General features: G+C 44.6%; 1 protein-coding gene across 1 annotated transcript; it reads left to right on the forward strand.

Annotated features, from left to right (window-relative positions):
* Positions 1-16,263: 16,263 nt before the first annotated feature.
* On the forward strand, positions 16,264-43,753 carry LOC144138008 (uncharacterized). The gene is made up of 11 exons (XM_077670040.1): positions 16,264-16,517; positions 19,106-19,204; positions 19,350-19,402; positions 20,846-20,884; positions 27,066-27,101; positions 34,433-34,532; positions 37,636-37,772; positions 39,893-39,940; positions 40,050-40,088; positions 41,305-41,458; positions 43,617-43,753. The coding sequence occupies exons 2-11, from the start codon at positions 19,129-19,131 to the stop codon at positions 43,688-43,690; spliced, it is 756 nt and encodes a 251-aa protein (XP_077526166.1). The 5' UTR covers positions 16,264-16,517; positions 19,106-19,128; the 3' UTR covers positions 43,691-43,753.
* The last annotated feature ends 13,850 nt before the right edge of the window (positions 43,754-57,603 follow it).

Genomic DNA, 57,603 nt, shown 5'->3' on the forward strand with positions numbered 1-57,603 from the left:
AATGGAGGAATTCACCACACAACCCTCAACATTCTTACTCAGCGCCCCCGAACCATTTTATCGAAATCATCTGGGCCCTCGCTCATCTCGACGTTCCGGGCAAATAGACCGCTCGTCTCCTGGCTCGTGAGCTAACCCACCGAAACCGGTGTAGCCGGTAGTGAGCCCGAGCGCATGCACCCGATGGTCACGCACCAAGAAATCGCACAACACTACCGACTAGAGCGGCAACAGTACCCGCAGGCACACAAAACACTCCCAAGAGAGCTGGACCGACTCCGCCGTGCCCTTCGGACGAGCACTTTCCCCGACCACACCGGAAGTCACATTTTCGCTCCCAACTGTTTCCCTCAGCAGTGCCGCTTCTGCGAGGCTCCCGGGACATTCTATCACATTGTAGGAAGCTGCCGCCAGGCCCCACTTCTCGCCCCAATCCATATCCCATCCATGAGCTTTGGGAGAGAGTATTCGCCAGCTCAACCCTCGAGGACGAGTGTCAGCTTGTCGAGAGGGCTGTTGACGTGACCCGAGCTCGACGCTTCGTGGTCTAAAGAAGACACATCGGAGACTTTCTACTTAATTTTTCTCAATAAAGGACGCTCATTCTCTTTCTCTTCTTGTGCTCAGCGCGAACTGCGGTCTTCTCGGTCAAGGCGCATATCTCCTTTGTCTTAGGAAGTGATCGCGTGATCACCGAAGGCCGGGCGGCGCGCGCTTTTCTTCTGTTACCTCACGGCGCCTGGCAGCCGCCGGCGGGCGTATTGTTGCAAATCGTGTTTGAACCTCCTGCGCAAGTGTAACGTGGCTCGGACTAGTAGCGAACGGAAGAGCGGTTGGTGAAAGTACAGGGGGAGTGCGCTCCTTGGCAGCGACGCATGGTGAAAGTGTGTGGGGGGAGGCAGCGAGAGAGATGACGCCATTGCCGCACGTGCTGCCCTCCTCGTCACCCTTCGCCACAAGCTCCTCTCTTCCTCTCGGTTTTTTTTCTGCTTTCGCTGCTTCGTTCACTGACTCGTTTAGGCGGACATTGACGCCGCTACCGCGACACCCAGGTAGCGGCCTCCAAAGGGCTGCGCCCTAAAATACAAGCTATAAAATCATGCACGCCTTTGTGAAATGACAACGATGGTAACGCAAAGCTTTCTTGTGACGGATTCTTTGGTTGTCGTATATTTTCCAAACCGCTCTGAATATGTCGAAATGGAGCAATAAGATACATGCCTGCTTCATATGGCAAGGTACCCAGTGTCGATTCTGGTGACGAGAAGCGTTTTTTTTTTCTGTCACTTCAGGGTTTTCGCGTTACAGACTCCACCAGTCAGAACAATAAAGCTTCGCTTTAAAATACAAGTGCTGAAAGATATTTGTCCGTGCGAAACTCTCCCCTCAACGACTGAAAGCCTCGCAAACACGAAAGCACAATCTTACACATGGTATTATAAACCGCGACTTAGATGGACGGACCACCAATTTTTGTCGCGTGTATGTTCTCTAGCTCATACGAAAGCCAGCGCTTTGAACATCCGGCAACAACAAGCAATTGGTGAACAAACTTGCGGGAATAACTTCAATTTTGAACCAAACTTTCTGAAATCGCAACGGTGGCGGTTCCTAGTGTAGAAACGTGAGAATACAATATGTGTTCCGGTCACGTGACTTGAAAACCTCGCAGCTACTGTAACTGCTGAAACGTTTATTCACCTATTTAAAACCTTTTAACACTAGTATTTGTTTAGGTTTACATTGTATATGCATTTTTAAACATTATTTTGAAAATTTCTGACATGCTGCCCGCCGCTACAGTGAACACTGTACCGCCGCCGCTGGGTTGCTCTTACACTGTAAACGCAAACTAGCCGGAAATGGAGTTTTAATCAAGTGATGTGCCCTGAAAAGTACCTATAGCAAAAAATGTACTCCCTAGGCATGATCTAAAGAAGTGGACGAACCTCCACGGTAGTACCGTTGCCCATCCGGGTAGCAAAAGGGAGGATTTAGAACGACTTAACACCATTTGTGAGATGGCGTTCGGTTCCTTGTATACTACCACGTCCACAATAAACGCCCTATCTGAGGTAATCATCTCAAGCGGGCGGTCGCCATGTTAGTCTTCTGTTGTCTCCGTGCACCAGCACTTCAACCGTGGCCTAATGCTAATTAGAACGAGCAAGCAGGACGCAACGGTTGCACACAGCTACAAAACCAATACCGTACGTATACCCGTATAGATGCTTCAACCAGCGCGATCACAGGCAGAGAGCGCGGCCGTGTTGTCTCAATCTGTTTATTTTGGCGATAGGTGGTGTCAAACTCTGCTGCTAACGAAGAGGCAGTTCTCGCCGTTGCAAACAATTGCAACGTTCATCTGCTTCGCTCGCTTGCGCATACATAGACGATTTAAATTCTCGTGCCAGCGCGCCAACGCACCCGACTGCAGCGACTCAACTTGCCCTGGCGGCACGACTGGCTGCCCGGATGTAAACAACCTCTGTGCTTTCAACGCAGCGCGGCCGGTGACTCGGCGCGGCCAGAGCTTCAAGCCTCGCCTTGGGCCGTCGTTTTTTCTTATTTGTGAAGGACTAGTAGTGCCATTTGGTGGAAAGATTTTCATGTGCCCCTGTCACACGAGGAACGGCCGCAAACAGCATTTGGATACGGCGACAGGTGTGGACAGCTCGCTGGTAAGTGGTCTTTCATCAGTCGATGCGTTTGTCAAACGTTTGGATAGGGTTAACAGCGAAGTACCCGGGTACCCGTGCCGCTCACCGTTCGTACGCGCACGGGCAAAGAAAAAAGCGCCCACTCGTATTATTTTACTTGTTTGTGGGTTTTGGGGTATGCGTTCGCATTCTTTTGTAGGCTGGTTTGTAACAGGGCATTCGAGGTAAAATCGTTTGTCGCGCGCGGCGTCGTTTCAAAGCAACGTGACGGTTACTTCGTGCTGGCGAAAATCAGCGCAGTCAGACGGAAGCGGTAAGGAAGGTAGAGAGGTCGGGGAAGAGGGCGCTAATATATAAAAGAAAGCGTAATGCAAGACGAGAAATATAACACAACCCGCCTGCATTTCTCCGAACTTCAGGACAGAGCCGCACACGGGTACGTTGTCACAAACTCGAGCGTACGACGTCTAAAAGTACCGTTTTTTTTTTTTCATTTTTCAACGTGACCTGAGCCACTTATCTTCTCATTGCCGCGCATGCAGACCTGATTGTGTCCCTGTGTTTGAGCGCACAGCCATCCTTTTGCGACATAAGAACCAGCAAACGCGAGAAATTGTAGAAGCCATCAGAAAAGCTGGTTCCGAATGTGTCAGTCATCCCTCTATCGCCCTGCTTAATCGAGAAGTCGCATATTTAGACGCACATTGAGCGCTATTTCGGTGGTTCTGGGAATGCGTGTTGGGGGTGGGAGGGGGGTCTTAATCCATGTATGATGCGGTTATCTTTGCTGATTTTTCGCCTTTCGTGCGCCTCAAAGTTCGTTTTGTGGTTTTGTTGTTACGGTTTTTTAGTATTTTCGGCTGAGTGCGCCGAGAACTGTGACGCATTGGGGGCGCGGCAATTGGGCGCTTCGGCATATAAAGCTTTGAATTGTGCAATAATAAACTAGTTGCGAGTGTGCGCTTGTGCCGTCTTCATGTGTTCTTCTCCTCGTTAATTTGCGCGCAGTTTATTTTTCGCAATGCATAATTACCAACTCGCCCAACTCGCAACCCTTTTACAGATCCCATACTCCGTAAAAATGAGTTGCCTGTCCTTTTAGGTACGGCAAAATCTCGCGCAGCGCATCATTCTGCCAGGGGGCCATATCCTAATGTCAATGCACACACTATGAAAGCAGCTTGCACTTAATGCGTCACATTGTCTGCTGATAAGCATTTTAGATTCGCCCCTCTCATCATCATTCACTTCGTGGAGATGGCGGGATTTTCTTTCATAGCTTGTTGTCACTGCAGTAATTAATAGCAGAATCAGTCCTACAAATCACAGAAACGGTTCGTTTCACGTTACACACTAACACACTTTGCACCACACGGAGGAACAATCGGTTGCAGTGATGAGGCATAAGGGTAACTTGTTGTTAAAGGGTCATTGAAGACAACCAGCAAGTTGATTTCAAACGGAAGTCGGACCTCCGCATAGCCATTTCAGCATTGATTTAGTGCCAAGATGCCTTAAGTGCTGAGAAATCGCTGTTCAACTGCTCATCAAGCGTGACGCAAACACGACTGCAGTCGCTGTTTGCATCAGGATAAACCAGAAGCAAGTGAAGCAGCGGTGATTAATAGCAGTATACAAGCAACATTACCACGTACCAAGCAGTTTGGTCAGTTCCGGTCAAATCGCTCATGCTTCCCCAAACTCCCCTGTCATTTTCCGTTCGAGACCACTAAGCAAAATGTTTCTCCATTGGACCTGTGATCAGTATTTACGCTTCACTGAAGAAGAACATTGGCCTTTTGAGGCCTCGCAAGTTTTGGCGTCGAACGATTTTCTCATGCGTAGCTCGCATGCTCCCTTGGAAAGCGGTACTGCCACCCCAAGTATGGACGAGTAGCACCATCCAGCGGCAGCCAAGAAAGAAGTTGTGCGCGTCAGGACACTTAAGCCCTTCCGGTGAAAACGTGTTTTTGCTAGTTTCAACCTTATTTTAAAAAAAAATGCCAGGTGTAAGAGGGGTATAATAGTGTTCCCCGTGAGCTAATCTATCAACCTAGAGAGACTTGCATTTTAACTTCACTGTCATTTAAAGTTGTGCTCGAATATATTGTGCGGAAGTAATATCTTTTTTATTGCTGCAAAAGCCACGATGGTTAATGTACTGGCACTTGGTTTTATGAAGCCTTTGCATTCCTAATTTAAGTACTGAAATTCGCAGGGAACCTGGCATAACTATTTTATTACTGTGCCGAATTATGAAGTTCGTTTAACCATAGTGTCTGTTTTGAATTTTACATATGGGGCATTTTTTTTTCTTTTTTGCTTTTTCAGGTAGATGTTCCTTTGACTCCCTGCCTAAATTCCGCGAAAGGGGAAATTAGCCTCCGCATCGATGGCCAGAGTGTCTTGACTGCATCATCTTTACTGGGAGGACTGTGTAGTCTGTTTGCATCGTTCTGGGTTTTCAACATTCAATATCCCAAGAAGGCACACAGAGCTCTAACGTTTGTGGAACATGCCTTTTTGGACCTTGACAGCACCAAACCACGTGTGAAGGATTTAGAACTAATTAACTTTTATCGCATCAATATCCCTCACCAATATTTTATTTGTTTTCAATCCTGTAATCATTGGATAGTAGTTTAAAGAATTTCGTATTATGTTTCTGACGTTTTCTTTTTTTTTTTTACTGAACAGGGGATATTTGATGGGCCCTTCTGTGTGCTGATAATACAGCTATCTTTTAGTGAAGCAATAATATTAACCAACTAATATAACTTGAAACAATTATCAAAATAATGTTGGCAACTGGTGCCAAATGAATCAACTCAAAATTATCGGAAAAACATGAATTACATGGCTTTTTCTTCTCACTCTGAAGAAGCTGTCGCAATACCACCCATTCTGTTCTATATCCTTGCAATTAACCCCTCAGACTGGGTCACTTTTCTTGGCGCATTTGTGTCTTTATCAAAACGCACTGGTATTTTCTGCAGCATATTTCTCGTTCTTTATATTACTCATTTATCCATAGCCATCTCATTGCTGTCTGTCTCCTACATCATTTATCTCTTGTGCCTTTACCATCTACAAAATGCTCGTTACCTTTCAATATCAAATCGTTACACAGCTCTCGCACATTTCACCACCAATTGAAAAAAAAATTTGTTGTTGTAAACCACTGCAATCATTTTTTTCACTTTGTGTACTGAGTACTGATGCGTACTGATAAGTACTCACGCGTTCTCAATCCTCTAGTATTATATAATGATGTCACTTACCATGCAGTTGTGTTTGTGCCTATATGTTTTTCGCGTATTTCCAGTTCTTGTACTAATATTGTTTCTACAGTTTGTTCAACTAGCACACAGATCGCTCATTTCACCACCAACTGAATTTTTTTTTTGTTGTTGTAAACCACTGCAACCATTTTTTTCACTTTGTGTACTGAGTGCTGATGCGTTCTGATAAGTTCTGATAAGTACTGACGCGTTCTTGATCCGCTATTATTATATAATGATTTCACTTACCATGTGGTTGTGTTTGCGCCTATCTTTGTTTTTCGCGTATTTCCAGTTCTTGTAGTAATATTAATTCTGCGGTTTGTTCAACTAGCATTCTATTGCTGTCTTCCATTCCTAACTGGCGTGTTTTTAGCAATTTACCATTTTTGCTTTCTTATAGGAGGTCGCCCCAAGTTTTTATTTCGGAGCCTCCTTGTGTACACCATGTACCATGTAAACTTGTATGCGAAAGTTCGTTTGAAATAAACCTGAAACCGAGCAAAACCGTGTGAAATCAGTACTCCCACAGGGAACTAGAAACTCTCCCTTGTGGCCTTGAAAAAACTCCTTTCGGAAGGCCTACAAAACCGCCCCAGCTTTGCAAAACTCCATTCAAAAGAAATATATGCTTCCTTTGAACCTCCTAAAAACTCCCCTCGCGAGGCCTACAAAACGTAAAACTCCATGCAAAAGAAGTAAATGCTTCCCTTGAACCTCCTCAAAACGCCCCTAAAATAACGTAAGTACTTCCCAAGGGAGCCATAATAAGCTCCTATTCAACCGCCTAAAAAGTCCATAAACATCACTTAAAAACGCCTTGAGGAAGTAAAGAATACTCCATTTTGATCTCCTTAAATTCTCCCTAACATTTCTTAACACTCCCTAACTACCTCCTTTCTATCACCTAAAAACACCCTGTTTTGAGGAGGTAAACAAAACCTCCCTGTTCCATGTAGTAAAAAAACTCCTACAAGGAGGATCACTAGAGGACAGGCGAAAAAGAACCTCTAGGGAGTATATGGGTGGAAAAAAAGTTTAGAGTGATATATAGTGTGGCGCACTGAGAGCTTCCATGCCCAGAATCAACGGCAGCGTTCAGTAAACAGACCCAGTGAATGAACTTTGACGATTCTGCCTGAGTCAGGGGCGTTTCTTCTGCGGAAATATTCGATTTCAGTTTCCAAATACGCCAACGGCAGCTTTAAAAAAGCGCGCCCGGAGAGAGTCGAACTGCCGACTTCAACAACGCGATGCCAGATTCTACCTATCGTCCATCCCAACAGATGGCGCTTTCGTGCAAAATAGACTAATGAATTAAATAAAAACACAAAGGAATGAGAAAGCCTGCGATTCACACTTTTTTTAGCTGGGGACAAGTTTTTAAATATCGGTTTTCATCTCGCACATTGACAAAGGTATGTGGCCAGGCTACTGTATGTCATGGTTGCCACCAATATTTCTGGGAGACAAAAACGGCTCGTAGATCCGAAAATCTCAATTTAAAAGTTCCAGGGCGTTATAAACAAAACGGTTCCTCGTAAACGTGCTTGAAGAAATGGCTTTTTATTTGGTATAGAGAACATATATTCGACAAAAATCGGTTGTCTGTCCATTTAAAAAAATAGCCGCGTATGTGCTCACGTCTTCGTACTCCAAAGATCGTCTTGTGACGCTCCTGGCACGTAAATGCCTCTCTGCTCTTTCCCGTGTACCTCTCGCATTCTCCCTTGCATGCCTTTTGATCCTCACATGATAAACACAGTGGAGGGTACCGTCAATTCAATTTTCCCGCTTTCACAGCTCGCATTCGATCCATTGAAATATTTCGTTAATTTTGGATTTTTAGAATTCCGCGAAGAGGTCTCGACGTGCACGCCAGCCCTTTTGTGTTTGGGGTCAAAATATTTTTTTCAATGCGTATTTCTTATTTTCTATTGCAAATATTCAGCGCACATCTAGTTTCAATAAAGTAACACTGCCTTGCACGAGTTATGTAGTAATGTTTCGCCTCAAACATGAGCAATTTTCTCATTTTGCTGGATTATGTTGACAATTATGACGTGTGAATCCAGATTTGGTGGTTTGGACAGGTTTGGGCTATGCAAATGCCTTGAATCGCAATTCCATTATCTTTTGGCCTGGTAGCTGAATCGAGAAAGAGAGAGAAGACAAACACACATACAAAAACACATCCAGACCAACATTTACGGTTTAGGTAGCCCACGAAAGACTATCGTCTTTAAAGGTATGGTCACTAAGTTCCCCGTAAGGCCATGGGCTTCTAAACACCTTCTGAACTTTGTGCCGCCAAGCCCACAGCGTGCACCATCCTCCTTACACAAGATGATGGCATAAATTCATCTTCTTTATTCCGTTTCCTCAGACGATGGATTACGTAGTTTATCGACGTACGCGATCAACATCGTGATGATAAGCCAAACCAGTGTTTTATGTTTTCGGTTATCGCTGCTCTGCATCCGGTTACCGCATGAAAACGCCTACCGCCAAACTTCTACACAGATTTGATTCCTCGGCAGAATTAAAATTTAGCTGATACGGCGCCTTTCCACGGGAAGTGAAGATTTTGAGAAAGAAAAAGTGTGTTTTTGTAAAGGTATTCGGTTACGATTTGTACCGTGATTTTGTCTAATCAGTGGAACAGTAAAACTTCTCAATTAAACAGTAAACTCCTCAAGTAAAACAGTGAACTTCTCAATTAAAAAGCAAGTTGAGTGGCTCCTCATTAACAATCACTTAGCCCTGGTGACAATCACTTAGCCCGAATTCTCGGCCCTGTTTGCAACGCTGCAAATTCTGCATGCAGGGCTTTTCAAGTACAGCATGTACGAACGGCTCGTTAGTAGCGGCAGGGATCTGAAGGCGGCCAGAATTGCCCATCCACATGCGGGAAAAATTCCCAAATGTCACAGCCTTTGACAGATAGAAATTTATTTTAAGCGTATTCGACTTTTTTGCTATGTTAAATTCTAGTAAGAAGCAACGCCTTGTGCCTTTGTCGTGCTGCTGTATTATAGAGGGAAGCAGTGATGGCAAAATTGTTGACTACTTTCTTTGTCGGGCTGCGTTCAACAATTGAATCAGCGACTGAAGGTAGCCAAACTTATCGCCGAAGATTCCAAGACGCTTAATCGTTTCGTGCAGATGACTTCTCCAGACGTCAGAAGTTTAATAGGGGGCCGCGCACAGCGCTCTGTGCAGAGAATCTTCGGCCGAAAAATCATGGTTAAGGATTGTGGCCATGTCACGGCCGCCTTCACACAGATCCTCTTTGAGATATGTAACATCTTGTGCAATCAAACGTGCTCTCTTCCTATCACCTGTCCCAACCTTCCTTACAAAATCTTCTTTATGCCCCACGCAGATTTTTTTTACTTTGATGAAGGTAGCATGTTAGCAAGCTCCTGTTAAAAATTTAAAACAGTGCCGATATTCGACTCCTTGGCTTTCTCAACGCCGGTCTCGACGCACTCGCCTAAAATTTATTGTGAGAGAGAATGTAATTGTTCAGCTGCCTAAGATAAGTGCCTCACGACGATTACCCCCTTTTTCTGAGTAACAACACTCTTTCTTATGATTACCTAGACGTCTTCTCTCATCACGATAAACTGGGAGAGTCTTCCAGAGAACCATTTTACACTCCGCTCAAGGAGAGACACTTGTTCGAGGGTGCCTGCAATGACTCGGTCTTGTGCGGATACATATAAAACCATTGCTGCTAACCCTGGTCTTTCAGTTTACCTTCAGCGCTTGGAGAAAGTAGGCAGCGTAAACAGCAGTTCTGCTCTAAAACGCTTAATGGCGGCGGCTGTCTTTACGAGGGAGAATAGCTTTCGTGTCTGAAATCTTACCAACTAACGTAAGCCTGTAACGGGAAGGCGTTTTAGGTAAGTTGGTAAATTTTTTAGGGCGCTTCAGGGGTTTGCAGTTCATCTCAAGTTAATCAACCCGAGTTATTCTTAGGCTCAGGTGGCTGGGCGGAACAAGGGGTTTGACTGCGAGGCACTTTTTTGGCAAAAGAGCAAATTCAGCTTGCCTCTCCAAATAGCGGAAACAGCTGATGTTCACAGTAATTGACACATACTATACCCTTGATAATACAAAACTTTGCTCCGTATCTGCTCCTTTCGTCGCAAATGTCGACAAAAGACGATAATCTTTTTCGACATTTGCCAATAAAATGCCCCTCTTCGCTTTTCCGCTAGCTGCTCATGCTGTTCTTTTTCCGTCGCGCTCTTGCCATGGTAAACACGCAAAAGGTTTGCTCAAGTGAGTTTAAATTTACCGCTTTCTACTGCTCCACGCCTGGGTGCCTCGATGCCAGTGCTGCTGTACGGGGAGACGAGCGTAAATCGAGGCGCCCTACTTCAACGTTTGTAGAACCGCGTGGCCATAGTCCACGTGCGTTCCCAGCAGAACATGGAACCTATCTATTGTAACATTTCGTAACTGTTGCCGTTTGATTTCTTAATATGCCGCCAGAAGCTATAGTGGCGCGGGCGACAGCAGGTGACAGTGAGAATGTATTTTTTATGCAGTGGATGTAGTACTTCATTTCTCAAAAATCAAGCAACTATGAATTTTTTTAAAGGAACACTGTACATATCCCTTATGTATTGTTTTCTGTCTTATATTTGCTTGACGGCTTGTCCTTGTTCAACAATGTTGACAAGTATGAACATTAACCGGCCTCAAAAGTTGACATTTGGCTGTGAGTATATAAGTCTATTGCGCAGACTTCGTTTCATTTTGGCCGTGTGGCTGAATGGATTCACAGACAGACAGACATACATACATACAGACAGACAGACAGACCAAAATTTATGGGTTTAAGTCGCACAAAAAAGACTATCGTCTTTAATTAAAAGAACCTTACCCCAGATTGAAATACACACCAGGGTCGTGCGTAGACAAAACACTTCACCCAATACTTTATACCAACGCCACGCTGAACACAGCGTTCGAGGTGAAGTAACGTTAAGAAGGGAAGAAATAAAATACAAACGAAAGGGGCTGTGAAAAAAATGCCGAACCAGCAAGAAAGAGGACCTGTCTTTCTTGCTGGTAGAAATGTACCTGGCACGACGCTACCTCGTTCGGCTGGTTTTCTTATTGATGACACCTGCAGTTAAATCGGTCTGATCTGGTTGACTTGCATACGGAAATAATACGGTTTTTCTGTACCAGAACCTTGGATTTAACATTTGCGAAGTGCTAGCTCTAGAACTCGGGAATACCCGCGTAACGCTGGTTTCGGAATTGTCCTAATGTGTTTAATCAGGAGACACACAGGAAGCATAAACTTGATTGAATGCGGGAAAAAAGAGGAATAGAGATCGAGGGAGAAAGTTGAGAGGCCCCTGGTTCAGGGCGCCTCACCTGAGAGCCCCCTGCACGCCCAGCTGACCAAGCGTGTCTGGTCTTTGAGGCCGGGATTTGCCGATGCTGCCTCCAATGTGTCAGTGGAGTGAGTCGTATTGTGTCCACCGCCAGTGGCCATGCAGCCGTGCACTCTCAGGTGGCGTGTAGGTTGTCTGGGTCCACCCAAACCACCCAAAAACGAGGTGCTTAACCAAGGATGACGAAGCGGCGTTCTGCACGCTGGAGCAGTACAACTAGGAGTCATCACGTGAAGCAAAGGGTGTTTGTTTTTTTTACTGCCAAAACAGTTAAAACTTCATTTATCTATTTATTACATAATGCAAACGACAACTCGTGGTTCAAGCAGGACGGGAAATTGGTCACTATGAGCACACCGGGAAACTGTGTCACATCATAAGCACATATAAATAACAAAATGATCATAACATCAAAATATACACAGTGCTACATGGGACATTTTGCACAATACTACGAATATACACCTGTTATACAAGGCGATTAGGCTCTGATAATGAGTTCCTTCCTGACACTTTGTACACAAAAATAAAAAATTGAAGCCGTCTGGGTTGGAAAAATATTGTATTCGATACCTTGGTTGGTGATGTCATGTATTTCTAGTGGACAAAGAAGATGTATGCTATGAAGGGTAAACCGAAAATTTATGGCTAAGCAAGGAACTTTTTCCAGCTTATCGATGTTACAATTTGTGTAGGGGTACTTTTGTGATGCTTTCTCATGGCCTAAAGCGGTACTCATAGGAATGGGGTTGTGGAAACCATTGCCACCGAACTTTTCTTTTTTTGGAAACAGAAGACTGACCGAGAACTTCTAGAAGGAAACGTCATAAATTAAATGTGTTTGGAACGTATGGTTGACATTTAGGGGCAGCGCTTTCTAGAAAGAACCGGTGCCTTGTAAACAAACTAAATATATCAGTTATGAGCTTGAACTGTCTTCAAGTTGTCATGAGCTGAGGTGACATGTACGCACTTTCTGCCTCGAACGAGTGAGAAGCGTCAACAAGAATAGCCACAACATAAATAACAAAATGGCAGCGTTGTTAAAGCTTGGTGACGCATGCGTATTAAGAATTCAGCAATAACGCAGTTACACCGAAATCGTAAAGAAGCTGGCGTAGCACGCCTTAAATTTCGATAAATAAAACTTTACCATTTCATATTTGCGCTATTAGAGTTCGGACAGTCACAGCGTTAAAATTAGTGGGGCAGCACATTAAACCAGACGAAATCATTGCACGGCATCTATAATCGTATTCTTACGAAGTGAGAACTCGGAACAGTGCCATTGATTGAATATCGGACTATGAAGAGTCCTTAGAGTTCAAGGGCGGCGCTACTCCCATCTTAAGGAGTGTTACTAAACCTCACATTCAAAATCAAACTATGCACATTGGAATAGCTTGCGCCGTCTTGTGTATCGTCTTCGATGCAGGAGCCAAGCACGGGCAGAGTTGCATGTTTTTATACGTCAATTTAAAACTCGAGTTACGGGTTTTGTTTGTTTAATTTATGACGCACCTTCTATACTACCGCCATTTGTTTGCGTTTTTTTTGTTTGTCTTTCGTTTCTGTTGTTCGATAGCCCAAAAAATTACTTTTCTTTTGAGCATGTCAACTCGTGAGTAAGTTACCCACGAAGAACCTCAACCACATTAACGACCCGCAGGATATACCATTCAGCTGATTTGTAGCAGAGATCATTAAGGCATTGAAGACAGTTGGGACTTTTGCAACCGCACAAGGTTGTTTTAAATCTCTTTTGACCTGCGTGGTACGTAGGTTCTTGAGCAGCTTGCTGTACGGGTTCTCTATTACTGAGAGGGTGTAGGAGACTTATCTTTCACGTTCTTGCGTTCTGTGGACGTTTTACTCAGCGGCGTGCGTTCAGTATATAGAAAGCATCATAAAAAAGTTCTTGGGCCATCGTATTTTGATATAAGGTGTCCTCCCAATAACACGATTGTCATTAGAGACGAAGAGGAATTGAAGGAGGTAGGTGTGCGCTTAGTCTTTGTAGTCTAGCTTTCCCAAACTATGTTTAACGCAGTAAAACACGCCCATATACGGCTCGGGTATGGTTACAGCCATATTTAAACTCGTATCCACCACCGGCGCCTCTTTTCCGAGTCGTATATACTGCTCGCCACACGCAGTGCCTATATCCCCCTTCCCGTTGCACTATGCGCTCCAGGGATCCGCGCGCTCCACGGCGGCCAGCTGTGTGGCGCACTAGAACCTGCCCCGTGACTGGGGTAGTGACAGTTTACTAAAACGTAATTGTCTCTCCTCAACAACAGTATGTGGTCTTAGTCTGTGACGCAGAAATTGTGCTACTGTCCTTATAATTTATTAGAGCAAATAACCGATATCGCGAAACCCCAACAAAGTCAATCCAAACAGACGAACAGCTTCGCTGTATGGCGAAACCTTCAAAACCCGCTACACTGAAGACGTGAGACAAACAGAACAGGAGGTTGAGCGCTTATTTTCAATTGAAGTTTAAGCTATACATTCACTGTATTTCTCTTCACTATAACTTCACTATAACTATAACTTCACTGTACTTCCAGCTTCCCGGGTGGGAAGGTTTTGATTTATTAGAATGCCTAATCGCCTGGGCTGGGGAAAATTTTCTCCGCACGTGCGTACGGTGACCCACAGGCTTAGCCGGAGCATCACATCAGAATTTAGCACAAAATATCTCGAAACCTATGCTGAAAAACATTGACACAAATGTGGAAAACTTAAGACGCCCTTCAAAGTTCGGAGAAATGCAGGAGTTGTGAATAAATTACCTGCTGCCAAGGTAGGAGGAAACGATACGTGGGTAGAGCGTTGCTCTAAGAGTGTGAATGACTGTACGTCCCGATGGATTATGACAGCGCTCCTAATGACTACTCTCTCTGTAACAAGGGGTGACCTACTCCTGATTAACGCCGCAATCTCGGTCCTGATCCATCATGGAGCTTTTATAGTCGTATATGGCGTCGCCTGACACCTCAATAGCGGAATACCTTGCGGCTTGGCTAGAAAAATAGCCAGCATAGCACAGCAACTATTTCTAAACAATGGTATGCAGAACTAAAGTTAGTTCAGAGGTATCATGAAACTTTCAGTGAGAAGGTGCCCTAAATTTAAATTTCGAGATATGCCAAATTTCTCGCAAGGGAAACGACCAGACGATACAGACTGCTGTGGTATTCCATCAATTACACTATCCGTGTTTATGGTTGGTTGAACAATTTAGGTGTTTGGTAAATGTCATGAAAATTTGTATTAAGGCATTCATGCGTACAAACATTCCCTGGTTCGCTTTCTTTTAAGCTCGCCTCAATTAAATTTTTTTGTAGGGAGCTTACCGCCAACATAATGTCTTTCAACACATCTTAAAAAAGAAGTGTGTCAGCATTATTCGGCTATTTTTATGTTTTCTGTGATGTTTCTTGTGTTGTCTTCATGTGTTTGTTGTAGAATATGCTGTGCGTGTGGCGTTCTTGTCGCAGTATTGTGTTGTGCTTCATCATTGTCCGTAAAAAAATCCCTGGTATTTTTGGGCAACTATAGAGTGAAAGATGCAGAATCTCCATTCACTTAAAATTGCACGCAATCTGAAAGGAACAAATAGGTTTACAGGAAGGGGATTCCCAAGCATTAGCAATGCATGCGTGGTACTTTCATTCGAGGCAAATGGTTATTCATTCGCGGCAGATGCATCGTGTGGGTAATGGTTACACAAATTTTCGGCAAACAATTTCGATCCCCCGTAAATACTTGTTGTGTTTAATTGGTTCGACGGATTGTTGAAATATAGAAGATTTTCGTAGTATTTGTAGTGGCATTCACAGAGCAACCACATTCTTTTACGGTTCATGTTACGGTGCCATCTCTAAGTTTCAGCGCCGACGATCGCGCGGGCATGCAGTAGGTTTTTCCTCTTTATCAGTTTATATCCGCTTTGGCGCCACCGGACTGACAGAGTACAAAAATTACCACTGTGTGACCCGAAGAGATGGAATTCAGGGTATAAACAGAGTGGCGCGGCAGCAGTTTGCGCATCCTGTGTTCGGGGGGGGGGGGGGGGGGTAGGGGGGGTTCGGAATTACCGCATCGTGTTATGCCGCAAAACCCCCTAATTATTTTTGTCTTCATTTTTGACGTAGCTTTATTCGGCATCAAGCAATGTAATGAGTGTCACGTGAGCAGAGTACAACAAAGTGCCAGAATAAGTAGTGACTGTGCGGGATAACATGACTTGTGCATGCAGCGTTGAGAGCGAGGGCAGGCGTAACAGGGTGAGCGAGAAGTGGATAAGTCGGTACTGTCAAAACCGGGTTCTCTTTTGCGTGTTAGGGTTGACTGTACCTTGACTAGAAAGCACAACACGGCATCACCGATAGGGTGACGTACGAGACCATGGCGGAACGGGGAAGTTACTCATCTCCGGATACATAGAAAGCTACAAAGCAATTACGGTTAGTGCTACTGCTACCGTTTAAAACCACAAACATACAAGAAATCTCCCACAAAAACATTGGCTGCACAGTTTTTTCGAGAAATTACGTTGCCCATAAGAAGAAGCAAGTAGGTCAAATGTTCATGTTGTGCTTTAAGGAAGTGTATAGTTTAAAGTAATCTTTCACATTTTGATTCTTGTAAAACCGAGGGGAGTTCCACCGAATTCAAAATTTACAAGATCTTGTCACCGGGTATTATTGCGGTAAACTCTTAAAATGACATTTCAACCCGCACTTTTCTTTGCAAAAATAAGCTTGACCAAACAAACTTATTTACTGTTTTAATGCCTAAATGCCACACATGACATGTGACTAGAAGATGCGCACTGGCTGCTCTGTCAGACAAAAAAACGCGTCAAACAAAACGGTCTCAAATAAAATGCGATAAAAACTACACAAGAGTACAATCATTAAACGCAGATGGAAGGTTACTGCTACATATAGCTAAATCGTTTATTGTCGGTCAAGTTCTCCGAAAATGGAGCGCTGTGCTTAAGAAATTCGTTGAACGAGTGCGAAATTTCCGTAGCCTTAAGGAGGCGAGCAGGAGAACCAGTATAAAATTAGAGTATCTGGAGGGTGAACAAGCGGACCACTCGTTCTGCCTTACGGCGACATTGCGTCGATACCCGCTTGCAAGTATGTTTTACGTTGACTTGGTTTTGTGTACTTCTCGCTCCTTCAATTTGGGCGATTTGCGTTAATGGAAATACCTTCAACTTTGCAGCAAATGAATTTGTATTCTTGCAAGAGATCAGAGATTTGCTAGGTATTACGCAGCTGGAACTCATCGTCACATCAAATTACGTTGAATATCGATACTGGTTACAATACTTTGTTAGAAACGTATCGCAACTAAAATTCTCCCACATCTGCGGATTTAATCTGAGTTGTTTTGGCACACGGAAAATTATAAAGTGCCAATGCAGTGCAATTTATAGCCCCCAAATGAATAAGCGGTGTCTAGGGGGCTTGACGACGACGTAGTGTTTTAGGCTGCAGAGACAAGGTTTTGTATTCGTGGCGCGCATCTAGCTTTAAACCCTGGCTTCAACAAAAGTGTGCGCGCATATCATGGTCCCCTAACTGCACGATATGTAACTAACTCGATACCATAGTGCTTCAGGGGCAAAGCACCTTAGTGGCTCGGGTTGTGGGCGTCTCCTGTCATCGTGGTCTCATGTCGTCACGGTAAATGAAGTTGTCACCCGAGCCCGCCGCGGTGGCTCAGTGGCTAAGTCGTTGCGCTGCAGAGCACTAGGACGCGGGTTCAACTTCCGGCCGCGGCGGCCGCTTTTCTGATGGAGGCGAAAAGCAAAAACACTCGTGTGTACGAGATTTCGGCGCACGTTAAAGATATCCAGGTGGTGAAAATTAACCCCCAGCCCTCCACTACGGCGGGCCTCATCGCCGGCGTTGCGTCGGCGCGTTAAACCCTCCAATCAATCAATCAATCAATCAATCAATCAATCAATCAATCAATCAATCAATCAATCAATCAATCAATCAATCAATCAATCAATCAATCAATCAATCAATCAATCAATCAATCAATCAATCAACTCAATTTTTCATACGATGCTCGAAAACAAGTCTATAATGAATAATAACGGTTCAAAATAAACATACAAGACTTATTATAATTTAAAACAAAAGAATAACAAGGATTTATTGCAGCCATTACAGAAATATGTTAAATTTTGTCTCGATATTTGTTTTAAACGCCCGGTTTTCTTCTGTAAAGCATATTTCTTAACACGCTACGGCGTCTGACACAAAGACATCTTACGGACAGCCTGTCTCTCATTTATTTGCTTAAATCCGGCTCAACGCAAAAAAAGTGCAACCGCCTCAGCAAGCGCGCGATTGTTCCCCCAACGGCGCTTCTCTACACCCAGTCAGCGCGCACCATGTGGCAAGAAAGGGTTTTACAATCTCTGAATGCATTTATACACTGCATGATTCACCCCTCCGCAGGTTTTACTTTCGTGGAGATGGCCCGGGATTTTTAGCATTTGTCTTTCTTTTCCTTGACAAATAGCTCTGATTAGAACTGTGCGTGTTTCCATAAGAAAGTTTTTTCTTGTCCTTGTCGCAATATTTTTTATTTCTGTTAAGATATTCGGATAACTCTTCAAAAAGCCACCTATCCCTATTCATGGTATTTCCTTTTTGAAAATTCCCCACTTAATCACATTTATTGGGTAAGTTGGGAGGCTGGCTGACCATCGGTAGTTTGTAAATCCTTTCCAGCTAACAAAAAAAGGTCAGTGGCCGTTTTGGTGCAGAGCGTTATATGAACGTCGTTTTACTGCGGCTTTTATTGAAAAATGCGCTAAAAGTACTGGTGTTCTGGTCGCGGGTTGTATTATCAAAAGTGCATTATTCCGTTGTCACTGGCGAATAAGAAGGGAGTACGTTCAGAGCTACAAATAAGATATCGCTTGCAGTGTTTCAAAGAAAAGAACATTCGATCCTGGCATGTAATGACACGTTGTATATTGCTGCAGATGCACGCACAAATACAATTAAAGTATTGTGTATACTTGTGTGCGTACGTATGTGTGTGTGTGGATGATAGAGACAGGATGTAACTTTAAAAAATCACCGAACGGTAGTAGGCACAACAATCTGCTTCGTCGACTTGAACCTATCTGCCCTTAATGCTGTAAGTTAGGCTCCCTAATTTATTCTGATAGTTCTCTTGTGCGGCCCATTTTACCTTCACGAGTATTTTCCCCTACGAACACAAATAGTTGTGGAGATAACTGAACAACAAAATTAGTAGCTTTACCTTACGACATTATTATAAGTAAATTAAATAAGTAAAAATCATTTGTATTTTGCCAAAAAAAAGAGAAATGCTGTAACAGTAATACTTTCGTAGGAGAGCCTGAGGAACTTCACCATAGCATCCTCAGCTCATAATGAGCCCTTAGGTGTCCTTTAGGTCTTTTTGTTTAGGGCAGAGTTGTGGAACGTGTCACTGGTGGGCCTTGGGAGAACAGTGAACATTTCCGCCTGCTTCCTCCTTGCTTAGACATTTGGTGGTTAGAAATTTCAACGATGTGGCAAGCGCTCTTTGTAATTAGCAATCACGTTAGGTATAAACATATTTTACGACATTTCTGTTATTTAAATTTTTGAAAGTTTCCTCCCGATGGGAAACAGTACTTTAAATTTGGTAATCTGAGCATACAAAAGTTTTGTTTTTGTTTATTTCGCAGGCCGTATTTAGGAAGCCCTGACCATGTGGAACATGGTGACTGTAGCAACCTGCGCCGTCTATATTGCTGTGATGGCTTCTTCAGTATCTGCAAAACCAGGTTGGTGTTCGCATGTTTCTTCACTATCTAAGATTGACTGGAGCAATGTCACTGGAATGACTGCGGCAACTGCAGCTGAGAACGTGCGTAGTACAAAAACGAATGGCAAAATATCAGTATTGACGTATATTGTTTTTTTTTTCAGAAGCTACAGAGTGCACTAAAGTTGAGTTTAGAGATCCTCTCGGGATTGAACGTGTAAGTTACAATGTTTTGAACAGAAATTACTCCGCTAGAATCCATACATTTTTGGCACAACCCCTTCAAGTTATTAATTTCCGCCGTTAAATTCGGTATTTTTTTTTATCTTCTAAGCTGGAAAACATCAGGTTACTTTAAATTTTGAAGCGTAGTGTTTGGCAGGCTAAAGCCAAAACTATGTTCGCAGTGGCGAATAGAATGGTGGCTGTCCTTATTTTGCCACTGGAAAGCTGTTGCTGCAACAGGCAGTAATAAACTAAAGGTGTTGGGTATACCTTTATTGGCCCAAAGCGCCGCTGGCTATTGAGAACTATAGCAATCGTGCCGAGGTACAAATTTACTATGCTGCTAGGTCCATATCTCAACAGCCCATGCTTGTCACTTAAACTCTTTCGGATAGATTTTGTAATGAGAAGAAAAATAAGCACAGTACCTGCTCGCTTCGCTGCCACTGTGTTCAAAAGCCGGCGGATTAATTCCACGCCTGCTACTTGCGCTGGTCGACTGAATTCAAGGTTTCTCTTTTCGCATTGCCTAAGCGCCACCTATAAAGCTCTTTGTTTTATTTGTCGCACGAACAGATCGTGCGTACACATTTTATTGTTTATTTTTATCTGCCTCTCTTGTACGTGGTTTTTGACGTCTTCTTCAGTCTACTAGCGCGAAAACATACCCCACGGGTATTTATTGCTTAAGCGATGCTGCTTCTGCCAGTTACGTACCTATGTTTTGCCTCGAGTATGCCTCATTGTTTATTGTTGCTGCACAATCTTGCATTAATGACGCATGTCACCAGTTTACTGGACCAGAAAAATTTGCGCATATGAACCTTTTGACCAAGACTGCATTTGGTTCTTGGCCGGCAGGCAGAATCGAGTGTGAGGCATACAGAAAGACAAACATTGTCTCGTCTCTGTAGCAGGAGCAAGACCATCGTCTTTAAAAGACTGCCTACACTGAAAATAACGATGTATTGCGTCCTGCTTAGCCAGCAAATTGGTCGGGCAAGTTCTGAGGCAGCGTAACCTCATTGAATAATCTGTCTCATTTGAGGCAGTCGGGCATTTCCAGCTTCTTCCATACTTCGTTCGAGGAATACTGTTTTAATGTTTTATTAATTAGAGTGCCGTAGAGAAATGGTAAGCCTCTGTGTCTCATGGATGCAAAAATGGTCATATAGCCTTTCCGGAATAAAATAGATGGAGGAAGCAATATCTGATTCACTGTCCCTTGCGTAAATGAATAGATCCCTCGGTTAAACGGTTGGGTCGACTCTTCTACTATTGAGACATGTAATTTTTGTATATGAAAGTGTATTCGAGTGAAATAATGGAAACTAAAAATCATCTCAGAATTTTATTGTATAAAAAATCTAACAAAGCGTGGAAAGGAACCGCGTGTTGTCGTGTTTTAAGCCTTGTGTTTTGCTGTTCTTGACAGTGCTTGGGTGCATCTCTGAATGTCTGCAACTTATCTCAGGTCTGTATAATTTTTTTTATTGTGATTGTACTGCCTATTTACTGACAAACTGATTTACGAATAGTTAAGCAGTTTTTGGCGAGATTCAAAGCTTTTAATTGCCTTAATCCACATGGCAGGCGGTAAGCTGAAATGAGAGCATAAATAACCACAGCATGCGTGATCAGAGCACACCGATAACTATGTTTTCCCCTACCCCACGTGTAATCAAAATGTATGTAGTGATACACCGAATGTTCTGTCGAACAAATATGCCCACGGTTACAAAGGATGATATGACCTTTGAATGAAACAGTTTTTAACTTCATAGCTTTTTGAAGCCCGAAACAGTTTGCTTTGAAGTCCCATAAGCACTTCTTTTTTGTGTCGTCTATGATGAACTATGCAAGAGGCGTTCATGGTTAACTTACTTCAGCTGCGCGTTCTCGTGAAAATACGAATCACAAAGAAACATTTAAATAACCAAGGAGCATAGGCAAACCGAACGCATTTACGGGCACATGCAAATGTTCTGCCATAGGTGTTTCAAATATAAATGACTCGTCAGTACGAATATATGCTGTAAGTACGCATCAATAAGTGAAGGAGGTTTTTATTTTGACGTACTTATTTAAGAAAAACGCATTTTGGGAATGAAAGTTAGAACTAGCGAAATTGAACACAAACGTCGGGCAATGTGATTGTAGAGCTCTAGAGCACGCCAGCAACTCAATGCTTCAAAAACGTCCGGATGGAAACCCGTCTTTCATGCTTGGGGGCGAAAGCTAGAATTTGTTTTTGTAAAGAGAGATTGCCGCAGAAGGCCTACTTCTGCTCGCGTACTTCAAACCTGAATAAAAGACGGTTAGCATTCCATTTGATCATTGCTTCCGTGCGATGGTCGCACTGGTGGTGGTCCGCCACCTCCTCCGGGTAACGGCAGCAAGCGGTTCTACGCTTCTGAACTCAGAATTTATGCCATCTGTCAGCACACCCCTCACTCTGATCTCGTGTCCACATCTGCGTAGTCCGCTAAAAAGTTTTTTTCCAAAACGTCCGCTATAGGGTTTTAGATTTCTTTCACATGATTTAACTAGTCTGTGTTTTCTCTCCTTTCCGGAAATGACGCAGCGTCATGGGTAGGCAGCGGAGCCATTTCTGTGGCCGTGCGTCAGGCCCCAAGCTCTGTCGCGGGGGCACGTAGCTCCAATTATCCGTGGCGGAGGCCCATAGCGTTCGAAGTACGGTCTTTACAATACATAAGCTTCTATGAAGACTTGGGCGGATCAAAGTAATAATAATAATAATAATATTTATTAGTCAAACAGAAGTCATGTACATAATCAGGCCTACCTAAGCCGCAACGGGCTTGTCAGGCAGAGCCTGGCAGGCGACAAGCGTTAATAAAAAATATTATATATGTTATAGTACGCAGTACCAACCAAGAAGAGATAACCATGCGGTATTCCTGAAATCTCTGGAAAGCACTAGCGCATGCGCCTTAAAGCCTTTTTCAGTTTATATTTCGAAGCATGCGCAAAAAAGTCAAATGGAAAAGTGTTAAATATAGCTGGCACATAATAACGGCGTGTTCTTTTCCCGTACCTTGTAGAACAAGGAGGAATTGCGTAACGTTGCTTCGGTCTCAGGGACCGAGCAGGAGTTTAACACGTTTTGAATGTATTAATCCAAAAATGTTTTAAGATAACGGTTTCATTTAGGAGCGAGGTAAAATCGGGCAACATCAAGGTTTTGAATACATTGTCATCTTTCTCCATACACAAGTCATATGCAATGGTACGCAGCAAAAAAACGCAAAATGGAATTGACTCGCTCTAACCAACGTAAAGAACAGTGACCATATACTGTAATACCGTACCTAAGCACACTATAACAAAGGGAATGTACAATGACTTTTCGCAGCGAAAATGGAATAAATGTTCTTAATTTGTACAACTGAGATGACACAGTACGAATTTTTTTACATACATAAGCTAAGTGGGAATTCCAAGAAAGGTCGCTATCGAAATACAAACCTAAATACTTCACAGTAGACACATACTTTACAGGAATACAACTACAACAAGAGCAGGCCGCTGAGTGTAAAAATAAAGATTGCGTTAATTCAACTTTTTCAATGGATTGTGAAAGCAAATCAGCTGTGTTTTTTTGGTGTTAAAATAAATGGAATTGGCCGTAAACCAATTCATAGTTTCCATTGCAGAAACTTGAAGCGACTTTATGGCGTCAGAATGACGAGAAGCATAAGAAACAAGAACCGTGTAATCGGATTACTGAATTATTGAAGACGATACAGAATAGGCGAGGTCGTTAACATACAAGTTAAACAGCAGAGGACTCAGTATAGACCCTTGTGGTACACCTGACGTAATAAAAGAAGCATTACTTGAAAATTTACCAATCCGAACAACGTGAGTTCTGTCAAATAAGAAGTTTTCAAGTAGACGCAGAAAGTTGTCCCGAAAACCTAGTCTTTGTAGTTTGGTGAGCAGGAGGGTATGACACACGCTATCGAAAGCTTTACTGACATCAAGAAATAATGCACATGCAATCTGGTTACGATCGAAAGTATAGTTTAATAAATCAAAAAAGTCCTCGAGCAAAGTTTGAGTACCTCGGCCTCCAATAAACCCATACTGAGATGGGGAGAAAACATCATGAGTCAATAAAAAACTGGTCATAACATTTAAAATGTGTTTCTCTAATATCTGAACTATACAAAAGAGAACAGAGATAGGTCTATAGTTTTCAATTTTATTTCGAGAACCTGACTTAAACAAAGGAAAAACTATTGCCTTCGTCAACTGTATGGGAATGATGCCACTCTCAATGATATGGTTTAAAATGGAAAGAAGAACAGCTTTAATGTGGTCAAAATTTCTGCGCAGCACATTTATCGAAATACCATCATGCCCAGGTGACTTGTTGGCTTTCAGCGCAAATAAAATTGACTTGAGGTCACCTTCAATGAGTGGGGGCAGATAAGCCGATTTAGCTATGCTATTCTGCAACGTACGAATGCCAGGGGTAGATTTGGCAACACCTGTGACCCGCGAAAAAAAGTCGTTGAAACTATTGGCAATATTCAGTCCGTCACCAGAAAAATGGGAAAAAAAAGTATTCGTCCTTGCTAGAGTGCACATCAGAACCTCTCATACCATTAATTAAGGACCAAGTTTTCCTAGAATCGAAGCGCGCATCTTCAAACTTATTCCGCATGTGGTTGCGTTTAGCTAGACGTATCATCGCATTTACCTTATTTCGACTTTGTTTAAAGCTTGTCCTGGGAATTGCATTTTGTGGGGCACGTTTTGCTCGAGCCCAAAGCATATCTTTTTCTTTAATGGCGACAAGGATTTCTTTTGTCATCCATTTTTCATTAGAGTTTGTTTTCCTGACCTTAACTATTCGTGTCGCAGTTTTCTTAATTCATCGAGCAAGGTTACGAACTTTTCATACATGTTACTGGGAGATGTAATACATATAAAGTTGTGCCAGTCGTACTGTGCGATTTCCCTATCAAGTGCCCTCGGATCAATGACTGAAATAGTTGTTTTGCTCGCGACTCTGCGCACATGTGAAGACTTCGGTGACAAAGAGCATGCAACAAAATAATGGTCCGCAAGTTTAGTTTCAATTACAGGTGAGAAGGTTTGAAAATCGTGAACGCGTACGTTGATGTGGTCTAAACAAGAAGTCACGAGCTTACTGGACAAAAATTCTTCACGGGTAGCTTTCGAAATTGCACAGTCTAGACCCCATTTGGACAATACATATAAATAGTCCGCAATTAGTGGAAAGTTGGGGCGCAATGTGTCAATGTTTATATCACCTGTCATACAGATGTTGTCACCAGACAACAGGGAAGAAATGGCCACATTAGGTTCTTGAAGAAATATGCGCCCATTACAGCAAGGTGGGCGGTACACCGCTATCAAGACAAGAGATAATAATGGGGAACATAACCGCAATGCGACTACTTCAGCTTGAGTGAAAGAAAAAGTTATTTCTGAAACCAACCACGTGTTTTTGATAAAGACAGCTATGCCTCCCCCTTTTCCAATGGGGCGTAAGTAAGAATAAACTTGATAGCCAGGAAGTGTGTAGTTGCAAAGAGTGTCTAAAGGAACATTTATCTCGGTTAACACAAAAACTTCACAGCAAGTCCTAAACGAGGAGGTTAAAGCCAAGAACTGGTCCCAGTATGTTCTAATGCTTCGAATATTTACGTGGCAAATTTGAACCGAACTACTATCACACCTAAAAAACTCTTTGACTGCAGAAAAGAATTGAGAAACTAGGAAGTGGTCTTTATCTATTTTTATACGATGAAGTAAAGGTCCGCTTTCGAATCGATATGAACGATGGGGCGACCTTTTTCTTTCCTAGCAAGCACCCTGCCGTTCCTAGTCCACACAAACTTGAAACCTTTTTTTTTACCTTTAGGCCTAGCCAAGCGGAAGAGCTCTTTATTAGCGCGAGTCAGGTTCTCGTTGATGTAAAGGCGAGGGAACGTTTCTTCTTCCGCCAGCTCATGAAGCTTTGTGCGCGCGCTGATCCACTGTTCTTTTGTGCTAACTTTGTGAACTTGCACAAGGACGGGCGGTAATTTGTTAGGACATCTAGGCAGACGGTGAAAAGCTGCGATATCAGTTGTACTGAAGTTAGTCAAGTCAAGTTTCAGAGCTAGCTCACACACAAAAGACAAGTTTTCTTTTGGCTGGACAGCGAGACCATGAATTTCGAAGTTGCATCGACGGGTGTACTGTTCTAACTGATTAAGTTCGGTGGTGAACTGATACAAACATTCTGCGTGGTGATCCACTGCAGTAGTTACTGACTGTGCATTGAGTACGGCGATGTCTGCCTTGTTAGCATTCATCGTAGCAACTACTGTGTCGTACTTCGCGGACAGATGGTCGATCGATTCCTGTATTTCCACGACTGCAGTCTTGAGTGACAACAAATCCTCCAGTTTTGTTGCGAGCCGCTCTCCAGTGGACACGAGGCTGTCAAGCCTCTCATTCACAGCCGAGAACTGCTTTGCAAAAGAGTTGTCACCGGAAAGGGTGTCTGTGTCTGCACTAGCCCCCGAATCTGATCTACATGGCTGGCAGCACCACGTTTCTCGTTTAACGGTGCTCATTTTCGAGAACGACGACTCGGAAACAGACGAGCACGCCTTTCCAAGGTGGAAGCTTTCGCCACATTTACAACATGTCAAACATTTCAATTGTGCGGGTACCAATTTAGAACATTTTGCACACGACGACATGGCAGTGCAGTCAGCGGCGAACGTACAAGCAATAAAAGGAAACTGGTGGCGTAACTACCTTACCTGCCAACAGCAAAATCAATGGTCAGCACTGAATACTGGCTTGCCGCTGACTGCAGAGGTGCATGGTGGCTTCTCCGCATAAGTAGGCGAGGCCGGCCGCCAGGGGACGTGGTTGAAGGTTCCAGGCACAACGGGCATCAGGCGATGACCAACCGGCTCCAGGACAGGCTCTGGCTGGCTGGTCAGTCGAGAGAGTGCCCGCACATGCGGAAACTGCGCTTCCAAGAAGGGCCGATATGGCTGCGTGGATGCAGCCAAACTTGACAACGTTGACGCACGTCTGCCGCCTGGGGAGCCTGCCAACAGCAAAATCAGTGGTCAGCACTGAATACTGGCTTGCCGCTGACTGCCTTGGCATAATACAGTTCAAATTACCCAGAAATGTGAGGTGTTGCAGTGTGAGTTAACGATCTTCAGCTGTACTTTTCTACGGCACAAGCCGGAGTCTGAGACACAAAATTATCCCCATTGCATTTTCGCCCATTTTGCACTGTACTTTGCATTATAAATCATAGAAGAAAAGGCCCTTAAATTGTCTTAGTGAGCAGTCGTCACTTCAAGGTCGGATAGAACGGCATCCCATTTTCTTGCGGATCTTGCGAAAGCGGTGGGCCGGCAGTACCAACCTACCTTCATTTAAGACTGCATATTTGAGGTCGGCCTCTCTATTGCATCGGTCTCCTCTACATAAAAGCGATAGGCTACTGTCGCATTCACGTAAACACGCAGTGTGAGATTCAAGCCCCGGAAAGAGAAAAAATGCAATGAGTCTTAGCAGTAGTTATAACGAGTAAAAAACTAAACCAATAGAGATGCTTTGTATAAGTTCTTTTTTTCTTACAGAGTGAACAGGAATCACGAGCACACGAAATTGCCAAGGTGAGTAAGAAAACCCCGAATAATATGCGTAAAAGCAAAGTCTGAAGGAAAAAAAGGAAAGAAAGCGAGCTTTTCACGTGTTCTTATAATACAGAGGAGACCATACCCACTACTGTTCATGTTATAAAAAAAAACGACTGGCAGTTGAAGTACAGGGAACCATTCCATTGGAAGACCAAAAGAAAATAAAATTTGTTGAGGAATGTGCAAACCATAATTATGAATAATAAACAAAGAATATCCCCACTGCTATTCTTCCACAACTAAACGAGAATAATTGACAAAGCGCACATACCTCATTCACGCAACTTTAACACATTCTGGTTCAAAATAAGAAAACAGAAATGAACTTCGAGCTTCTCAAACTATGGGTGTTTTACGAACCGAAGCTACACGTGGGCTAGGAGACAAGCGTTAGTGGAGGGTTCTGGGGATATTTAACGAGCACAAAAATCGCCTGTTCCTGGCTAACAAAATGGGCACCTGCTCAAAGAATAAAAACAGGTCAACGCATGCTCAAAATGGGGGCCCATTTCTTTTTTAAGCTCTTCGCAAGAAACAAACAAAGTTAGGTGAATAAATTGAAGAAATTTTGCCCTGGGTATAATTTGAGCCAGGATCCTGGGAGATGCAACTTCAGTTCGAAACCCCAGGGCCACAATCGCCCGAACATTTTTGAATGAGTTGTCCCCTACTTAGAAACTGATGTTAGAGACAGGCATTTAGTAATACGGGATAAATGTGGGTATAATAATTAAACTAAAAGAAATTACGCCAGTAGCAAAACATGGAGCTGCTAAAAACGTGTATGTAGGGCCAGCGATTGCGCTTGGCCAAGCCCTTTATAGTAATCTAGATAGGGAGAAAACGTCACAAATAAAAGGATAGCGAAATGGGCATGCTACTGCGAGTACACCGACCGACGCCTGACTGGATATATGCCATTGGAGGTAGCACGTCATAACGCTGCATGGAATGACGCGCTGCCTCTCACGTGACAATTGGTCTCGGAGCCTACTTCGTACGGTGTGTAAGTGTTAGTGGTTTCTGAACAGTGTATACATAAACAGCAGCTGTGAAGCGACTCGGCCGTATCCATTCCACAACTCAACAGTACTGCTTTTGATCTCGCTAGGTCATAAGCAGTGCTTCGCTGTAGGAATGTTTTTACTTTTGGCTGGTAAGTGGACGTTTTAGTTTTTCTGTCACTTTTTAGAGCTGCGCATTTGTTTTATTTACCTGAGTGCATCCTAGAGACCACGTGTAAGCCAGTCCTTAGAGGGGTCATGAAATACCTTCCGCCGATGCATGGATGTACATGAAACCAAATAAGACAATGTATTAGCAATCTCCTCCCGCAAGAATTTTGTTAAAGCGATGAGTATTAGCTGAGAAATCGTAAATCAAAAACCGCGCATTATCGTCTCGCTGCGTTTCCTCCTCCTTTCGCTGTTGACGGCGCGGGAGACTTCCCTCCCATGATGCTGCGCGCTTCAGCGGTGACGTACTTCCGCTATGGCGCTCCGCATACTGCCGTCTGCTACGGGCAAGCTTTGTTGAATCCCGTACTGCCCTCAAGGCTGGAAAAGCGAACGCAAAATCTGGCCGCATTTGTGCGGCGGCCTGGCCTTACACTTTCGCGCTGTGCGTTGCTGCAGGGCAGCACGTGACTTTTAATCGGAGGCGAACTCGCAGCCGCTCGGGATGGATCGTGCGCTCGGTCCCTTTCATGCACCGCGCACTGTTTATCCAAAAAGCGCCGTATCAGATGTGGCCCCGCTGGTGCCGGGTCTTATTTTGCGGTGGTGGTAATTCCTGCCGGCGGCATGTGAAAAAGATATTTTAAACCGATACAGAACCCGTGCACAAAACGCTTCAATCATGTGACCAGTTCAGCTTAGGGCGACGCGTGGTGGAGAGCGGCAACTTTGACAAAACGTGCTCCGGCGCGGCTCTGAGCTTTCTCGTGCTGGAGCGAGCGCCATTTCTTTCACAATCTCAAACATCGGTTGCCTTGGCAACAAGGCACAAACCTCCCCAGAAGTCAGTTACGGTTGCGTGATCCCGGTTCAGCTCGGGGCCCCACCTCACGACATGTGGGCACTGCAGGCGTACCACTCACTCCCATTGGGAAGTGTGAGATGGGAGGCGATGGTGTGTGTGTTGTGGACGCCTTTGTTTCGCGATGAAATGCGACGTTGTGCTTCTGCGGGTGGATAGTGCTTCCCATGGTCTGGATTATCTTTCTCGAGCGACGTACGACTCAACCTCGCATGGGGTATGTGCAGTGTGCGTGGTTAAAAGCCATCTCGGCTTGCGCGCCAGAGTTGAAGGGACTTGCTGTTCGTCCCCGCAAACCGCGCGTGAGGTGAGTGCCGAATTTACGACGGGCCTATCATCTGCCAATCGCGGTTCAGACTTGCAACGCATGTTGTGACGTTGTGTTCGTTCGAAACGCATCTCTGGATTGTTTTGAAGTGGAATAAAATGTATCCGTTAACCGGGGCATTCGGCTCAGGGCATTCTCTGCGATTGCACGAAAGAAGTGCCACGTGGCTTCAACGCTTTCTTTACGGAACGTACTCAGGTAAGAGAATATCCATGTTGTGTTATGGCCGTGTTGCATTCAATACGAATGGTTAAGCGTTTGTTTACACTTGTTTCGTTTGTCGTAAAATGTCCAAGCACTGCGACACTCCGCTGGCAGGTCAGCCGGCGAGCCGACGCTGAGCAGACGACTCATCACTTTGCCGGAAGTGCGTGAGAAAGTCGCCCAATAGCAGGATGTCTAGTTCATGACGAACATCAGGGAATCGATGATGTAGACATGTGAAGATAGCGGCGGCCAAAAACACGAAGGAAAGGGTGAGAAAAAAGCGACAAACTTTTCAACAAAAGTGTGAGCTGTCCGCTGCGCGTAAAAGAGTACTACTTGGCCCAGATGACCTTGACGACCGAATCTAACGATTGCGCTACTTCATTTAGTGTGCTCAAAACGCCTTTCAGGGCCCCTTTAAGTCCTCTGTAGGGAATCAGCGGTATTTATAGTGGTGTCCGTATAAATATTTCCTGGTACTGAATAGCAGAAATAAAAATACATGTTCTTAATGCAATTTCAAATGCGGGTGTTGTGGCTGACGAAATAAACTAATGCTGCTCCATGGCCCTACTGTTCATGTGCGCTTTTTAAACAAAATAAAGCTAGGTAACTTCTGGTGATTACCGCCTGCACATATTGATTTGTTCTATGAAGCTCTGTTGCAAAAGGTGATTAAATTCTTTTCATACCATTAAAAATTACATCGACGGCCGCGCTAAACCATGCGCACAAACCACCAGTTCAATACTTCATCGAAACCCCCGACTGTGCCATTCAGACGCAAATAAAAAATTGGTGCAGCTTGCTCTTGCAGTACAAAGCTGGACAAACGGCACTTCTGGCGGCTTTTATCCCTTTGTCGGAGAGAGGGTGCTATCGCTCCTCACATGCACTACCAAACGTGTCCCTTGAAGGTTTCTATGAATGCCAGGCGCGGGTCATTTCGGCCGCAGCCGTTCACATCTCTTCCAAAGTGGACTACGTTAGCAATCGCAAGAACTGGCGCCAACGACTGAGAGAACGCGGCCCCTGTAGGGCGAGCTTTTCTGCTCTACCAACTTCTGGCGCAAACGCACGTTAACTGGCGAGATGCAGAGCACGCAAGAGATCTCGCCACCAACGCTGGGCAGAGTGTTCTCAAAGGTCGAAGTGGACGACTCCGGGTGCTCCTCACGGGGCGACCGCTCACGTGCGCTCGGTATTTTTTTTTGTATTTTCCAGCAGAGCTTTACTACTTTCGTTCAGCGTTTTCGTGGAGAATGCGCAAATGATCTTTTGACTTTAGAGACACCCCCGGCGACCCACCCCTCGAAGCGCATCGCGTTATTAGCCAGGCCCGATATCGGTGCCTGCGGGCGCCGACAGCGGTGACCACTGCCGCAGTCGCCGAGGCAGCCAACCACCACCGCAGCCTCCCATGAATGCGGCGCAGGGTCGTTTCGGGCAAAGTGAGCGTTCGCAATGAATGAACGCTGCGTTGGCTCCGGCGAACGCCGCGTTCGCGCGGCCTTGTTCTGTGAGCGTTACACGATACCGAACGGCTTTTGGACGTGTTCGGCAATACAGCTAAATCAAAGGTTTAACCAAGCAAACCCAAAACTCAACCAGACTAAGCCAAGCTTTTTTTTGCATATCCCAGGTTAGCTGAGCTAAGCAGCCATTTAAGAGGCGAAGTCCCTAAAACCTCGCTTTGTCCGTGGCTTGTCCCTTGGCGTCCGTGTATACATTGTTGTGCATGCGCGAGGAGCATTAGATTGAATTTGCGTTGAATTGAATTGATTGTACTGTATCGGATTGATTGGACTGGAATTGTATATACTAACTCCCCCCCCCCCCATTTTCGCTCATTTACATGCGCGAGTGACAAATGCCACGGGTGATTTACGATAACAACGATCCCCAGTGCTTCGACCATTCGTTATGATTCACTTCATGGAGAATGCGTGAATTTGTTTTTTCGTCTTGGAGTGGCCGAAGTCCACCCACAAGCCTGGACGAAGCTGGCCGCTTCTCACACAGTTTTCTTGATATTTTTTATTCTTTATATTCTTTATTTTATTATTGATATTCTTGAATTTATACAGGTCTTTTGTTCAAACATTTCATTTGATTTCATAAGTGCATCTCATTTATTGGTACCCTCAGGTCCGGAAGCTATTACAGACTGGAGTGAATATCTACTCATACAAAATACTCAAAAGGAGCACTCCATATGCAGTAATTACGGGGATGCGGTTCGATTTCCACAGTCGTAGCAAATAACGTTTTTAAAAAATTCATGTTCATCAGGGGTTGCTATTGACGCGGTAAGGGTGCATAATAAAGGAAATGCATAATAATGCCTATACCTGCCGCGGGTTCAATGAAATATACTAAGGGCAAAACAAGATACTCTTCGAGGATTCACAGGTGGGTCCAAAACGGTCCATCCGCATCTTGTCCCTTTCACTCTCAAACGCACGACTTGGCCCAACGTACACCGGTTGCTTCGAATTCAGAGGTCGGCAATGTGGCGCTTCCCGGCAGGGGCAGCTTGTCGCCTCCCTTAGTAGAACCGCGTGTTGTCGCCTCCCTTAGTAGAAGGCAGACGTTACGAAGGCTGCTGTCTCCGCTTTAGGAGGCTGAATTCTCTCCGCACTCTCTCCGCTCCCTCGTTCTGTGATTGGATCCCTCGCTCTGCTGTCCCACCGACGCAAATTTACAAGAAGCAATAGAAACTTTTGCCATTATGCCTCATCCACCGATGCGCTCTAATAAACGCAGCACAAAAGTTTGGATACGTGGCGATGCAATACGTCGCAAACAGCCGTTTTTAGATGCGACGACACTCTTGCTCGGGGGTATGTCCCTCCGGAGTCGTTCTCGCGGCGTCCGCACACCACCTGCGCATGCGCAAACTCTCCTCCGTTCTTCTCGCACACAGCTGTGTGCCACGCGCTTTCTCTGTCTCATTATCATAACAGCTGCGCGTGCTTCGCTGACGCTTCTCTCTTGCATTTGCTCTCGCTGCGCATGCGCAACTCTCCTCCGTTTATCTCCTCTCCTTCAAGTGCTGAATATAAAGCGGTAAGCGCGCTGCGCCGGTTCAGTCAAGTGCGTTCGCTTGACTGCGCATGACTTTGCTTGTGCTTCGCTTCTCATGTCGCGCATGCATGTGCATGAAAAGTAAAATTACGCCCATCTTCCCGGGTATGAGAACACCCGAACGTGATGGAATGCATCATACGCATTCACAACACGTTTCACGCGATTTAGAGAATCAACCGAATGGAAACGCCAATTGAACCCCCCCCCCCCGATGCGTCGCATCACATCAGGGTTTCCTCGCGGGAAGATGGGCGTAATTTTTCTTTTTTTATTTATTTACTCTTGTACACATAGCGCTATTCAGCCATTACAGTGGAGCGGGGTTTATACAGCGCAGTTTTATAAACCTGGTAGCCCACAATAACAATGCATTGTAATAAAAGTACAGAAAAATACGCCGTACAAATAAACAAACACCGGTACACAATAGAAAGCACGAAGAAGCAAAAGTAGCGTAGATATGAGTGCTCATGTACATCACCAACATAAACTTCCTAGGTAACGATAATGTACAGATATAAGAATATATAAACACTGTAATACGAAATAAACTTTGCATGCAATCAAAGTGCAGCAGAGAGAACGAGATTTCAAAAGGCGGCTGTAAAAGCTTCGTTATTTATTACGATAATGGTGGCAGCAGGCAGTCAATTTCACTCTGAAACTCTTGAGGGAAAAGTGCTTTTAAAAAGATTACTTCGGCAACTATATTTCCTAACCTTGAGTTCATGTTCTGTTCGTCTAGATATAAAATGCGGCTGAAAAATGTACTGATTGCGGTCTAGTCCAGTGTGGCCGTAAAACATATTGTTAAAGAGCCTCAAGGGCAGTTTACCTTCTTTTTTTAAAGGCTCTCATTTTAATGTTTATTTGGTAGCAGTAAGGTTTCTGTCATAGTTACCGATAACGTACCTTGCGGCTATGTTCTGTACTCTCTCAAGCTTGTCGCGATTGGTACTCGTGCTAGGGTATGATACAGTGCATCCATACTCTAAAATATGTCTCACGTAGCTATTGGAGAGAATATCGCGGGCTTGCTGAGGAAACAGCTTCGTTTTATGCCGTAAGAACTCCAAAATAGTTGTTTTAAATATTAACTTGTTTCGTTTATTTATACACGTACAATACATTTTGACACTTGTTCTCAAAAACGTCCTTGTGTTCGAGATTTCGGTGCACGTTAGAGATCCCCAGGTCGTCAAAATTAATCCAGAGCCCTCCACTACGGCGCGCCTCATCACCTGTGAAGCGTCGCTGCGTTAATCCCTAAAATCAATCAATCAATCAATCAATCAATCAATCAATCAATCAATCAATCAATCAATCAATCAATCAATCAATCAATCAATCAATCAATCAATCAATCAATCAATCAAACATCTGTGTTGAATTCATTGACGGAGGACAGTGCGCGGTCCACCGTAACAGGTATAAACAATTCAATGGCGGTGATGGAAGAGAAACATGTCTCGTCTCATTATCAGAAATTGCAAGAAAGATATCTCCATATAATAATTCATAATCGGAACCATTATTGCTTTATTGGCTGATGAAAATTTTGTAACCGTTTTGTAACAAACGTATGGTGACAGAGAGATGTACGAAACGTATTTTGTGACATTTTGATTGTAATTTTTCTTTTCAGTGTTTTACTAGGTCTCGTGGAATGCCCAATTTTGTCTTATGGATTCTGAACGGAATGAGAGAAGGCGTTTTGTTCGCTCTGCACCTGGCATCTCCAAATGGTAAGTCTAAAGACAACAGGCATTATATATTATAACTTACCAGACAGTCTCGTGTACTAGCCGCTTTTAAAACAACCCACAAGATGACAGTCTCCTTGAAGGACAGCAGGTGTTGAATTGCTGGCATTGTTGATGTAAAAACAGGGAATATACATATAATTTATGAGACCCTTTCCATGGAAACGATGCCTTTGACGTGAAGACACTGGTATAGCGTGGAAGGAAAAGGGGAACGAGTGTTAGAGACTGAAAACACGGTGCAATTTTGTTGCTTCCAATACACCACTTCTTTATATCAGGTTTAGACGTAGGCTTTGTGCAAAGCTATTTACATTAACTTCAGTCAGTAAAATTTTACGCCTAGTTGTGATTTACTTAAGTGATCCCTACAAGGTTGATAAAAGGAACAGTTCTTCTAACTGGAAGAAATCCTTGTTTTTATATTCAACATCGTTTGAAAGCAAAATACGAATTTTTCTCACTCTTGTTGATGTAAAAAATCGTGCTCCTTTCACAATCATCCTGCTTTTCATTAAGGCCGACCACTACGAAAAAAGAGGTTTAGTGTTTTTTTTTTTACTTTTCGAAGCACAGGGTTACTGAATGCATAACACACATCAACAAATTAATAATCCCATAGGAAGTGTACAAAGGTCATTGTCATTGTTGATATTGTTACGTGGCGCAGGGTAGAGTTTAGACGTCCAATGGGTGATGGTGAACCGTTCTATTTACAAGCTCTCGGCAGTGGGCAAACTTACGAGTGCAGGCTTATGGACAACTTAAATGAGGACATAGAAATAGAAACCATAACACGCCAAATCAAAGAATATGGATAGGGGAGATAAAATAATGGCTGGCTTGGGGTATACTTTAATGCGCATTTTAAATCTTTGTTGCTGTAAAAAAGCCACCCGACAATTTCACTTGTACGGAAAGAAATCGCTCTATTTACGTGTTCTGGTTCATATTTCGTGTTCCCGTTCCACTTGAGTAGACTGTGCCTGACAGCCCCGTCAAGGCTGCGTGCCGCTAATATCTTCGTCTTCGTCGGCGGTAGATCATCATAGGGCTCGGGACACTTTGCTCTTGCTATTCTCGTGACAACAGTAATGAAATCCATAGCTCTTCACTTTTCGCTGTTTACAGTTAAAGCAGCGAAGCTTAAAAACGGAGTTTTCTAAACTGAATCAAGTGATAACCGCTGCGATGGCTCAGAGGTACATCACTCCCCTCGTATGCGGGAGGTACCGGGTTCGAATCAGCGTACCGCCGGACACACACCGGTTTCTTTAATGGGTACAGGCGTCCCTGGTTGAGTGCGGACCCTTCAAAGTGGAACTCACGCCTGGAACGCTGAATTTACCTTTGCGAGGGGCCCTTGACTCTTGTCCATCTCGCGGGGCCCTCGGCTATCATGCCGCGTTACCGCATTGCGGGGGGTGAAAGAGTCAGGCGGCATGTCCTGCCACAGACGGTTACAACTTGAGCATCCAGCGTGGCTGTGGAAGGCACCATGTACGTTCTTGTGCCTTGGTGGCGCTGGGCACCTACCGGTAAAATAGGCACAAGAGACTCCCCGGACTGGAGCTCGACCCTTGTGTGGGACTACAACACTGGGGAAGTTCACCGGGCTTGACGGGAAATCGCCCTTATGGAAATGGGAATCTGCAAAAACACAGGAACATTTTTTTACCTTCAGCATTAGTGAGTATGAGTAGTGGGGGGCATTTTGAGAAATGCATGGAGCTTTTCAAAGATGGCCTGATTTTTTAGGGCAATCGCAGAGACACTATGGTGGAGAGTGTGGTGCTTTTATACAACCCATCGCATAGCAGGGTGTACGTCAACGGTATGTGTCATTGCCAGACGAAGAGATATATGACAGGTTGGGCTCATCCAGTTTGAAATCCCAGTTGCCCGCCTATTTCGTGCACTATTTTCCTTCCACTCTACCCTCGACCCAAAGCATCTACCCAAAACCTTCTGTACCGTAACAGTTCGTCGTGAAACTGCCAGGTATGCTTTAAAAAACGGATGCTCTGGAACCTCACAGAAGATGCGGACTAGCTCTTAGTGCACCGCTCTGAGTGTAGCCTTTATGTTCTTTTTGAATTGGTGCCTTCTTTTTTAAGCGAAGCTTTCTATATGTCACTGACTCGTTCGTAAGGGCGGAAAACCACTCAGGAAAGCCAACTTGTTGATGAAAGGAAAACTTCAAAACGTTTGCATAACATGATCAATGTCAGCCAACATTTCTTTAGGGCCCCAAGGGAAAAAATCGAAGCCCCCATTTAAAAAAAGATTGTTGAACGGGGAGCTTTCTGCCATGTAAACTGAATCGAAGCCATAGTTCAAAGCCAAAGATCAGGCACTCAGCCAAATACGTCTGAGTGACCCCAAAATAATCACCTAATACAGCCAGAACAACGAATGGGGTCGCGGAGCATATTTCGGGGGGTTGTTGCGTGGTTATTGGCTTTGAACTTTGGCTGCGATTAGGTTTGCATGAGAGAAGGCTTCACGTTAAGCCCTCTTTCATTGAGAAACAGGGCTTTGATTTTAATTTATTCTCGGGACAGCGCTATTTAACGAATCAACAGTTTATTTCCGGAAGACGAATAACGTTGAGAAAACAGTCATTTTACAACTTCATCATTTCAACCAGCGCATCAAACAAAACATTTGTTTTATCAAAAATGGTCATTAGGTAATGAGAAAGGTGCCAGGATTTATATTATTAATTAAACAATAAAATACACGTCCCAGGCTCCCGCAAAAGACGGTTTACACAGCCAGGGCATAGAGTTCATCGCAAGCATACGAACGATACTGGTTTGCAGAAATCTGGAGGAGCAAGTGTGACAGTCACTTTTTCTTTGTGTCATTGTAAAACATGTCGCACAGAAAACACCTCCGTTCAGGGTGCAAAAGCTGGTTTAAGACCAGCCCATTTAGACCTGTCAAAGTTGGTTAGCCCACAAACAAGGTTGAGCAGCGTGCATAGTATAAATGTTTTGGTTTGTATAAACTTTTTGCTTTGACATGTTCTCACTTTTCTCTGCCGAATTTCTAAACCTGCTTGTGTTTTTCTTCTGCGCAGGTGCCCAGTTACTGTATCCGTTGTTAAACGTGCTCACCACAGCCATTCGTGAGGAGTACGTCGAAGGCAGGAGTCTACCGCCATTTTGTGAGCGAAAAATTTCTGTCAGCTTTCCTAAGGCGCACAACCTTGCTCAAGTAAGAAACAGTTTTGGTATCATTGCCTCTGGCTATAGGAAGACATCGATATTTAGCTAGTGCAACAGGTTGTTTATTATGGACAGGCATGACGACGTCGGACATAGATGACTATTTTGATGGGTCTATACAAGAAAATAACAACTAATCTAACCGGTAAAGTTTATTATAAAAGAGTCCCAGCCATAAACGTTCTGGCTCACGTGCGGGAGTGGAGCTTCGATGAGAGTGCAGGGTTCGGTGTGGTTGCCTTTGGCGGAGTCATGGTCGGAGGGTGATGTTGCTTCCTGGCCGGCACGCTTGCTAGGGGAATGAAATCATAGTTCTTCAATATACACTTGTTGCGAAATTCCGCTTCAGAATCCTTGCAGTGCCAGCACCCGTGCTTCGTCAATGCTTAGGCGCAAGTGTATGCGCGTGGCACATAGATAAGGATAACGCAACTTTGCTAAAGATATACGTAATACAGAAACTCATGAAATAAAGCTTGCTTTTCACATAAGGAGGCAATGAATTAGGTAAAGTTTACTTATGTTCCCACGGGTTGCTTTTTTATGACCTGGGGCAGCAGCCGCAAGCAATTAAATCTTACTTAAAATTTATGTCCACGAAAGGCAAGCCACTAGACATGCCCAGTGCCTTGCCCTGTCTGACGTAGCGCAGGTGCACAGCGCAGACCGGGCTTTGATGCATGAGGTCTACGGAGAGTTTCGCTTCTGGTGCGTAGTGAGTAACTGCGGCGAAACCCAATGCCTCGCGCCTGAGTGCAGAACGCTACGCTGTTGTATAGGGCAAACGACACTTTCTGGTAGTTTCGGTAACCTTAAGAAACTGGGCTTTCCATTCGCAGTACAAACGTCACATCTTGGGCGCGCCGGAAGCGTGTCTGTTGTCGGAGCGCCAATCCTGGGTGTTTGATAACATCTACTAAAGCATGAGGCGGCCGCATGAATAAATAAAACCACTATACGGAGATCGAAGAAATAAATACCTTTTTGACCTTTTACCTTTTTGAAGGTAGATATATTTACTTCTGTAGCGTTCATTTTTTCTACATTTTCTTGGAGCATCGACTTTTATGAGTTGTGGAAACAAAGCGACGCTGGTACTAAGGAATAATCGGATAATCGTCAAAAGGAGGGGAAAGGCGTGGGGAGTGTTAGCCATGGCGAGATCTTCTTTACCAATGGTGGTGCATTCGTACCTGGGTATCATAACAGGTTACGGCATGCGAATTTCTGTCAACAGCATGAAATCACTGCATTATAAACTACTTTTCTGAGTGAGTCAATCAGCTTCTTGTGCTTGCGCTCTGCTTGGATATCCGAATAAGTATTATGAACTTTGTTTTGGTGGCATAACAGTTTTACATGCGGCCCTTACGATCATCGGCTTCGAATTATTACAACTCAAGGCCTTTTACAATGTAAATCTTTAGGCTTGCAAGACGTGCGTTATTAAGAGCGACGGACGGAGACACATTCTCTCTCTCGCAGCACGTAGCAGTATTGCTTGGCATTGCTAATTGTTTGGAACTTCTCAGAGCCATTTTTTTGAAATAATGTCTCTTATGGGTAACGAGAAGTTGCGACTAGTTCACTGAACGGACAATTTTGTAAGTTTCACCAATTGCAGGAGCTTCTTCTAGCAGTAGAAGTATACCTCTCTAGGGACAGTGGAGGAATTAAAAATAAGCACTGATAATACTCAACTCAGACATTAGGCTCATGGTGATATCCTTTCACCGTTAACTGTATAAAAAGAGGGCGTGGTACTTTGTGTAAATAAGAGGAGTAATGGCGCACTGGGAACGGAAGAGATTGAATAATGTCGTGTTTGTTATCTATGCAGTATATACTAGAGATGTGGCAGTGCAAACAAAGGCAGCTGAAGCCAGGCTGCTTGTTGGTAATAGAATCAAACTTGAGATGTGCAAGATCTAATGTGAAGTGAGTGATAAAGGCCTCTCCAATTATACCGGTAAACGGATATTACGCTTAGGGCAGTCATTATATGACGCTCAGAACAAAGTTGAGCTATATATCTAATAAAGCATTTTTGATATTAACGGCTCATTAGACGAGTGATGAACATATCCTCTAAAGTTGTTTTTTTTGCAGTGTACGAACGGCATAGAATACATCTGCTACAACTGGCATCACCTACAAGTGAGTAATATGACGTTGGAACGGCAAAGGAATGTTTCATATCATGGCAATAACCTCCAAGACATATGTGTTCTAATACACTGACATGGTTTTCTTTTCTTTTACATAGACAACGGAATTTTTCACTTTACTTATGTCATCGGTTGTGGTAAGTTGAAATGTCTGTTCTAACAATTAATGCAACAATATATCAACCATATATCTAAAATTATTCCGTGAGGTATTCGGAACACATTGTTCTTAAAACGCAGCCAAAATTATCCCTGAATCAATACCCAAGAAATTAGTATACTTGTCTGGTCGTGCTTACATTGGCTTGTTATCAAAATGAAGAAGTCGTAAAACTACGAATGCTCGCAGCGCTGCGTAAGCAGGGCAAGGTGACGCTATCAGGCATGCCAATAGACGATCGAAGAATAATAAAACTATTTAGGAAGTCGCATTCTTTCTTAATAACATCCGCTTTTCGGAGTTGACAAATATGGGTTTCTTTTGTTCTTCCACCGAGAGGATCTTCTAAAGCTACACGCAATACACAACAGCAAGTATTGAAAGACCTCAAGGCAGCGAGGATAGCAAATGTACCTCAGCTTATTGAATCTGTACTGATTTTAGTTTTGTTCTTTGCAACTTCATGAGCTTGCAAATGAAAGGGAACCTTCGAGTACCAACTTTTTATTCAGCTACTAAACTTTTGCTTCGTTTGAGCACACCGAACAATGTGTAAGCAGGGAATTCTGGTAGCGTGCAAAAGCTACACAAATTATAAACCAAAATAGGGAGTTTCTTATACAAAGTCTCTCGTGCACAGCCTCCTTTGGTTAAAGCGGGGAAATTCACATTGAATTCCTATTATGCGCGGCAGTAGATGAGACAGATGTGTGAGCAATATTAGGTGCTTTGAACTCTTCCGAAGTATGTGGAAGAATATTATTACAGGAGGGAATCGCCAAACTAAACCGCTAAACAACAAATCGGCGGGATATGCTGATAGTGCAAAAACTCAATATTCGACATAAATTATGAATTGTTTACTAAGGATTCGGCAATATTGTCCAACCGACGTAACCAGGAATGAATAGACATACATGCGTATGATGATTTTTATTACGGCGAAACCGAATAATTAATTTTAAAAAAGAGTTACACAGGCTTGAATATTTTTCGCGCAGCCATGACCCCATGGTCGCTTAAAAATTTCCCTGGGTAGTAATTTTCAATACTCATGTTTGGTTGAGCTTCTTTGATTAATTAACCTTTTGATCATTATCTATCGCGCACACATTTTTGACTGCGTCATTATACTCATGCGGGAACGCCACTGCATATCCACTAATTTTTTTCACATATATTCCTCACACCAGTGCGTCTTCAAGAAATTCCCACAATTCAACATAATTGATTTGCTTAGGGAAGTGAATTGCCTGGTTTTGAAAGCCTTGGTCAATACCCTGAAAAGAAGAAAAATTTTTTCTCCAATGCTGCCTACGCTGGAAATGCTTCAGTTGGTATTCCGATGTAAGTATTCCCCCTAAGAGAAGCTTTGTGTTGCAGACAGATTTCAGTGTGAAAGGACACCTTTGTGGCCGCTTGCATTAAGTGTCCCTTTGTAGCGGGTGTGTTAGGCATTGTGAATGGTATCGTGTCAACAGTGTCATTATTTGTTCATCACTCCAGCGCATTTCAAAGTTTTCGGGAAAAAAACATTTTTAATTGGCTAATAAGCAAGCCCACTGCGCTAGTTCTTGGTTACGTATCGGTGCACGGAATACCCGTTAAAGCCTGATAAATAGCCCGTTGAATATTACGTGTGTTAGCTGGCGTTTCACGCTGCTCTAGAAGCACAAGGCACCAGTTGCTTTTGGAATAAGTCATAGAACATTTTGTGAAAATGAACGAAAAATGCGGTGCTGGAACTCCAAAATATAAAAAGAATTAAGATAGTTGCTCCTCCATAATTGAACGCCTGTGTAGCAAACGTTAACTAAAGTACAAGAGCTTTAGAAATCAATAATAATAAACAGCGTAACTTGGGGGACGAATATAGATGCACAGTAAAGTTTTTTTAAACAAGAAATTATTCTCTAAGTGAGAACTCAAAAAGCAGAAGTGATTGTACTCTGTAAGGGAAGATGACCAACGAAGCTGCAGTCATGACTAAACGCGACTTCACCATTATGATGACATCACAGAAATGAAATTAGAAATGAAAAATAGCAACATTTCTCGATGACGGGGTACCCGTTCACGCATCAGGAGTAAAGTAGACATGCAATCGCTTTAATCTAAACTCTGTGAGAGAGGACTGTGCTAACGTAGTCACAGCCGGTGTGGGTCGCACGGCGGCTCATATTTGAGAAACCTTTGTTTTCTTGCTTGGATACCACTAATCTACGAAAGGGTGATCATTGATAACTAATTTACTCAAAAGGCTTATTTAAGTAATAGGACGCGTAAGCGTTAGATAGTCTTATTACTTAGAATACAAAAATGCTTTAAATATTAGCCACAAACTGCTTAGGTGTAACAAAAAAACTTAAACGACACTGAAGTAGTTTTTATTTGTGGTGAAAGCATTATTAAGAATGTTCGAGGGGAAGGGTGGAAGATAAAAGGGAATCGTGCACTTAGGGCTCTGCCGACTGCGTACAGTTTCAATACAATAATTTTAATCCTTGCCATCTCCTCAGGCTTTATGTACTTTAAGCAGCCGTTGCTACTGGTTGTGGCGATTTTTGCACCTTGTTAGAATTCTCCTCGTGAAATATTTGTTGGAATTATTATTTCGGAATATTTAGCTGTAAAACTAAGCAAAAAAAGAAAAAAACAAATATAGTGAGGAACGTCCCAGGGTGAAAGAATGCAGTGGGACCCTTGGTGCATGAATATAGGGTTGATGGTACGCTTTTACGCACAAATAAGCACTACAATACAATAATACTATTATAAAAATACTGTTAAGAGGCACAAGGACAAATGAGGCAAACCATTGTGGAAGGATGGTGAGCGATCTATTTACATTATTTTCAATGCGGCAATCAGTAAGTCCCCGCATGCCGCGTCCACCAACAACTTCTTTGTCGTCACAGGCTGGACACACAGCGTCAGCTCTCACTAATCGTTTCTTCGCCATCTTGTAACAATTCATTATTCCATATTTCATTTAAATTTAAACTAACAAATAAGGCTTCGCCAATTTACTTGCCATCACTTAAGTCAGCTGTGCTATTCAAACATGAAAATGAGGCATCTGCCTATTTTTTTTCTACTGATTAGGTGGAAGAAAATAATCGGTGGAATTTTTTGTCAACTGAGCACTTGGAGCGCGAATCGAAATTTTGTACACGGCATTCCTCACGAAACAGTTAGTTGTCTTCGAAAAGGACAAATAAAAAGCACCTCAAACTTTCAAATTTTTTTGGTACTGAAAAAACGTCTTAAATGCCAGTAAAGCAAACAAAACTTATGTAACCCTTCGTTTACGCCGCAACCATCAGTGCAATTTGTTTCTTGTAATGGGGAAAATAGCCGAAGGCTGCAGGGTAAAAGCTATTTCAAATTACAGTTTTTTGTGCGTTCTTGCATTTGTTTCCCTCACAATACAAATATTTGCCTCAAAGGCAACGCTGGATACTTTTGATCAATTTTTTGACTAAGTGGATATTTGTTCTTGCAGGCAAAGTTCATGAAGTTTTCAACGAAAAAGCTGAAAGAAGGCTACTGGATCCGTTGAGCTATGAGGCCCATTAAAACCGGGAGCGCCGGTGCATGCAGGAGTAAACAATAAAGATGATCCTTGTGTTCAAAACGACCATCATTGTATAACTAGTCCGCGTTGTTCGCGTACTTTGCTCACCAACAGCCACTTGCATCTTAGCTCCTATCACTGAAACCATAAATAAAGAGGCAATTTCACAGTAATGTGACCAAAGCAACTTTAAAGAAATGGTTGCACTCCTCTGCACAACGACGGTAGTTACCGCTTCCATCTTATGTTTTGGGGTAACACAATACACTTGACTGGAGTTAAATATATTCTTTGTGCTCCAGGTAGATAAAGAAAGCTTGTAAAAACAACCTGAGCAATTCATTTAAATCGAGTATAATAGTAAAGAAGTAAAAGGAGTCACGTAAGTGTTTGAAAAAGGTGAGCAAGTGCGCCAGGTTCTTAATTGGGACGGGCAACAAAATATGCGAGTCAAATCTTTCTGCACAATAAACCTAAAACCTTCAAAGTGCGCTAAAACTGTATCCCTGCTTCTAGAATTCTCCAAAGTGTGGTTAAAAGGTAATGTGATGTCACACCAAAACTATTCCCGCCATTCATCCTCCCAGTTTCAGCTGCAGCAAAGAAAACGATTCATTGCGGCTTTATGGGAAGTTGGAAGAAATGTAAAGCAGGAGCTAACAAAGGTCCGAGCATATGGCAACGCGCCCAATCTCAATCCGATAATTATAGGTATCTTAGCGCCGCTAGGCGGGACGGCCGGGTAAGAAAGCGTTTATGAGCACCATTGGTAAGCCCCTTTGACATTCCGCTGGAACAGGTTCCGCCAACAAAGAATTAAGAGACGAATATGCAATTTTGTTAACCATGATCACAGGTCATTGGACTGTGGCTGAGTCAGGCTTGGACGCCTTTTTGTACTGTAACAAGGCTCTGAATGCAGAAGCAACAAATTTATTTTAAACCGAAAAAGGTTGGGACCGGTGTTGGCGTGACCGGAAAATGGCCCTAAATAGGGACTAGATAAGCAACATATAAAATGAAAGAAAAGAAATTTAAGTCGATCTGCAGTTGCAACACGGGTACTACAAAATGTTAGTTCACCACGCATCCCCTGCACCATTGTTGAGCTTTGGCTTTAGATAAGGATTGGATGACACAGTGAATGCGTTTTGGCCTTCTAATTGGAGCAGTACTATATTGTTAGAGGTACCTTAAGAGGGGTGATAGAGTAATTAGAGATAATAATTACAGAAGTATAAAAGCACATTTACGCAAGTAGTAAATATGTCGGTCTGACAAACCCGAAAACGAAAAAAAAGTTAGATGAAACGTCTAGGTTAGTGAAACAGACATGAGCACTCTTCCTATCAGTAATGACTGCGTGACAGAGGACAAAAATGGCGATCGCGTGCTCAACTCAAAAAAGATAAGCGCTCGAAAAGGATGGGTCTAAGTGCTGGTAACAATATATGAACACATCTTTACGGCATTGTTACCGACACTTGAGGCGTACTTTTTATAACCCTGCGAAACCCATAAAAATAGAATTTTCAGTGAAATACGATGAATGTAGATGTCATTTATCATGACGGATAATAAAATCGATATCACCGGATGAGCCAAAAAAATTCCAAACTGAAACCGCTTTTCTGTGTGAAATGGCAAAAGTTGCGGACAGTTGGTATAAAAGTTATTCATATAATACCCGTACATTACTGCATAAAGGTGATAAATAAAAACTACGGGTTCTGTAAAAAAATATTGCGTTTTGGAAAAAAGTATGTTGTGCATTTACCATGCCTTTGTTCTTGTCAGAAACGTATGCACATGTCAATGAATAGGAGAACATTAAGTTCTACAATGTACAATAATTTTATGAAAGCGGTATGTTTTGGAGAGGGGAATCCATACACCGGTGAACGTACCGGCGTATGCAGGATTTTGCATTTGAAAAAAAATATATAATACTTCTCAACGGCACGTGCCTAATGCTCAGGGTGGGATTCATGCCCTCCTACACGCAGAAGACTTCACGCACCGAGAAAAAGAATATATTTTCTTGGTTCTTAGTGTCAGTAGTAAGACGGCAGACGGGCTCTTGCTAGGGCTCCAATTAGTATAGTGATGGCACATAGGCAACGCACCAACATTTGCCGCCCATTTTAGCCACTGGGCCATCTTATACCAACATTGTATATTAAAATGGTTGTAACCTGATTTAAAATTTAAAATTAATACTGCGCTGACTGTCTTTACACAATAACTGTAGTTTCTGCACACAGTTTGAAAGCGGTCAACAGTCCTCATGCGATATTTGATATAAAATGACTGCTTTGCAGTTGCGCGTATGCGTGTTTCAACTTACTCTAAAGAAAGAAGAGTTAGTGTGAATACATTTATTTTTTTAGCAGAGAAATCACGAGTGGAAGAGGAAAATGAAGGATAAAACAGCGCACGTGGCTTGAAATCACTCTGGAAGAAAATGTTGGCCACTGCGGAAATACTTGCTCTGCGCTATGAGAATCGTGTTTGCATCGTCACAACAGGCAAAGGACATACGCCCCCTACCAGTCTCCCTGTCATTGGTCTATTTTCTTGACGTCGGGGAAGCCCACTATCATCCGGCAGTGGCTAGGCCTACCTCACTCGGCGCAGATTCGGCGGGGCCGTCTCCGCCTCCGCTGCGAACTCTTACGGTGGCGACCCCACCAGCTACGGATGCTCCGGCTGTACCCGGGCAAAGCTGCGATGCTTTTGGCACAGACACCAACATCCAAAGCATACCTATCGGTGAGTGACTCAGTTTTCAAGCTTGCTGTGGCAATTCACACTCAACCCGCCCTTCGGGATCAAACAGAAGCCGCATAGCATCTGCAGGTGAACAGCGAGAGTACGTCAGTGAACAAGACGCAATACCTGTCTTCTGGTACATCCGCTTCACCATTAATGCCATCGCCTAATAGAATTGGCCATAAGCGGCCCACAGAAGATTCGGAAAAGTAATCAACTTCTCATGGTTCCCAAGAGAAGCGTTCTTTTCTGACCATGGACCACCCAGTTGATTTTACACCTGGATCACTCGAGTACAAGGCCAGGATTAAAGCCTTAAGACCAAAAAGCCTTGCAACTTTTCTGCACCGAATCTTACCACCAAACTCAGACTTCTGCCTCGACACGAAGAGCTTTCGCGGCTTTGCTGCTCACCCGAATTCAAACCACATTGCTGAGTGACTCCCGACATTGGCTGAAGTGCATGGCCTGCAACTTCTCAAGTGCATAACGACCGCACCTCCAGACCTTGATCCCGTGGAGGTGTACCTAGTTGAACGGACTGACTTACAGTGCTGCGTTGTGTAGGTTGCCTAGAGCAACGAAGATCAGGCGGTGCTCCAGCGTGAGCTTTCCTGCCCCACATACCGCCGTATAGCAGCGATATGCATGAAAAAACATGGCTGCTGCCTCGTAACGCTTCAAAGACCTCCTACAGCCCCTGCCTGCTTGTACTACTACGGTGGCATCTTGCGACCTCAGCCCTCCAAGCCTAGTATTGTGTACTGCTATAAATGCTTTCGAACTGGTCATATGCGCAAGTGCTGCCCTTTTTCATTTCAGGTTGAAAAAATAGCTGAGAGCCAAGTGTCTTATGAGTGTGGCCTCTGCAAAAGTTACGCTCAACGCATTACATCGCCTACGTGCCCGACCACGCAAAAGGCTACGGAGACATTGTCCCCGTCAAAACCAGTCTCAAAGAAGCTAACGCGAACACATTCGCCGTACCGATAACGAACCGTTTTTGGCCCTATACTGGGATGAAGTCTGGCGAAACATTTATGATTTGCGTTCTTCACTTGAACACACACTACCGTACAGTGAAGCTGCGCGCCGAGGAGGTCACCACTGCCAAAAGAATTCCCTGCAGCACACACCTATGCCAGAAGCAGATGACGTCACCACGGCTGCTGTTGATGAGAAATTACTCACCTCTTAGAAGAAGGCACTAAACTCAGGTGGCACCGAGAGTTACTTTTACGCCGCAAACGACCGGATCAACACACAGACCTGTCCGCAACACCCTCATCTACGACGCCCCAGCCACCACCGTATTTCGGACCCAGAAAGTCGTCCACGATGCTCAAAAACTCGACCTCGTCGGTCTTCATGTTATGATTAACCAGCTATCCCAGCTGACATCGGTAATCCTACAGCGCTTGGACACCTAATCACCCTGGCGACTCTACCTCAATCCGGCATCTCACAGTAGAAATGCAGGGACCTGCCATCGAAGATTGGTGAGCTAAAGACTCGCATCCTCGACAACAAGCTGCACGTCTGGGCTCTGCTTCTTCAAGAAACAAACGCTTTCCCTGCTATTTCAGATTTCAGTGGGAATGTGTCCTCATCTATAATCGATCACTGTGTGCACGCTGCGGCGCCTCCAGGCAAGGCGTCCATGTTTCTGATGGCATGTTACCCGCAAATTCCTCTTCCTGGAACGGTGGTGCAACTCGTATCAGGGGGTAGTGGCAGTCGCAGTCCAATTTCCAAGGGCAACAGTAATTGTCGTTTCTGACTACGTGCGCCCAGCAGGTGGCTCTCCCTCACGTGTAAATTTGGGATGGCTACTGGCTATCTGTCAGCAATACCCAGGGTGCCCAATTTTGGTGCGTGGGGACTTTAATGCGCCTTAGTCTGAGTGGCGTTACGCCGTATCAAGTCCCGGTGGCAGGCGTGTGCGGAACGCGTTTGCGGGCGCGCCTTTCATGCTGCTCAACGAGCCAGGTGCCACGACACGTGCGGTGCAGTATTTTCGCGGGGCGTCTTATGCACGTGGACTTACGTGGTGGTTTGGGACCGCACTGCTTAACGGCACCTGGAGCATGATTGCTGCGGGAGTGATCACCATTCCATCAGCATAGGCCCCGCACGGGGCACCTTGAGCAATCTTGGTGACGGTACTGGCGATACCGCGGACCCCGAGCCCCCAAACATACGCTGGATCCAACCGTGGCAATGTGTTTATAGGTGGAGGGTTAGAAACCACGAACGGTGGCCGTCGGAGCCCAGGTCAAGCTCCGGCGGATGGGCTCCCTGTCTGTTCACCAGGCAGGGAGCTCCGGGACCTCTTTGGCTACCAGGGTAAGGTCAAAGAAGAAAGTACCCCCGTCTCCCTGCTTTTATACTATGCTATATGGCATTTTCAAACCCCCCCCCCCAGACGTGATCGGCCCCCGAAAAAGGGCCGCACCGAAGTTTTTCCACCTCTTCCTGACTTGACGCCTCCGAAACCGAACAACTATCCTCGCTTCATCGTGATGGAATCTATAGACCAATCAAAACCTCTTGCTTCACAGTCGGTATTTCTCATTTCAAAGTTTCTTGACAGTATTGTTGCAGGGTCGTATAAGGCCGAAAAACATCGAACCGGTGAAATTCTTGTTGAGATCAGTAGCCAGGACCAGGCCAATAAACTTCTTGCACAAACCAGCATCGCCGATCTGCCAATCCGAGTCACGCCCCACCGCAGCCTAAACAGCTCCCAGGGCGTGATTTCTGAGTATGACCTACTAAATGAATCTGAAGCTGACCTGCTGGAGGGCCTTCGTAGTCAGGGCGTAACAGCGGTCAGGCGCATAACCATCCGCAGAGACGATAAACAAATACCAACAAAGCACCTCATCCTAACCTTCGACAAGTCCACCCTTCCAGAATTCATCAACGCTGGTTACATCCGATGTTCAGTCCGGCCGTACATCCCGAACCCGCGGTGGTGTTTCAAGTGCCAACGGTTCGGGCACGGCACAAACTCCTGTCGCGGCCGACTTACCTGCGCAAAATGCGTCCAGCACGACCACCCGTCCGACAACTGTAACGTTCAACAATTTCTTTGCGTAAACTGTCAGGGCCCACACGCGGCGTACTCCAGAAAATGTGAAAAGTTTCCATTAGAGAAGAAAATAATCAACATCAAAGTCACTGAAAACATCACCTTCCCAGAGGCGCGGAAGAGGTTCGCCTCTTTCCCCCTGGGGAGGTACGCCGACGCAGCTCGCCGGGGGGCGGAGCGGCGTCTGGTTTCGGCGGGGACCCAGTACCGCGAGTCGGACTTGGTCCCGCCCCCGCATCCCCCTGGGTTGCCTCTGGCAGCCCAACCCGCCTCCGCACTGCTCGATGAGCCAGCAGCGGCTGTGGTGGCATCCACGTCCGGTGGGGATGCTGCTGCACCCACCGTTTCCCCCTCTCCACCGGCCCGAAGCACACGCGAGGGCCCGGACGAGATGGAGACGGAGGCAGTCGCAGCGACCCCCTCCCCCTCCTCACTGCCTGTGCCATCTGGGGTGCTTCCCACGCCTTCGGCACTGGCAGTGCAGGCAAAGAACACCCGAAAGGGTAGCATGTCAAGGGGGCCCAGTCCGCTGGGCACCCCCTTGCCTTCAGATGACGACATGGACGTCGAGCCCTTCCGGCTTTCATCGCAGCGGAAGGAACGGGCTGCGACGTCCAGGTCAGTAGAGAAGGTCAGAAAACCCCTTCCAAGAGTGCAAGCCCCGAAAGACCCTACATAAATAGTCACACTCCAGTAGCTCTAATACATCATAATGGGAAGAGAAAATATTGTTTAATGGAACTGCAGAGGCCTTCTAAATAATCTTGACGACGTGTATGAGATTCTGCATGCCAATCAGCCAAGTTTAATGTGTGTCCAGGAAACACATCTGAATTCCAAACACACAAATTTCTTGAATATTTACCTGGTATACAGGAAAGACAGGGATGGCTGCACACACTCTTCTGGCGGTGTGGCCATAATCGCCCGCAAATCCTTAGCATGCCACCCTGTCACCTTGAACACTATCCTTGAGGCTGTAGCAATACGCTTAATAATATTTAATAGGTTGATAACGGTATGCTCCATATACATTCCTCCTGATGTTGCACTTACGAGCTCCGACTTCGAGGCGCTGGTTGACCAGCTGCCCGAACCATACATCCTTACAGGCGACCTTAATGCTCACAACTCTCTTTGGGGCTCTTCCAGAACGGATGCCCGAGGTCGCCTGATAGAGAAATTTCTTACATCTTCTGCAGCATGCCTTTTCAATAATAAACAGCCTACATACCATAACATAGTTCACAACACATACTCACATCTTGACCTGGCTATTGGTTCTGCAATTCTCTTTCCATGTCTTGAGTGGGGTGTGGGCACGGACCCATATGGTAGTGACCATTTCCCCACTTCATTAACGTATATAGGTACAGGCCCGAGCAGTCCATCTTCCCATAAAAGTTTTAATGAAGCAAGGGCTAACTGGAATACATTTACAGAGACATCCCAACTACACCACACATCCATAGGACACCTACACATTGAAGAAGCTACCCAACTGCTCACGGCGTACATCCTCGACGCCGCCGAAAAGTCCATTCCCCACGCCTCTAATGCCCCGCGCAACCAGCGGAGGCCGTGGTGGAATGAGGACTGTAGGCGGACGCGAGAGGCCCAGAACAAGGCGTGGGGTGTCCTTCGTCGGTACCCCACGTCGGGTAACCTCATTTTGTTCAAACGGGCCAAGGCGTTTGGAAAACGTGAGCGCCGTGAGGCAAAACGAGAAAGTTGGCACACCTTCTTGACATCCATTAATTCATACACGGACACTCACAAAGTCTGGACACGGATACGCAACCTAAAAGGACAACAGACACACAGCCTGCCCCTGGTTAGCACAACAGGGGACACACTCGAAGACCAGGCCAACACGCTTGCACAACACTTCGAACACGTGTCCAGCTCAGCACACTACACAAACACTTTCATGAAACACAAAACATCTGCAGAAAAAAAGCGCTTACACGACAAAGACAAATCAAAAACTTCTTACAACTCTGAATTCACTCTCTATGAGTTGAGGGCTGCCCTGAGCACGTGCAAACCTTCAGCTCCAGGCGCAGATAAGATTACATACACCATGATACAACACCTACACCCAGACACTCTTGAAACACTCCTACATCTATACAACAACATATGGCTTTCGGGGCACAGTCCTCGCTCTTGGAGCTAGGCCATAGTGGTGGCTATCCTAAAGGAAGGGAAGGACCCTTCCTCTCCATCCAGTTATCGTCCCATTGCCCTGACAAGCTGCCTGTGTAAGCTCTTCGAGAAGATGATAAACAGGAGACTCGTGTACTTCTTAGAGTACAATGGTCTTCTCGAGAGCTGCCAGGCGGGCTTCAGGGCGAGACGATCTACCAACGATCAACTCGTTGCGTTAGAGTCTTATATCAAAGATGCTTTCCTCCACAAGCAGTACTGTATGACAGTATTCTTTGATCTTGAAAAGGCGTACGATACTGCTTGGAGGTATGGTATCCTCATCGATCTGAAGTCCTTTGGCATAACGGGTAACATGATAAACACGCTTTCCAGTTACATGTCCGAAAGGACCTTTCGCATGCGACTTGGAACTGCACTCTCTAGGGTGCATGTGCAGGAAAATGGAGTGCCACAAGGTGGAGTTTTAAGTTGCACCCTTTTTATTCTGAAAATGAATTCCCTCAGGAAGGCATTGCCACCGTCGATTTCCTGCTCAATTTATGTAGACGACGTACAATTATCCTTTAAGTGTTGTAACCTGTCTGTCTGCGAGCACCAAGTCCAGCTTGGTGTTAACAAGCTAGCTGGTTGGGCAGACAGCAACGGTTTTAAATTTAATCCAGGGAAGTGCACTTGTGTCTTGTTTTCCAAGAGGCGTGGCATCCGGCCGGATCCAGACATTCAACTCCACGGTGTCTCGATTCCTGTCAAAAAGGAACACAAGTTTTTAGGTATAATCTTTGACGAAAAGCTGACATTCATCCCACACATAAAACAACTAAAACATAAATGCTTAAAAACAATGAATATCCTGAAGGTTCTCTCGCACATCTCTTTCGGTGCTGACAAACAGCTTCTGTTGCGTGTTTTTACCAGCTTGATAGGCTCACGATTGGACTATGGCAGTGTTGTCTATGGGTCAGCCACTAAAACATCCCTCAGAATGCTGGACCCTCTGCTTCATCTAGGGCTCCGCTTGTCCTGTGGCGCCTTTCGGACTAGTCCAGTCGAAAGCCTGTATGTAGAGTGCAACAAATGGAACCTACAACGTCAGCGAGCATACACAGACCTCCTTTATGCTTTTAAAATTACATCCATGCCTCACCATCCTTTTAAATCAGTTTTTCATGATACCTCCATGACTGAACTCCTTCTAAATCGACCATCGTTCTCTGCGCCCTTCTCTTACAGAGTTAGAGAGGAAGCGTCAGAGCTTGCTGTCTTCTTTTTAGATACCATCCAAAGTTCTGTAACAGATCTCATAGCACCATGGCATCTCCGCCCTGTCTCATGCGACACATCATTCACACATGTAGATAAAAACCGAGCTCCCACATGTGCAATTCTGCAGCATTTCTTGTATTTGCAGCAGAAGTATGAGTGCTCTGAATTTTATACGGAAGCCTCTAAGACTTCCACCTCTGTGTCCTGCGCGGCGCATGGGCCCGGCCTTAGTGTCACCAAAACTCTGAATAGTCATACTAGTATATTTACGGCACAGGCTTACGGTGTTCTTCTTGTTGTTAATCATATCCTTCAAAGTCACATCCCACAATCCATTATATATACAGACTCCCTCAGTGTCGTGCGGGCGTTGTCGTCAACAAAGTCTTCAAAAAATCACGTTGTAAATCTAATAGTCAAGGGTATCATGTCTGTGTATGTCCATAAATTTGAACTAGTCCTTTGCTGGGTCCCTGGCCACTGTGGTATAGCCGGGAACGAAGCAGCGGACCGAATGGCTGCTGCTGCTACACTCACGAATACAGTAGACATACCCACATTACCCTACACCGACGTGAAACCACACATCAGACAACAACTTCGCAAAACATGGCAAACACACTGGAGCGAACAAACAGACAACAAGTTACACGTAATAAAACCACACTTGGGGCCATACACCACCGACACACGCAATAGATACACTGAAGTCGCCTTGGCTAGATTACGGATAGGGCACAATCATGCAACGCACTCGCACCTTCTCACGGGGTCTCCAAGACCTCTGTGCAGCAGGTGCGGAGAGGCCCTATCCGTGATCCACATCCTCATACAATGTAAGGCCCTCGACATTACACGACGAAAACACTTCCCACAACTACACACACGACATATTCCACCACACCCGTCATATTTCTTAGGAGATGATGCCATGTTCTCTGTTCAGCGAACCTTAAGGTTCCTATCTGAAGTTCATTTCATACAACTCATCTCTTATCACCCATAGTTTTACGCCTGGTCCTATACACCAGCCACCGTATTTATCTTTTAACCACTCACGTTCTTCACCCTGGCCCTTTACACCAGCCGTGCTCATAGTATTTAACTGACTTTATCCGATTTCCCTCCTTATCAAATAACTTTGTATTTGGCGCTCTTTGCCCATGTCGGCCTTGCGCCATTAAACTTAAACCATCATCATCATCATCAGCAGCATAGGACTACACCCGTCGCGGGCCCGCCAGCTGCGTTGCAAGTGCTGGGTCGTGAATTGGGACAGCTTCCGGTCTAGGCTGTCTGCCCAGACTGTGGAGGCGGCAACAGACATTGTCGACAGGATACGAAGTGCGTTCAATTGTGCCACCACTACCACATGGATGGACGTCGATCGGCTCGCGCCGGCTACCGCCCTTCTTAATCTGTGGGCTGCTCGCAGGCAAGCAGATCTTGCAGCGGCTCGTGATCCTGCTTCCCCACACACCCGCGCGCGCTTGGAGTTCGTAGAGCAAAAAATTGGTCGCGTATCTGCTCCTTTTGTGGCAAATGTAGACAAAAGACGATAGACTTTGTCGACCTATGCCAAATAATTGCCTCCCTTCGCTTCCTCCCTCACCAGTCAGGCTGTTCCTCTTCCGTCGCGCTCCTCCAAAGGTAAACACGCTAAAAGTTTGCTCAAGCCAATGTAAATGTACCACATTCCACTGCTCTAGGCCGGGTTCCTCATTGCCAGTGCTGCCATACAGTGGAGACGCGCAAAAATATGACGCCTTTCTTCAACGTTTATGGAGCCACGTTACCCTACTCCGCGTCCGTTCCAGGCAAAACGTGTAACCTATCTAGAGAAACCTTTCGTAACTGTTGCCGCTTGATTTCTTATATGCCGACAGGAGCTGTAGTGGCGCGGGCGGCAGCAGGCGACGAAGTGAAGGTAGTATTTCTGCAGTGGATGTAGTATTTCATATAGCAAAAATCAAGCATCTATTATTTTTTTATCAACGAACACTGTAAATATCACTTATCTAATGATTTCCATCTCAAACTTGCGTAATGTCTTTTCTTGTTCTACAATGTTGAAAGTATGAACATTGGCACCGGACTTGGATGTTTTTGGGTACACAAGACTATTGCGCATTTTGTTTTATTTGGCCGGGTGGCTGAATCGACAGACAGACAGACAGACAGACAGACAGACAGACAGACAGACAGACAGACAGACAGACAGACAGACAGACAGACAGGCAGACAGACAGACAGAAAAAAAATTCTGGATTTAAATAGCCGAAGACAGACTGTCGTCTTTAAAAGGCACGCCGGTATAAAAAGGGTCTTTCGCGTCGTCAGTGGCACACTTGGTGTGAGGGGTCTTCTTCAAAGATCTGGGGCCCTATTTTCGACTTCACAAATTGCCGGCATTTCGCCCATGTTTTTTTGCGTAAGCACGACCAGAGTCCTTCAATGCTTTACATTGAAGGACTCTGGCACCGTGCTGCACCTATAGCTATGACGACATGCAGTGTAATTTGACGAGTCACTCATAAAGATCGCTACAAAGGTATCAAATATCGTGCAAGAAAGATATAAAAACACTTGGCATGTACAATAAAAATTAGGACGGTCGCTGAGGCTGACAAGAAAAATACATTTCTGGAGGTCAAATTTGGCGCCAACACCACAAGGCGATCGAGTAACGTTGATCCAAAAGCGAGCGAAAGGCGGATGTTGAGCTAAAGAACATCGCACAATTTTTTTACCGTATCAATTTATTTCTTTCAATCGCTTTTATTAACATAGCTGGGCTCTCTGCTTCAATGCAAGCTTTGTTGCGTTATCACCTTCCCTGCCGCCACCGCCGCCACGCCATCGTCTGCTGCTATGTTACAAGTTTAAGTCGTGATCACAGAAAAAGACGGCCACGACCATCGCTTCTATTACACAAAGAGCAGCGAAGCGCCACGCCTGCTGATAACCGCTGAGCGCACCGATATCGCCGATTCATTCATTCGTCAAGCTCGACTGCAATCAGCGCTGTAATGAACCAAATAGTCACTTTTCTTTGTTATTTTTCTCTTGAGTTCGATCATGTGACTCAACAGCTTACTGGGACAAGTATGGACAAATGCCATGCATTGGGTTCTCTTTGTCATGGAGAGGCTTGTACTGCCCTCTTATGTTGCGGTTACGCCAAACAAATCATTTTTACTTCACTGCCAAACACAAAAGCAAAATACTGCATGTTATTTGTATGTTCCATGATCGCTGACTTGGAAGCAGTTGAAACTATAATTTTTTTCGGTAGGAAACATGCTTTAAACAGCGCGCATGCGAAACTGCGCCTGCTGCAAATTGCCGCACATTTCGCGGTGCCGTAAGCCGGGGCAATATTGTGCCCTATTTTGCTTGTATTTTGCGACAAAAACAGCCGCCATTTTCAAGCTGTTACGTAGCATTACGTCACTTTTACGCAGGCTGAAGTTGCCAGTGCATGACGTAATCGTTCCCGCCAATTGTTTAAAATACGTCACGCCTTCTCAGCCAATCACAGAGGGGGAGTGTATTACAAGCAGTATTGTTGTTGAATAGCAAAGACAGGCTTACGTTGTCATGTCCGCTGCATTTATTCTGGTTTTTCATTGCCGGCCAAGAATTATGCGCCTTTAGTAACGAGAAGTAAGGCAAACTTTAGAACTGGTGTCCGTAGACGACATGAAACGTCAAAATGGCGACAGCACACACAACCGCTTTGTCAACCGGAAGCACGTGACCAAAATTGAAAGCCAATCAGAAAAGACTTCCGGAAAATTGCCTGAATTGCCGGCAATTTGTGCAGTCGAGAATAGGCCCCCTGGAGTGCTTCTCTCTGACGAACACCATGGCCGACAGAAAGTGGACGGCGCCCACCGGATCCGGCTGCCCATGCTCGCTTTGCGGCTAGGCTTTGTCCCTAAGATTTCGCCAAGGAAGCCGCCCGAGCGTTTTTTCCGTTCAATGAAGCGACACCTGTGCGAAATCTGTTGCCTTGCCATCATTCCTCCCTGCACATGTTCAAAAGCCTCCATTGTATTCTGACATCGAAGGTGTTGGCACGGCTTTTACGATGGCAGAATTGCTTGCGGTAATAGAGTGTTCAAAGCGTAAAAGTGCGCCTGGTCCAGACACGATTCCTTAAGAAGCCTTCAAGAAATTAAGAAATTAAAAATTAAGAGCTAAGCCCGCTCAGCTCCTCGATTCAATCAGCGTGGTATGGCTTAGTGGAGTCGTCCCTGGAAGCTAGAAAGCAGCGCACATCGTCCCCTTACCAAGAACTGACAAGCCAGCAATGTTGCTAGAAAACCTTCGGCAAATATTACTTACGGTGACGGTTTGCAAGCTTGTAGACAAAATGCTAGCCACTCGCTTGTTGTGGTGGCATGAACAGCATGGGTATTACCACCCCACACAAATCGGCTTTCGCCCATCCCTTGGTACGGAGGACGGGCTTAGTGTTTTGGCAACATCAATATTGTCATCAACACGCAGTAATGGTGTTCGGACCATCCTAGCATTACACATCCAAAAAGCGTATGACAACATCAGTCACTCTGCTATTCTGGACTTAATTGATATGCTCCACCTTCC

The sequence above is a fragment of the Haemaphysalis longicornis genome, unplaced genomic scaffold, assembly GCF_048455015.1.
Source record: "Haemaphysalis longicornis isolate Haplotype H1 unplaced genomic scaffold, Haemaphysalis longicornis Haplotype H1 scaffold_5, whole genome shotgun sequence".
NCBI classification, from domain to species: domain Eukaryota; kingdom Metazoa; phylum Arthropoda; class Arachnida; order Ixodida; family Ixodidae; genus Haemaphysalis; species Haemaphysalis longicornis.

What these genes read in the sequence shown, in the direction of transcription:
- LOC144138008 (XM_077670040.1), top strand. Translation starts at nt 19,129, where the DNA reads ATGTGGAACATGGTGACTGTAGCAACCTGCGCCGTCTATATTGCTGTG. An exon ending in ATCCTCTCGGGATTGAACGT is followed by an intron (nt 19,403 to 20,845) that starts GTAAGTTACAAT and finishes TGTTCTTGACAG; the next exon opens with TGCTTGGGTGCATCTCTGAA. An exon ending in AGGCGCACAACCTTGCTCAA is followed by an intron (nt 37,773 to 39,892) that starts GTAAGAAACAGT and finishes TTTTTTTTGCAG; the next exon opens with TGTACGAACGGCATAGAATA.